Source organism: Miscanthus floridulus, chromosome 19 (genome assembly GCF_019320115.1).
Source record: "Miscanthus floridulus cultivar M001 chromosome 19, ASM1932011v1, whole genome shotgun sequence".
NCBI lineage: Eukaryota > Viridiplantae > Streptophyta > Magnoliopsida > Poales > Poaceae > Miscanthus > Miscanthus floridulus.
The window spans coordinates 106,197,869-106,266,942 of record NC_089598.1 but is presented as its reverse complement, the minus strand read 5'-3'; the positions used below and the strand labels follow the sequence as shown (position 1 = coordinate 106,266,942).

At 48.6% G+C, this 69,074-nt stretch overlaps 6 protein-coding genes, 1 long non-coding RNA gene and 2 pseudogenes across 17 annotated transcripts; 6 read left to right on the top strand and 3 right to left on the bottom strand.

Annotated features, from left to right (window-relative positions):
- Positions 1-13,318: 13,318 nt before the first annotated feature.
- LOC136529772 (leucine-rich repeat receptor-like kinase protein THICK TASSEL DWARF1) lies at positions 13,319-17,695 on the top strand. The gene is made up of 2 exons (XM_066522842.1): positions 13,319-16,106; positions 17,013-17,695. Exons 1-2 carry the CDS (start codon positions 13,355-13,357, stop codon positions 17,366-17,368), a joined length of 3,108 nt encoding a protein of 1,035 aa, XP_066378939.1. The 5' UTR covers positions 13,319-13,354; the 3' UTR covers positions 17,369-17,695.
- A 2,362-nt stretch (positions 17,696-20,057) lies between these two features.
- LOC136529773 (senescence/dehydration-associated protein At3g51250-like) lies at positions 20,058-23,512 on the top strand. Its single transcript, XM_066522843.1, has 4 exons — positions 20,058-21,020; positions 21,688-21,854; positions 22,908-22,992; positions 23,122-23,512. Exons 1-4 carry the CDS (start codon positions 20,212-20,214, stop codon positions 23,312-23,314), a joined length of 1,254 nt encoding a protein of 417 aa, XP_066378940.1. The 5' UTR covers positions 20,058-20,211; the 3' UTR covers positions 23,315-23,512.
- A 1,933-nt stretch (positions 23,513-25,445) lies between these two features.
- LOC136528246 (basic leucine zipper 23-like) lies at positions 25,446-30,006 on the top strand. 3 transcript variants are annotated; one of them, XM_066521180.1, is made up of 3 exons: positions 25,446-25,602; positions 25,761-26,648; positions 29,460-30,006. In XM_066521180.1, exon 2 carries the CDS (start codon positions 25,819-25,821, stop codon positions 26,644-26,646), a length of 828 nt encoding a protein of 275 aa, XP_066377277.1. In that variant the 5' UTR covers positions 25,446-25,602; positions 25,761-25,818; the 3' UTR covers positions 26,647-26,648; positions 29,460-30,006. The 3 variants fall into 3 exon arrangements, with proteins under 3 accessions (XP_066377277.1, XP_066377275.1, XP_066377276.1); XM_066521178.1 differs by having other exon boundaries at positions 29,425-30,006; XM_066521179.1 differs by having other exon boundaries at positions 25,470-25,598; positions 29,425-30,006.
- Positions 30,007-30,374: 368 nt separating this feature from the next.
- LOC136529721 (uncharacterized) lies at positions 30,375-32,215 on the top strand. Of its 2 annotated transcripts, none has more exons than XM_066522793.1 (2): positions 30,375-30,814; positions 30,996-32,215. In XM_066522793.1, the coding sequence occupies exon 2, from the start codon at positions 31,508-31,510 to the stop codon at positions 32,045-32,047; it is 540 nt and encodes a 179-aa protein (XP_066378890.1). In that variant the 5' UTR covers positions 30,375-30,814; positions 30,996-31,507; the 3' UTR covers positions 32,048-32,215. The 2 variants fall into 2 exon arrangements, with proteins under 2 accessions (XP_066378890.1, XP_066378891.1); XM_066522794.1 differs by having other exon boundaries at positions 30,556-30,599.
- A 6,519-nt stretch (positions 32,216-38,734) lies between these two features.
- LOC136526559 (uncharacterized) lies at positions 38,735-39,260 on the bottom strand. Its single transcript, XM_066519185.1, has 2 exons — positions 39,060-39,260; positions 38,735-38,992 (listed from the first exon to the last, which is right to left on the bottom strand). Exons 1-2 carry the CDS (start codon positions 39,258-39,260, stop codon positions 38,735-38,737), a joined length of 459 nt encoding a protein of 152 aa, XP_066375282.1.
- A 3,327-nt stretch (positions 39,261-42,587) lies between these two features.
- On the top strand, positions 42,588-48,067 carry LOC136527512 (endoplasmin homolog). Its single transcript, XM_066520268.1, has 15 exons — positions 42,588-42,714; positions 43,557-43,677; positions 43,766-43,919; positions 44,000-44,080; positions 44,179-44,290; positions 44,424-44,550; positions 44,637-44,775; positions 45,488-45,605; positions 45,688-45,872; positions 45,986-46,201; positions 46,293-46,458; positions 46,534-46,672; positions 46,761-46,911; positions 47,069-47,473; positions 47,601-48,067. The coding sequence occupies exons 1-15, from the start codon at positions 42,648-42,650 to the stop codon at positions 47,841-47,843; spliced, it is 2,424 nt and encodes an 807-aa protein (XP_066376365.1). The 5' UTR covers positions 42,588-42,647; the 3' UTR covers positions 47,844-48,067.
- Positions 48,068-49,544: 1,477 nt separating this feature from the next.
- On the bottom strand, positions 49,545-51,820 carry LOC136526558 (thaumatin-like protein 1; annotated as a pseudogene).
- Positions 51,821-53,426: 1,606 nt separating this feature from the next.
- LOC136526557 (uncharacterized) lies at positions 53,427-56,101 on the bottom strand (annotated as a pseudogene).
- Positions 56,102-56,361: 260 nt separating this feature from the next.
- Positions 56,362-60,214, top strand: LOC136528264 (uncharacterized). 8 transcript variants are annotated; one of them, XR_010777032.1, is made up of 5 exons: positions 56,362-56,801; positions 56,931-57,253; positions 57,878-57,933; positions 59,002-59,107; positions 59,235-60,214. It is a non-coding gene; the product is annotated as an uncharacterized lncRNA (long non-coding RNA). The 8 variants fall into 8 exon arrangements; XR_010777030.1 differs by having other exon boundaries at positions 57,878-59,107; XR_010777028.1 differs by having other exon boundaries at positions 56,931-57,933.
- The last annotated feature ends 8,860 nt before the right edge of the window (positions 60,215-69,074 follow it).

The window sequence follows — 69,074 nt, the reverse complement described above, 5'->3', positions numbered from 1 at the left end:
GGTACCCCTTTTATGGTACCCGACACCAACCAAACTGTGCAATTAATTTATTTTTTTCGTCTATATTTAATACTCCATGCATGTGCCGTAAGATTCGATGTGATAGTTTGGGGTGAAAATTTTTGAAAACTAAACCAGGCCTCAGCACTCAGCAGCAGGATCCTATCGTTGAACGCTGATGCACCGGTAGGACACTAGCGCTGCCCTCCACTGGTAGTGTACTCCAGGTGTTTATATCAACTACAGGCAAAAATAGAAAGCAATGGACATGAGATTTGAGTGTGAAATCGAACGTGAAGAAAAGTTCCCTATGTTTTTTTTGGCTTTACACAATTCCTGAGAACCAAAGGAAGTTACGGAAACTCAATGCATAGGAGGGGGAGTCTTGTATTTGTACGTGCTCCTATGTTGTGACTGTGAGGTGTGGGGTGGATCGTAGATGCATCAGCACAAGTGCAGTGCAGCACCACCGCAAGAGACGAGACGTTGCTTTGACTCGTACCGGAGTACGTACAGTACCGTGGCGTGGCAGTGGTAGTGTAGTGCTACCCTACTCCAGTCCAGTACGAACGGATCAACGGAGCAGTAACCGCAACAGTACATGCATGCATGCAGATCTGCATGCCTGTGCGTGGTCACGTTTGAGCTGTGCTGAGGCCTGCCTGCCTGAGAGTCGCTGAGAGAAGCCGAGCAGGGTACTCACGCAGAGGGAGCAGCAGGGACCAGTCACAAGGCACGGGCCACCTTTTTTTTTCTTCTGCTCATCACACGCGACACAAGAGAAAGGAAGCCATGGAGTAGCGACAACAGAAAGACCCGTGGAAATTTCCTCTTCTCATAAGACTTTCTGAAAAAAAAAGAACGGAAATTTGCTGCCAATTCTGGAAATTTACATCCTCCTTTCGCACAGCCCACACATGGTAGCCTCAATCTGTTCCTGTTCCTGCATCTAGTTTTAGGACCATCTTCGAGTGCAGCAGGAGTTTTTATAAGAAATCAGATCATTTTCACGGACAAGACATAGAAGAAGAGGGATTTCCTAAAATTCAAGTGCGTGAATTTTAGTTTTTTTTTTCAGGCAAAGATTATTGCATAAATTTTATACTAACATTGCAACTTTGATTTGTTGTAAATTTTGTCGACACAATTTGTAATTTTCGGTTCCGAGAATAAAAACTCCGTTAGACAAAACCACAAACCTGACAAAATCTGTTTTTTTTCACAAAAAAAATAACAAAATCTAATTTATGTTGGCACAGAGACAATTAGCAATTTACAATTGTTTCTATTGTCAGACAAGAAAAAAAATTGATATGTTATAACATAAAGACAAATAATAAATCATAAAAATAATAAATTACTTGTACCAGTTGGTCTTACAATAATATTATTTAAAATCATCTTAAATTTCAGTCATCCGAAGTATAGGAAAATTCACGTTCTAGATTGGTCGTTGCATCATTGAGCAAAGTCACCTCCAAAATTGGCGCCAATGGCTGTGCCTTTGCTGGAGGGTCAATGGTGGTGCATGTGCATGGAACAACGGAAGCTACTAGCCCACTAGTGACTAGTCCGGCTAGTCGCCCGCGTCTCTGGCCCTGGAACCGCTACAAACCTACTGTACAGGTCTGCAAACAAGCAAAGAGCAAATTGATGGCGCCCGCCATGTCCCCTCCCACCCGGTCCCGTCCCGTCGCGTCCCACACCTCCCCAAGAGTGGCTACGCCGTCTCCCTCCGTCCCTGCCTCCTCTGCCGCGCCTACGACATCGCACGCCGTCAGCCTGCCGTGCACCGAGCCATCCACTGATCCACCACCTCTCCTCCCGGCTCCCGCCCTGCCTGCCTTTGACGATCTGCCTATCAGCTCGCCCGCCCCGTCCCCGCCGCCGCGGATTCCATTCCATATGCTCATTCCCTCCACCACCACCACCACCGTCCCCTTGTTAAGTCACTTTAGATCATCTAGATGTGGATCCAGTGGGTTATTTCTTTAGCAGTTGAATCAAATAGACCTGGAGCTTCCTTCGGGAGTAGGAGACAAAGAGAGAGAGGGAGATGTAGGAGCTAGGGTTAGGCACTGACCATCCATTGAGTAGGGGATCCGGCCATCAGGTTCATCGGTGAAGTTCTGCGCTAGGCAGCGACGGTCGGAGAAGAGAGAGCGACGCAGTGAAGACCGTGGTGGCGCAGTGCAGTGGCGGCGGCGGTGCTTCCCGTCACTGGCTGCGCCCCTCTGTTAGATCGGAGTAGGGTTTCTAGGTGGGGCGTACGGCTCAGGCGAACCTCTTACTGAGAGCCGCCGACCCCACCTCTATTTAATGCGCAGTGTGACAGGGGCCCGCCAGCCATAGATGGACTGGGCGCCCCCGATCAGGGCGCGAGGTCAAGGCCCAAGTGGCCGTTGGGCCACTGTGGTTGGGAGATCAAACCAACATTCTCCCCCTTGATCTCATCTCATATTTTAACTTTAAACTTTGACTTTAATCCTTTTCACTTTTATTTGTTCCATCACAGATTAGTGCATAGAGCATGCTTCATCGTCACGGTCAATCGCCGATAGACTTAACAGCTACGATACACATCTCTGTTTTAAAACAGATTCTTTAACTTTGGGCCCTTTATTGTCCGGAAATCATAGGCTATACCATAAACCCATGTCGACTGTGTGTTCTCCAAACACACTGGGTGGTAAGCCTTTTGTACGCGGATCCGCAAGCACTTGCTTGTTACTTATATGTTCAATACTTTTAGTATGATTCCGGACTTTCTCCTTCACAACGTACAACTTTAATGTCAATGTGTTTGGCAGCACACTTGACCCATTGTTATAGGAGCGAACTACTTAAATGGTTATTGCTGTTGTATACCATTATTAATTCCGGGTGTAAGTTCTTTTAACCACTTCGCCTGTCCTTAAGCCTCATAACAAGCTATACCATGTGTATGCATCTTTGATGACACCACAACTGTTTCTTTGGAGCTTTTCCACAATAAAACTCCAACTGCGAGTGTTAGCTACTATGTGGGTTTCACTAAACATCTCACCAAAATTTAACATTTGTACCCACAACTATTTGAGAGTACTTATTCTTTCTTACTCACCATGAGGCCTATAAATCTTTGTACAATTGCAAAACATTCTCAACTCCATTCCAGTGATCTATATCTGGACTGGACTTCTGCCAAAAATATCCCGGATACATAAACTATGTAAGGGTAAGTTCTTGCTTATAAGCATTCAATAAGCTTCCAACAGCTGAAGCATATAGGACGTCCATTTGATCGATCTCACATTTATTCTTGGAACACTGAAAGTTCCGAAAACTATTACCCTTGACTATAGGAACAGGCGCAGGTTTATTCACATATATACTTTATTTCTTTAGAATCTTCTCTAAGTATACACTTGAGATAGTTCTAATACCCCTTTTCCTTTTATCTTGGTAAGTTCCAATTTCTGTAACGAATGATGCTTTACCAAGATCATTCTCATTGAAACTTGAGGACAAGAACTGCTTCTTCTCCAACAGTAGATTAACACCACTACTAGTGAGTAAGGTGCTACCCACATGCAGGATTAGGAAAATAAATTTCCCTTGTTTAAACTTTGCATAAATACAATTGTCCTCTACATTCTCTTTAAAACCCAAACTTTCTTATTGTACTGTCAAAACTTCAAGAACCACTGTCTTGAAGCTTGCTTTAATCCATAAATGGATTTCTTTAGGCAACATCCCTTTACGTTCTTTTCCTTCCACGACAAAACCTTTTGAGTTATGCCATGTAAACATTTCCATACAAATCCTCGTTGAGGAATGTGTCTTTACATCCTTCTGATGTAACTATAAATCGTAATGTGCCACTAATACCATTATGATTCTAAAAGAATCCTTGCATGCTCATTATAATCTATTCCTGCTCTTTATGTAAATCATTTCACCACAAGTGGCGCTTTATAGCTTTCCATATTCCCTTTGGATATCTTTCTATATACCCTTTGGAGTCACCTTTGTCTTGTAGACCCATTATAGCCTACTGTTTTGGCTCCATTAGGATTTTCTTCTAAGTTCCAAACATCATTGGTATTTATCGATTTCATTTCATCTTCCTTTGCTACTTGCCATTTAGACGAGTGAACGCCTATCATGGCTTCTTTAAATGAGGTGGAATCACTCTCTATTTGAATTTCTTTCTTAACTTTTACTTCTTAGTCACCATAAATATCTGATTTTCTTATTCTTTGAGACCTTCTAGGGCCTCGTGGCACTTCTTTCATATGAGGCTATTGTTACTCTTCATTGCCAAAAGGCAATTGTTCTATAGCCTCCTGTATCATAAGATCCTTGTTTACTTATTCATCCTCTTTAAGAGCTAACATCTGGTGTTGTTTATGTCATACAACATCAGCATGTATAAAGCAATTTGTTGCTCTAAAAACATTGTAGTGGATATGTAATCCCACTTCTATTCAAGCCTTAGGTATCTACATACCATGCTCCCCCAGATTACTCCATCTTCTGTAAAGATGGTGTATCTTCAAATTTCTTATTTTGGGTTTAATCTGCTAAAAACTCATATGGCGTCATCTAGTATAAATACTAGCTGACTATGCTATCTTCCCATCGGAACTATAAAAAGTCTAGGAATTTAGCTATTTCTTTACTTTAGGGGTATCGCTATTATGACCGTCTTACTCCCTTAACGATCACATTCATCTTTTATAGATCACTTTTACCTTCAATGCATAGTATGCATTGCATTATCTGAAGTATGGGAAGTATCTTTCTTAATCTTACATTTCTCCCCCTCGAAATGTGGTATGCACTTTTCTACCACAATTTTGAAACATTCAGAACTCTTGTGAATGAGGAAACTTTGATTACTTACTTCATCCACATGATTACATCATGCAAACAAAATTCGTATGGGAGTACATTTTCCTCATTACACTTCAAAACTCAACATAGTCTATTATTATCAATACTTCTGCAAGTCACACTTGCATATCTTTCTTATCTCTTGGTTCACATGCAACTTTCTTTTGTTCTCAAACTCATTGAGTACTTATGACCATGACACAATCAGAGTGTACGGTAAATACTAGAATAGCATAAGAGCTATCCCAAACTTCTCTCCATGTGCGGGATATTTCTTTAGAGCATATGAATCATCACATCCTCCTCCCGTCATGCAGGATAAGTACTATGCCAAACTCTCCCGCCTTGCAGGATTGGTTAACATATGTACTATGCCAACTTTACCCTGTCATGCGGGTATTTTCTCAAACTTTTCCCGCCATGCGGGTACTATCACAAACTTTTTCCCGCCATGCGAGATAGTTCTCTTGAACAGACATAATTGCCAGGATTGGCTCGTGTTCAATCATCAAATTCAGAAATAAATCCGAATATTCTTTAACACACATGTGTAATCCAATGTTAGTCAAATTAAACATGTATATGGCTTTTACAACTCTCATAAGTGAAACTGAAAATAAATTCTTCTTCACAGAGAGTACATAAAAGACATTTCTCAATGAAGACTCTCATTAATCTATCTCTTTTCTTGAATCAATATCCTAGAATTCTTTTCTTTTGAAGCCATTCTTTAAAGAGAACACAGTCCCTTAAACAATGGTATTCTTTCATACATAACTTGCTCTTAGGTATTTCATCATCTGAGTCACAAGTATCCAGCTCATTTCTCTTACTGCCTTCAAGAATGAAAGCATGGAGGTCTTTTGTCTGAAAAATATTCAACAATAATGCTCATTAAACTTTGAAAACTTTATGTTCTATTCTATATCACCGTTGGACAGAAATAGAATAAAACATCATTCTTCTACATTAATTCCACATCACCGTTGGGCAGAAATAGAATAAAACATAGAACTGCTCCTCAAAATTAAATTCTCCCGTTGGTTCGAATTTAATTAGAAGACAATCAACTTCATTGTAGCGGAAACATAAAATTACATTTCTCTAGTTTAAGAGCATTCCTTGATCTTTATCTTTTCTCTGAAAAATTGGTCACTTTGATGCAAAATTCATCAGAGATTTAAACTTTAAACATAAAACTCATAGAATTATAATATTGTTATCATCAACGTTGGTCAGAAAATAACAATACCATAATTTAACTTTCAACTTAAACTCATAAATAAACTTATAATATTGTTATCATCAACGTTGATCAGAAAATAACAATATTATAATTTATCTTAACTATCAACCGTCTATTCCTCCAATTAAAAATTAGAACCAGCTGGAAAAATTTTAATTGGAGGATAAACTTTTCATCATTTACTGAATAACTATAACTGCTCTTCAAATTAGAAGACAATAAACCTTTAACTTTGCAGCGGAAAATTGACAAAATTTCTTTTCTACTTTTCAGAAGCATTTTACTGTACTTTTCTACTCTCTGAAAATTCTAACACGTTGGTGCAATAATCATCAGAGATTTTAAATCATTCTTTGAATGAAATCATCAAAATTTGCTTCTGAAAAATAATAAAACATTTTTTTAATCATCACTGTGCATTCTGGCCCGGTCCAGCACTGTATAGCCCGGAGCCCAGCAGCAGCAGTGCACGCGGCCTAGCTGCTCACGCGCTCGGCCCATATGCAACAGCAGCGCACGGCCCACCACAACGCGCGCGCCTTCCTCCCCGCGCCTAGGCCGCAACCTGGGCCTGGGCTAGGAAAGCTCAATCCCGCCTGGGCCGCTGAGTGGCCCGGTCATTCCACGCCGTCGGATCAAATCCAACGGCCGTTTGGTCGTATCGCCTGATCAAAACCGCGCCGCGGCCGGCCTCCCTCTGAACCCTAGGCTCATTTCTTTCTCCCCGTCTCTCTCACGCGTCTCTCTCTCAGCAGCGCGCCGCACACGAGTGACAGCAAGCCGCGCCGGAGGAGAAAATGAAGACGGCGCCACCGCGGGCCCTCTTGCCGGCGAGCGCGCTCCCCATCGGGAGAGCGCGCCGCCGTCAAGCGGCTCCGTGTCGGCGCCCTATACCCATACCTGCGCGGATGCACCTCAGCGACGAACACCGGCGCGGTCCGGTCTTTCCCGCACGACGGCGGAGATGGCAGCGGTGAGGTAAGCCACCGGCCTTGCTTTTCTTTTTCTCTGTTTTGACCGATTTGGGGATGGGGATTGGATCTAGGGTTAGGGATTCACTTTGTTCTTCTTCTTCCCCGAGTCTGTAGTGGGTTAGGGTTCGGATCTCGTCGTTTTCTTGAATCCGAGCCCTCTGTTTCTATCACCCATTTAGGGTTAGGGTTAGTGAAAACACCCTAGTCTGTATGTTCAGATCCAAAAAGATCTAATCCATCTCTTCCCGCGCGTCAGCAAACCAGCGGTGGGTGCTCCATCCCGCGTGAGGCGGTAGTGACGGCGGCGGGGAAGCCCTAGTAAGACTTCCCCCGGACCGTCGTCCATGTCTTTTCCCTTCTGTTAGGGTTAGGGTTATGGGTACCCCTCCCCTTTCTGGGTTTCTAGCCCCTGACAAGATCCACATACTAGAACCGGCTCTGGTACCATTGTTAAGTCTCTTTAGATCATCTAGATGTGGATCCAGTAGGTTATTTCTTTAGCAGTTGAATCAAATAGACCTGGAGCTTCCTTCGGGAGTAGGAGACAAAGAGAGAGAGGGGGAGATGTAGGAGCTAGGGTTAGGCACTGACCATCCATTGAGTAGGGGATCCGGCCATCAGGTTCATCGGTGAAGTTCTGCGCTAGGCAGCGACGGTCGAAGAAGAGAGAGCGACGCAGTGAAGACCGTGGTGGCGCAGTGCAGTGGCGGCGGCGGTGCTTCCCGTCACTGGCTGCGCCCCTCTGTTAGATCGGAGTAGGGTTTCTAGGTAGGGCGTACGGCTCAGGCGAACCTCTTACTGAGAGCCGCCGACCCCACCGCTATTTAATGCGCAGTGTGATAGGGGCCCGCCAGCCATAGATGAACTGGGCGCCCCCGATCAGGGCGCGAGGTCAAGGCCCAAGTAGCCGTTGGGCCACTGTGGTTGGGAGATCAAACCAACACCCCTCCCTCCGCTCCCTTTTATTCCATGATCCACCACCACCACGTCCGCCTCGCCACCACTGCGCGCCCGTCCACAGCCACCACAACCACAATGCCTCCTCCCATCCTCCTCTGCCTCCTCCTGCTCCTCACCGTCGCCCCCGCCTCCCCCACGCCGGAGCAAGACGCGTACGCGCTGTCCAGGCTGAAGGCGTCCCTCGTCCCGTCCACCGCCAACTGTTCAGTGTATTGATTCTATTTCACTAATTGCAATCAGTAATATATTGAATGGAAAATTGGTAAGACAACTGAACAAATTTTAACTTATATATTGAATTTCACAGTTCAGTAGCCCCTCGGTCTGTCGGTCAGTGGCCCTGCAGGCTGCAGTGGCAGCTCGCGCGACGGGCCACGGCGGGTGCGGCCACCGCCCGCGCCCCGCAGCCCTGTGCTCGCGGTCGCCTCGCGCCAACGGCCGACGCGCTGCCCGCCGACTGCTAGGGTTTGTGGGAAAACGAGAGGGAGAACAGAGGAGCGCTGCGGGCAGTGTCGGATGCTCGGGTGTGAATCGTGCGGCTGTTCCTGATGGCTGGTGGAAGTTAAGCTGGGCCAAGCCTTGTTGGGCCGTCCGTTAGAGAGGTAAATGAGTAGGCTGAAGACAGGAAGTATTTATTTTGGGCTTCCACGTAGAGCTTCATGGCAATTACCGACCGGAAGAAAACAGAGGTCACGGTACATGTCATTTTACTTGCGTAATTTTCTGGCGACTTGAATAGATCTGCTATATGGTTACTGGTTAATTGCCATGTGTTTTGCTCATGGTCATGTTAGTTTGATGATGCCAAGTGAACCTCTCTAGCCTCTCTGCGCTAGACGCAGCAGGGCAAGGAGTGGATAAGCATAAGCATGGAATGGAATGGTGGTGTTGTGGGCAGGACGACAGGACTAGAAAAAAATCCACCAAGCAGGTCCTCCGCTCCGCCTGCTTTGGAACATGTTCGCGGCACTGCGCAGACGCACTCCACGGTGAATTCGTTTCAGGTCCTGAGTAGTGCAACGTATCATCAGCACAAGTGCAGATGCAGAGGCCTAACAAAGCGAAAGTGTTTGCCAGCAGAGCAGCAAGCGGGACCATGAGTTTGGGATGAATGGGTTTTACTCTCCCCATCTAAAAAATAGCATTTTGATGAGTCAAACAATTATAGATTTCACTAAATCTATTTATATATAAAAAAAGTCAGTAACATTTACGATACCAAACGAGTATAATCGGGTTAATCCAGGAATAATTTTGATAGAACATTATTTAGATTCATAAAATATTAATATTTCTCTCTAAACTTTGTCAGAATTTGGAAAGTTTGACTCAACATAAAAATATAATTACATCTTTCCTTTTGGGAAGGAGATAGTAGTACCTTCGGTCGGCCAATCTCCCCTCCCCCCGTGCTGCAGCACTGCAATTCTGCAACTTTGCAAATTCGCAATGGACGGACGACGCTTTTCTTCCATTTCTTAATAACAACACCCAAGCTCCAAAGCTAGTACATTTGTCACTCGTGCTATTCGATTCTTCTTTCCTCCCACCAGAACGCCCATTGTTTAGTGCTTGACTTGTGCCAAAGGCCAGAGCAAAGAGACTTGAGAGCAACAAAAGGTGCCCAGGCTTTGCTGCAGCAAAGAGACAAACAAAGCAGCTGCCATGCATCCATGCACTACTACTCATAGCTAGCGGCACATGAATGGCGATGAGCAGCAGCTAGCCTTTCTGTCCATCGCCCGCGGATCATCATGCTGAAAGAGGATCATTATTTGTTAGTAGTATATATTAATTAAAGGGGAACTGTAATGGAGAGCAGGAGGAAGTGGGAGACGAATGTTCTTTCAGGTTAATATTCCTCTTAATGCGGTATCTAGATTCTATCTAGGGCAGTAGTAGTAGTATATATATATATATATATATTTCATCCATCCCAAAATTATAAAACGTTTCTTTTTCTTTTTTTTTTACTCCAAGTTTGACCAAGTATGTGTACGTAGCAGCTGATGTTGGTCTTGGACCTCCAGTACCCAGCGGTTATTCTTGCACACTTTGTTTTATATTTATTACTGACAGCACCGGCAGGTCGGTCAACCTGTCGTGGATGAAGGAAGAGGCGAGCGAGCCTGCCCCGGCGGCCGACGGCCCGGCTTGGTGCTTTGCTTTGGCATTACGCGACGACCTAGCAGTTCAGCCGTTCAGGGGGTGGGGCCGTGGGGGCTGGGCTAGCGCGCAACTCTGGCCATGGCGCTAGCCACTGGTACGTCTGTGGCAGGAGGCAGGAGACCCACTCCCTGTCCCTGCACCCTGCCGTAGTAGCCGGCCGTAGCACACATGCATGCTGCGTGCATGCAGGTGGCGGACTGGCGGTGGCCGCCTGCCCGGAGCCGTGCACTGTGCGGCTGCGCCGGGGCAGTTCCTGCTGCTGCAGCAGCGCTGCTGGTAGGAGTGGATGGATCGGAGAAGACGACGACCTTTCACCGCTCTCCTCTGATCCGGGGCAGAGGCAGGGCACAGCTACCAAGGCAGATCTGCTGGAAGCAATGGAGAGTGGAGCCAGGAAGGAGAAAGAAAAAAGTCTACAGGAGCTACAGCAGGCAGCAGGCAGCGCCATCCCCTGCTTCGTCAATCTGTGCAGACGCCCATGTGACTGGCCCTCGCTTCCTTGGTGCTCTGCTCTGCCTCGCCAGAAACCAGAATGGCAGCAACTGATCGAGAGCATCCTTGGTTGATCCTGCTACGTCTTCCCTTCCCTTGTTCTTGCTCAGCAGCAGCTTCAGAGATACTACAGAAATACAGCAATTTAGAGTGGAATAGAAATGCATATAAAGGAATGAAAAATACAGCAATTTACGGAGGTACAGGGAAATTAGAAAGCAAAGGACATGAGGCTTGAGTGGATTGTTTTTTCCCCCCACAATCCAAGAGGCCTGAATGTGAACGTTGAAATCCAAAGCCAAGTCTGTGACTGTGAGGTGTGGCCTAGATGCATCAGCACAAGTGCAGCACCAAGCAAGAGACGAGACGTTACTTTGACTCATGCACATTACCGTGGCAGACTGGCAGTGGAAGTGTAGTGCGAACGGATCAAGGGAGCAGTACATCTACATGCGTGGTCACGTTTGAGCTGAGGCATGCACCCTTGCCTGCTACGTCCGCCCTTCCCATATTCTTGTCCAGCAGCATGATCCTACCATCGCTGAACGCACGCTGCAGCACCGGTGGCACGCTACACTAGCGCTGTCCTCGTGTTTGAGCTCCAGTATAAAATCTAAGGCGCTTTGGACCGTAGGATTTTAGAAATACATGCAAGATATATTGATATTACGAATAGAATAGGAATGCATATGTACAAAATGGAGGAATGAAAAATACAGAAATCTTTCCCGAGAACCAAAGGAAGTTACAGAAACTCAAACTTGAAGAAAGGGGTTTTTAGTTTTATATAGACAAAAATAGAGGCACCGCCTCCCTCCCGAGGCGGCTCGGGGGTGACTCATCGCCGCCCTAGCCCCCACGCACCCTCTTCCGGCTGCCGTCGCCGCCCTCCGGCTTGTGGCTGCGGCGGCCAGCGGCAGCTCCGAAAAAAGGGCGTTGTTCGCAGCCCCCCTCCCCCCCCCCCTCTACCCTCCTCAACTCCGGCGAGCTAGGGCGCCCGGCTGGCCGGATCCAGGGTCCCAGGTGCCGGATATCCTGGCTGCCATGGGTGGCTGGGCGGATCCTGGCCAGCCATGTCTGGATCTCGCTCCCCTCGGGTGTTGGTGTTGCCGTAGTCGTCTATTTCTTCGCAGCGGCTACCCGGTCGCTGGCGGATACTGTCGTTTTCTACTTCACAGCGGCTACCTGGTCGCTGGTGGATACTGTCATTTTCTACTTTCGCAGCAGCTATCTGGTCGCTGGCGAATTCGGTCTTCTTCTTCTTCGCAACGGCTACCTGGTCGCTTGCGGATCTACCGGTGGATGCTTTGCCACTACGACTTCAACCCCCCCCCCCCCCCCCCCCCCCCCCCGGTTGGCGACCATTGTGCCGGATGTCTTTCTCTTTTGCAGGTATAGTCGGTTAGTGTTTTGGAGGTGGAGGTTCCCCCACCCCTGTGTATTCTTGCAGTTTGTTTGTTTTTGGGATTCCACCGGTAATCTTACGATTACTTGTGAGTCATTTGTATCCGTGTTCTGGCCTTTTTATTTTTTTGCTTTTCCTCTTAATGAAAAATGGGTGCAAGACCCTATCGTGAAAAAAAAAACTTGAAGAAAAATTCCCTATGTTTGTATGCTGTTTTCCTACGATCCAAAGGGCCTGAATGAACGTTGAAATCAAATCTGTGGCTGTGAGGTGGGCTAGATGGATCGTGGATGCATCAGCACATGTGCCGCACCACAGCAAGAGTAGTGTACTAGTGATACTCCAGTACGAACGGAGGAACATGTGCATGCAGATATGCAGCCAGTACCTGTGCGTGGTCACGTTTGAGAGAGGCCGAGCAGGGTAGAGGACTGTCAGGAAGTGGGACCAGCAGGGACCAGTCACGAGGCACGAGCCATTTTTTTTCTCTCATCTGGCCATCACACGGGACACAGGAGAAAGAAAGCCATGCAGAGAGAGAGAGAGCGATGCAGTAGCGACAACACAAAGGCCATTGGAAATTTCCTTACGATGATCTTCAGATCATGATCCTTTCTGGAAAAAAAAGAACGCAAAGTTGCTGCCAATTCTCAGCATGTTCGCTTGCTCGTATACGATCGTGGATTATAATATAGAACAATATTTTTCTCTCACATCAAACCAGCCAGCAATAAATAATCCATGATCATTTACAACGAAACGAACAGGCTGTCTGGGAATTCATTCACATCCTCCTTTTGCACAACCACACATGGCGTCCTCAACCTGTTCATGCATCTAGCTTTAAGCCAGTTTTAGGACGATCTTGGGATGTAATTACTGTAGGAGTTTAATCAGATCATTTTCCACGTTCTAGCCTGTTCGGTTGGCTGGTTCGTATCGTTGCTGGTTCGTGAAGAAGTACTGCTGGCTGGTTTGTGTGAGAGAAAAATATTGTTCCGACTAGAAATTTATGATCGTTTACGACAAGCCACAGCCAAACAACAGTCTAGAATGGTTGTAATCTTTGGGCAAAGTCACCTCCAACGGCTGTGCCTGTGCTGCCCTGCGCGGCCAAGGGTTATGGTGCATGGGATGGAAAGTCTGCAAGCAAGCAGAGAGCAAATTGATGGCGCCTGTCATGTCCCCTCCGACCCCGTCCCGTCCCCGCCGCCGCGGATTCCATTCCATATGCTCATTCCCTCCACCACCACCACCACAGTCCCCTCCCTCCGCTCCTTTTATTCCATGATCCACGTCCGCCTCGCCACCACTGCGCGCCCGTCCACAGCCACCACAACCACAATGCCTCCTCCCATCCTCCTCTGCATCCTCCTGCTCCTCACCGCTGCCCCCGCCTCCCCCACGCCGGAGCGAGACGCGTACGCGCTGTCCAGGCTGAAGGCGTCCCTCGTCCCGTCCACCGCCAACTCCACCTCCGCCGCCGCCGCGCTGTCCGACTGGGACCCGACCGCGACCCCGCCGGCGCACTGCGCCTTCACGGGCGTGACCTGCGACGCCGCCACGTCGCGCGTCGTCGCGATCAACCTCACGGCCGTGCCGCTCCACGGCGGCGCGCTCCCGCCCGAGGTCGCGCTGCTCGACGCGCTCGCCAGCCTCACCGTCGCCGCCTGCTCGGTCCACGGCCGCGTTCCCCCCTCACTCGCGTCTATGCCCGCGCTCCGCCACCTCAACCTCTCCAACAACAACCTCAGCGGGCCCTTCCCGTCTCCGCCCTCCGCCTCTACCTCCATACCGTACTTCCCGGCGCTCGAGCTCGTCGACGTCTACAACAACAACCTGTCGGGCCCGCTCCCGCCGCTGGGCGCGCCGCACGCGCGCACCCTCCGCTACCTCCACCTCGGCGGGAACTACTTCAACGGCTCCATCCCGGACTCGTTCAGCGACCTCGCCGCGCTCGAGTACCTGGGGCTCAACGGCAACGCGCTGTCGGGCCGTGTCCCGCCGTCGCTCTCCCGCCTCACCCGCCTGCGTGAGATGTACCTCGGCTACTACAACCAGTACAGCGGCGGGGTGCCGCCCGAGTTCGGTGTGCTCCAGTCGCTCGTCCGCCTCGACATGAGCAGCTGCGCGCTCACGGGGTCCATCCCGCCGGAGCTCGCGCGGCTGTCCCGCCTCGACACGCTCTTCCTCGCCATGAACCAGCTCACGGGAGTGATACCGCCGGAGCTCGGCGCGCTCACCAGCCTCCAGTCGCTCGACCTCTCCATCAACGACCTGAGCGGCGAGATACCCGCCACCTTCGCCGGCCTCACCAATCTCACGCTGCTCAACCTCTTCCGGAACCACCTCCGCGGCGAGATACCGGAGTTCGTCGGCGAGTTCCCGTTCCTCGAGGTGCTGCAGGTGTGGGACAACAACCTCACCGGCAGCCTCCCGCCCGCGCTCGGCAGGAACGGCCGTCTGAAGACGCTGGACGCCACCGGGAACCACCTCACCGGTACCATACCGCCGGACCTCTGCGCCGGACGGAACCTGCAGCTGCTCGTGCTCATGGACAACGCCTTCTTCGGCAGCATTCCGGACTCGCTCGGCGACTGCAAGACGCTCACGCGCGTCCGCCTCGGCAAGAACTCGCTGACCGGCCCTGTCCCGGCCGGGCTCTTCGACCTTCCCCAGGCGAACATGCTGGAGCTCACCGACAACCTGCTCACCGGCGAGCTCCCGGACCTGATCGCCGGCGACAAGATCGGCATGCTCATGCTGGGGAACAATGGGATCGGCGGCCGCATCCCCGCCGCCATCGGCAACCTCCCCGCGCTGCAGACGCTGTCCCTGGAGTCGAACAACTTCTCTGGCCCCCTGCCGCCGGAGATCGGCAGGCTCAGGAACCTCACCAGGCTCAACGCCAGCGGCAACGCGCTCACGGGCGGCATCCCGAGGGAGCTCATGGGCTGCGGCTCCCTCGGCGCCATCGACCTCAGCCGGAACGGCCTCACCGGCGAGATACCGGACACCGTGACGTCGCTCAAGATCCTGTGCACGCTCAACGTGTCTCGGAACAGGCTGTCGGGCGAGCTGCCGCCGGCGATGTCCAACATGACGAGCCTCACGACGCTGGACGTGTCCTACAACCAGCTGTGGGGCCCCGTGCCGATGCAGGGCCAGTTCCTGGTGTTCAACGAGAGCTCGTTCGTCGGCAACCCGGGGCTGTGCGGCGCGCCCTTCGCCGACGGCGCGTGCCCTCCTTCCTCCGGCGGCGCGCGTTCGCCGTTCTCGCTGCGTCCGTGGGACTCGAAGAAGCTGCTGGTATGGCTGTTCGTCCTCCTCACCCTCCTGGTCCTGGCCATCCTGGGCGCGCGCATGGCGCGCGAGGCGTGGCGTGAGGCGGCGCGGCGGCGGTCGGGAGCCTGGAAGATGACGGCGTTCCAGAAGCTTGACTTCTCGGCGGACGACGTGGTGGAGTGCCTGAAAGAGGACAACATCATCGGCAAGGGCGGCGCGGGGATCGTATACCACGGCGTGACCCGCGGCGGCGCCGAGCTGGCGATAAAGCGGCTCGTGGGGAGAGGGTGCGGCGACCACGACCGCGGGTTCACGGCGGAGGTCACCACGCTGGGCCGCATCCGACACCGCAACATCGTGCGCCTGCTCGGGTTCGTCTCCAACCGGGAGACCAACCTGCTGCTGTATGAGTACATGCCCAACGGCTCCCTCGGCGAGATGCTGCACGGCGGCAAGGGCCGGCACCTCGGGTGGGAGTCCAGGGCGCGCGTCGCAGTCGAGGCGGCGCGCGGCCTCTGCTACCTGCACCACGACTGCGCGCCCAGGATCATCCACCGCGACGTCAAGTCCAACAATATCCTGCTCGATTCCACCTTCGAGGCGCACGTCGCTGACTTCGGCCTCGCCAAGTTCCTCGGCGGCGCCACGTCCGAGTGCATGTCCGCCATCGCCGGCTCCTACGGCTACATCGCCCCAGGTAACAAAACTCACTGCAAACCACGCGTCCAAACTCACTGTTGCTCTCTCCTGCTTGGAATGTAGCATGGATTTGGCATGTCCTAGAAGCAGATCTGTGGAGGTCAATGGGGGACAAAAAGCCTGCCTTGGGATCACACAGGATTTGGGCTTTCGGGTTTAGTGCTCGTGCTGTTGGTTTGTTTGTGTATGCATGTGGGCCCTTTCATGCAGCTAGCTTGATCCGACAGGATGTCCATGGCTCCTTGCCTGGAGCAGATCTGCCCACATATTTTGACTTGTCAGGTCCCTCATAAACTTGTCGGCTTCACTCTTCAGTGCTCTGTCCGTCTAATGCAAAGAGTCTTACTAATTATGAAATGTATTTTTTGCAATTTATCTGCCCACATGTACATTGATAATATGGCCTTGTTTAGATGCCATCCAAATTCCAAGTTTTTTCACTCTCTCTCCATCACATCAATTTTTAGCCGCTTGTATGGAGTATTAAATGTAGATAAAAAAAATAACTAATTACACAGTTTAGTTGGAAATCACGAGATGAATCTTTTGAGCCTAGTTGGTCCACGATTGGACAATATTTGCTAAATAAGACAAAAATAGTACTATTCATCGGGTTCAATTTTTTTTCCGATCTAAACGAGGCCTATTTTGTATAAACTTGGTTAAGCTTAAATAAGTTTAATCTAATTCAAATCTAAAACTACTGCTTTTTTGGGGCTGGGGTAAGTAGTAGTGTATATACTGATGTAGGAGTACATGTGCATGGATGTGGCAAGGGCTTCTGATCTTAGGCACAATAAACTCTGATCATCATCTATTCAAATTCCGCACACTACTCACAAGAAAACTGCAATTACTTCAAACTGATGTGCTACAAGCCGTGTGATCCGTCTGTCGCATGCAGAGTACGCGTACACCCTGCGCGTGGACGAGAAGAGCGACGTGTACAGCTTCGGCGTGGTGCTGCTGGAGCTCATCACGGGTCGCCGCCCCGTCGGCAGCTTCGGCGACGGCGTGGACATCGTGCACTGGGTGCGCAAGGTGACTGCGGAGCTCCCGGACGCCACGGCGGCGGAGCCCGTCCTGGCGGTGGCGGACCGGCGCCTGGCGCCGGAGCCCGTGCCGCTGCTGGCGGACCTCTACAAGGTGGCCATGGCGTGCGTGGAGGAGGCCAGCACGGCCCGGCCCACCATGCGCGAGGTCGTCCACATGCTCTCCACGTCCGCCGCGGCCCAGCCCGACGTCCTCCACGCCTTCTGAAAGCTCTCCGTCCCGGCTGCCGTGGCGCTGCGACGATTATTAACGGTGTAGGTGTATGTATGATGATCCGGGGTTAACGCCTGCAGTTTATTAGCTGCTCATTTTGGTTTTCTTTTTACTGGTGCCATTTGGCGTCGTTATCGTGTGTGAATTGTGATGGATGGATGGATGTATACTACGACTAATAACCAGCACAGTGGCTACTCGTGATCCTGGAAGGTGAAAGTAGCGTGTTCTTATTGCGATGCGATTGGGCCATTGCGTAGCTGAATGAATGTGTGCATTTTAGTAGTAAAGTTGAAGCTGAATGAAATGTCTCCATGATCTTACATACACATGCTCTGCTTTGCAATTCCTTGTCATCTTCACCTTCTTAGCCATGGAATGGAACCCGTAAAGGCGTAGGAATGGAGATTTCATTTAGGCTTCGTTCGGTTACTGCCTTACTGGATATTCAATCCCTGACGAAAGGTTTCTTCGTAAATTTATATAGCGCCGGAACCGTTCAGGCACGGAACGGTCCGTTCCGAACCAACCGAATGGAGCCTTGCCCTTTCGGCTTGCTGAATCTTGGCTGAAAATACTGTTCTGGCTGAAATGTTGTTTGAGAAAAACACTGTTCTGGCTGAAAAAAGAAGCCGAATAAGTCGGATATTGGGTAAGAATTTACCATATCCGTCGCGTCAGTGGATGATTGCAGGCCGTCCCTGCGGAATCGAATCCTGGCGAGCAAAGAACGGGACCTCTCTCGACTTTCTCCCTCCTTTATTCTCCGCTGGATTATCTGATCTGACTCAGACTTGTAAATATATATCTCCTCTCCTGGTGCGTTGTTGCTCATTACCCATGCAACGCACAAACTGAGACGGCATATATACCCTGGCGTTGCTGCTGCTTTTGGTTATTCGGGATGGCTTCTTGTGAAAGATATATCTTCTTCTTCTTTCTGTTTTTGAACGACAGGTGTCTGCTTCTGGTATAGGCTTTTTTTGAGGGAAAGGTGGCGAAAGTTGAAAACGGCAGATGCAATAGGAAAGAAAAGGTTAGAATCAAAATGTTGTCGTGGGACACGGAATGGGTTGGGCTGGGCATGCCGTGGATTACCGACGAATTGTGTAATTTATTTTTTATTACTATTAAAACACCCTATGTGATACTCGTATTCTGCGGTTCAATTGGAGGACGAGATCTCCACGTGGGGGCGGTCGTGAGTGCCCGTGCCTATAGATGGCCAACGGCCCGCCCTGGCCCGGCATGGCATGGGCTCGTGCCAGCACGTCCGATAGCTAACGGGCCGCCACGACACGCCGTGTCTCCCGGGCCGTGCCTCACAGGGCCACGGACCTAGCTTTCGGCTCAGACACGGTCCCATGGGCCGATTTTCGTGCCGGGCCAGCCCGCGAAGCACGACCAGAATCACGGGTCGTGCCAGCCCACGGTTAATGAATTAAAAAAAATCCCAAAGCCAAAGCCCACCGGCGAGCTCGACTGCTCCGCGCGGCTCCACCGCCGCCGCTGCATCACCGCGCGGCTCCACCGCCGCCGCTGCATCACCGCGCGGATCGGGCGCCCCCGTACCATGCCGCCGCCGGATCTGACCAGGGGAGGAGGCCCCGTCCCCGCGTCGCGCTCCTGGACCGGATCCATCGCCGAGGAGCGAGGCCGTGGCGCGCCACTGGAGAGGCCCCTCCAGCCCCCGCCGGATCCACATGAAGACGCCGCCGCTCGGGGTCGCGCAACCACTCGCGAAGCCGCCGCCACGCGCGGAGAAGACCGGATCCGGGAGGAGGGGGCTGGATCTGGGAGAGGGTGGGGGAGGGCGCGACCGTTGCTCCCGATTGCTCCCGCAACAGATGCCACCGCTTGGGCTCGCCGGATATGAGGGAGAGGGCGCCACCGTCGCTGGCTCGCCGGATTTGAGGAAGAGGGTGCCGCCGTCACTAGCTGCTCGTCGGATCTGAGGGAGAGGGGGAGGAAGAGTGTTGGGGAGGGCGGCGCCGCCGCCACCACTGTGTGGAGAGATGGAGGAGGGAGTGGGAGAGGGATATCGCGAGGAGGGAGGAGGGGCGCGGTGCGTGGCCGAGGCGTCGAGCGGAGCGGAGAAGGGCGAGGCGCGGCGACTGGGCGAACCGCTTCCGCTTATATATGCGGGAGCGCGGCGCGGGGGGGGGGGGGGGGGGGGGGGGGAGGGAGGGGGGCGGACAGGCCGAGCCGCTAGCGGGCCGGCTGCTCTGTAGCAGGCCGTGTTGTGCCGACCCACGTGCCTAGGGTAAGGCCCAGACACGACCTACTCCTCCGGGCCAAGCCAGCCCGGACCCATTAGCCTCCGTGCCAGACTGTGCTTTGGCCGAGCCAAAAAAAAAACGGGCTTTAGGTCGGGCCGACGGACTCAGGCTGCATGGCCAACTATCAGCCTGTTCGGCAGGCCGTAAACGATCGTGGATTATTTACTACTGGCTGGTTTAGTGTGAGAGAAAAATACTATTCTGGCTAGAAATTTACGATCGTTTACGACCATACGAACAGGCTGAGAGTTACCCGACATCACGCACCCACAGGTGGGACCTCAGCCAGGTCGATAACCCACAGACGGCCCCACAGGTCATGGACAGCGGAGCGCCCGCCAGTCTCCACCCAATAAAGCGAGCTAACCATCCCCAACCGCGAAACCGGGCCCCACCGTCCTCAAGCGCGTGGACCCCACTCGCCCCCGTCGCCACGTACGCGGCCGGGGCGCCCTATACAAGCGCCACGTCGCCGGCCGGCACGCCGTCGCCGCGTTCCCCACGGCTCTTCCTTCCTCCTCCGGCGAGCTATAAATCCCTCCCGCCGACGCCATCCCCATGGCATCCCGCTCCCGAGGTTCCCCTTCCTCCTCCTCCTCCCCGTCGTCGAAGGCTAACCCTTGGCCCGCCCCCTCCGCCCCGCCGCTGTACCCGACGCTCTCCATGGCCGACCTCGCGCCCGTCGAGATAGGGCCCGCCGCCTCGTCGCCGACGGCGTCGGGCTCGCCCTCGCAGCACGACAACGCGCCGCCGCCGTCGGAGGACGTCCTACTCCGTGTCCCCGGCGCGCAGCTCCACCTCATCGACCGCAGCCGCAGCCACCCGCTGGCCGCTGGCGACCTCTCCCTCCTCCGCATCCGCTCCGGCGACACCTCCCTTGCCGCCATCGCGCTGCTCGACCCGGTCCAGTGGCCGCTCGCGCGCGATGTGGCCGCCGTCAAGCTCGACCCCTGCCACTACGCCTTCTCCCTCACCGTGCCGGCCTCCGCCGACGACCCCAGCCCCGAACCGCTCCACTACGGGCTCACGCTCGCCCACCCCGACGCGCGACTCGACGGCGTCCTCGCCACCTACACCAGCTTCTCCGTCCACTCCGTGGTCGGCACCAAGGAGCTGGAGGGCAGGGTGCGCGACGAGGTCGAGGCCGCCGCGTACTGGACGGCCGTCGCGCCCAATGTGGAGGCGTACGGCGGCGCGGTGGCGAGGACCATCGCCACGGGCGCCGAGCACCTGGCCAAGGGGATACTGTGGTGCGGGGAGGTCACGGTGGAGAGGCTACGTTGGGGGAATGAGGTCCTCAAGAAGAGGATGCAGCCCGGCGACGCCAACGCCGAGGTCAGCCCTGAGATGCTCAGGCGAATCAAAAGGTATTGGCTGTCTCTGTTTTTTCTTTTATATAACAGTATAAATTAATGTCCTTCTGTCCTAAGTATTATGAAATTAAGGATGCAATCTAGCAATGTTTGCTTTGTACAGCATTTGGGTATGGTGTGTTCTTTCTAGTTGTGCGGCGCCTTGATTCCTTGTTTTTGTCATCTAGAAGAGGCTCCCGATTCCTCATATTTCTGTAGTGACGCCCAATGAAATTGACAGAGGAACTTTGGGATGGATTTCAGAAATGGGCTAAACTGGATTAAACCTATGCCCATTAATATATGCTGATGTCATAATGATACTGTTCATTGAAGTGTTGTTTTCTGAACTTGTGGTTGCTTAGCTGAGTAGTATATGTTGGTGTTAAGACATTGTTCAGATGCCTTATATCTATGCTATCATGATATGTGTAGATCTAGTAGAGCCTTTGAACTTTAAACCTTTTTTGTGATCATATCTGTTGCCAATACCATCTCATTCTGTATCTGTATATATTGTCTTTTACGATCTGTTCAATAGTATACAGTGTTTTTTATTATTTAAACAATTTTGGACATAGATAATTTTGGCATATTCTGTGGGAGTTACCTTTCTGAGATATATGGTTTCAGACAAATATTCGAGTTGCTTAAGAACATTGATGCTTACAATTGCTGGCAGGGCTAAGAGGGTGAGCCAAATATCTGAGAAAGTGGCAACTGGAATTTTGTCTGGAGTTGTGAAGGTTACTGGTTATTTCACAAGCTCTCTGGCGAACTCAAAAGCTGGCAAGAAGTTCTTCAACCTGTTACCTGGAGAGATTGTCCTTGCTTCACTTGATGGATTTGGTACGTGTTGTTATTAACATCTTTATGGTATAAGATCGTGTGCTTGTGTGTCATTATTGATTTTATCTAGTGGCATGTTATATATTAACTCAAATGTGTCCTCCACCTTGCATAAGTCAACAAATATTTGTTGTTTGGGTCTATGCACTGCCTACTATGCCTACATCGCATTTGTCTCATGTGCACCGAGATCCTTGTTTTCCACTGATCTCTGTTGATGTCTGTGTATGTTCTACTAGTTTCTGTGTAGATAGAGATGCCCTGGGTGCCCTTTAATAGTGTCCTCAATAGGTCTGAATGTTTATGCATTACCTACTATGCCTAGATTGCATTTGTCTCATATGTGGACCGAGATCCTTGTTTTCCACTGATCTCTGTTGATGTCTGTATGATCTACTAGTTTCTGTGTAAATAGAGATGCCTTGGGTGCCCTTTATAGTGTCCTCAATAGGTCTGAATGTTTTTAGTGAAGATAACTGTTGTAGTTTGACTTCTGAGGGAACTTAATTTCAGTACTCAGGTGCAGGTTGTAGTTCTTGTTTTCGTTATTTTTCACCATCTCTTTCCCACATGACACAGATTAGCCATATGCTTTAATGCTGCAAAGTAATGGTGAACCATTGCTGCTCTACCGAGTGCTGATTCATTTTAGCGATACTGATTAGCCTCTATAATATTGTGGGTAATGAAGAGTTGGTGTCACAGGTGATGATCTATAGTCAAGTCGTTAAAGATTTCTAAACATTAGTAAACTTTCACCTCATGCTCTGGAGATGGGACTCGGCCACTTTTCACCCTGAACGTTTTGTATTCTGCTTGCCACCATTGTTTCTGATAGGGTGGTCGATACCTTCAAATTCAGGAAGATTGTTGGCTCCACCTGATCTTTGTGTCCCATGGACAAATGTCTGCTATATATGTAGCCCTTATTTGATATGCTTTATTGTTAGGATTTTTCATTGGTGTTGTCATTGTTGTTATCCATTTACCAACTAAACTGTGGGCCAAGCTTTTTCAACATTTGCTGACATATCTTCTGTTGTCGGTAAACAGGAAAGATTTGCGACGCCGTGGAGGTGGCTGGAAAGAATGTTTTGTCCACATCATCAACTGTGACGACTGGGCTAGTATCTCACAAGTATGTGACGTTCTCAATTCTCCAAAAAAAGATCCCATATCCTGCATCACACTTCTCACCGAGTGTTAGCTCGTCTTTGATGAACCCGAGTAGACTAACATCCCTTGCACTGAATTTGTTCTCTTGCAGGTACGGAGACAAAGCTGCAGCGGCAACAAACGAAGGGCTGGACGCCGCCGGCCACGCCATCGGGACGGCGTGGGCCGTGTTCAAGATCCGGCAGGCCTTGAACCCCAAGAGCGTCCTGAAACCCACGACGCTGGCCACGTCCACCATCAAGGCTAATGTTGCTGAACTTCGCGCAAAGCACGGCAGCAAGTAGTTCACTACTTCACTCCTGCCGCCGTTCGTAACTGCAGTGATCCCGATAACGAAGGATGTAAATTTGTGTGCTGAAAGCCTGAAACTGAAAGCTTACACTGCTCTAGTGACCGCGTCCTTCTCATGCCGATGTTAAAGCTTTATTGCTGCTGTCTTGCCGTCGGCCGTCGCTCGAGCTTTATTGTTTTTCGCTGCCTTACTTCTTATGGCTCCTAATTGACGGCTAAAACCTACTTTTAGTCCTTGAACTATCCCGAGTGGCTGATTTTGGCCTCTGAACTTGAACACACTGGTCAACTTTGGTCCTTCCAACTACTCCAACCGAGGTATTTTTTTTGGCCATATCATTCAACTGTTTTGAAGCCGTTCACCACGTCAACATAGGTCTAAATACAATGTGGAGGGTTTTTTCACAATTAAGGTTCTCTTTGGATCGAATTTTTTTTTAAAAAGGAAAACTCGACCCGCAGAGGTGAGACTGGACGACCATAGACCTGTGTTTTGGCGTGGGACATGCGAGGGCATTTTTTTTACAATGCGCTGCGCATACGGAGGTTGGGAGTCGAACCCTCAACCTGGAGCTTCCCACCACTAGGTAGCTACCAGCCGAGCTTTGCGATCGAAGAAATTCATATAATTTGCATAGGAATTTACATAAATCAATTCATGTTACTTGAAAAAAGACAGAAACAGAAAAAAGGAAAATCTCATATTTCAAAGAGGAATTCTTTCATAATCCGATCGATTTTCAACAAAAGATGCATAATGAGTGTTATGAAGAGAAACAACATGCTGACAGCAAAACGATGTTAGAGGTATGTGAAATCGAGTTTGGAAGCAACTACAAACGAAAGGGGGCACAATTGGGCTATATTCGCAATCGTAGGAAAAACTGCCCAAGCCAGTCTTGCCTGTTTGAGAGCAAATTTGTCCAAATTCGATCCAAACTCCTCTAAAGTAGTGAGAAACATGTGGAAAATGTTTTAGGAAGATTTTCTGCTAAGATAAGACCATATCCTTTACTTAAAATGTAGCTTCTATATTTCTTTAAGGATGGTAGGTTATATCCTTTATTTAGAGGAATGATGCTTCTTTTAGAAAATCTCTTAAAAATTTAGATATAGATGGTGAGACAGGAGATCTGCAACAACGTCTTCATATCCTAAGATGCTACTTTTAAGTATAGAATATTGGATAGGATATCTAATGAAAATGCTCTAAAGGACGGTTCATTGTTTAGATATCAACTCGCAAGTGGTATGTCAAGTTTTGTATCCATAAATTACTTGCACCGAAGACTTGTTCTTTCTATCTACTCTAGCTTTACAATAACTCAATAAGAAAACATTTACTCTAGCTTTACAATAACTCAATAAGAAAACATTCTAAAAATCGTATGAAACACCACTTACATTCCTAAGGTCCAGTGCTGCTTACTGTGTTTGTTCGATGAGAGCTCAAGGGTAATTACGACTTTTCTATGCGTATACTCTCTTCGTCCTAAAGTAAATACACGTCTCGCCGTCGAGGAGTCACTTTTTAAAAGTTTGACTAAAAATATAGAAAATAATATCAATGTTTGTATCTTTAATAAGTTTATTATGAAAGTATACTCCATGCTCAATCTAATGATATACTTATTATATATACATCACAATATTAATATATATATTTTTTATAAATTTGATCAATCTCTAAAAAATTTAACTCATCAGAAAAACGAGACGTGCATTTATCGGAGGGTGGAAATACTCCCTCCGTCCATAAAAGAATGCAATTCTCGCTTTTTGAGAAGTCAAACAGTTTGAACTTTGACTAAATTTATATAAAAAAGTGCAAACATTTATGATACAAAGTAAGTACCATTAAATTAGTTAGAGAATATATTTTTATAATAAAATTTATTTAGAGACATAAATACTAATAATATTTGCTATTAACTTGATTAAACTTGAATTGTATTCTTATGACCGCGCGTAGACGGTGAGAGTGAAACAGCAACCACCAGCCCAACCGCGTCTGCTGCCCGTCCACTCCACCACCACCCATTCGGTTGGGCTCCATGTCCATGGGTATGGTGATGGGCCCGCAGGCCCCCCAGCGCTGGTGGGTGGTAGGCTCGGCTCGGCATTCCCCTCCGTCGCCCTACGCGCCCAACACGTCCCCGTCCAGATTCATCCACTCCTCTTCCCCTTCGTCTCCGTCCGCTCCGCCCCTTTTCCCCTTCTCGTCGTCGCAATCGCCGCCCATCCGGGGCTTGGATTGGCCTTCCCCCGCTGCTGCTGGTAGGTAAGGAACCCCTTCCGCTCTTCGCTCCGACGTATTTGCTCGTTCCGTTTGTCTCTGGTAGAATCTGTTCGCCTGCCGCTGCCTCGAATCCGTTTGTCTCCGGAGCAGCCACGGAGCACTAATACTTACAATTTTCCGATGGTTTGTCATGTTCCCAGGTGGATGTGCCCTTGACTGCCCAGCGCCCGCCCGCCCGCACGCCTTCCCGCAGCAGCAATGGACGACGGGGACCTGGATTTCTCCAACCCGGACACGTACCTGTGCCCGGCGCTCGGCACCGACCCGCCCAGCAGCTGCTCCATGGACAGCTACTTCGACGAGATCCTCAAGGACACGGAGCACCACGCCTGCACGCACACCCACACCTGCAACCCGCCCGTGCACGACCTCTCGCACACCCACACCTGCGTCCACGTCCACACCAAGGTCGTCGCCGCCTCGCCCGGCGACGGCGCGGAGACCGCCGAGTCGCCGTCTGAGAACAATACCACCACCGGCAACAGCAACGCCGCCTCCAAGAAGCGCCCCTCGGGGAACCGCGCCGCCGTCAGGAAGTACCGGGAGAAGAAGAAGGCCCACACTGCGTCGCTCGAGGAGGAGCTGGTCCACCTCCGGGCGCTGAACCAGCAGCTCATGAAGAAGCTCCAGAGCCACGCCGCGCTCGAGGCCGAGGTGGCCAGGCTTCGCTGCCTGCTCGTCGACATCAGGGGTAGGATCGAGGGGGAGATTGGCGCGTTTCCCTATCAGAGGCCGGCGGCGGCGGTCAAGAACATCGATCTCGTGTCTAGTGTTGACCAGGGAAGCTTCCTCGGTGGTGCTGCGGCCCAGGTTACCAACGCCTGCGATTTCAGATGCAATGATCAGATGTATTGCAACCCTGGGATGCAGGGCGCTATCAGTGGTCAGGTGTTGGGACAAGGCGCCTGTGATGTCGCGAGTATCCAATGCATTGGAAGCAACAAGTCTGGATCCACTAAGCTACCTGTCTGTGGGGGAATGGATACAGTATCTGCTGTCTGCTTGCCAAATGTTGAAAAGAAGTGATGGTATGTAACTTGCCTTTCCATGTTATACTTTTAAAAACTCCTGTCTATCTGCTGGATAGATTAATTTCAATTATCATTTTGTTAGCAATCCGTAAATGCATCTAAACTCATGATTTTTTTCCACGACGGTCGAAGCCGAATTTCATTACGGCATTACACATGTAACTCGTGATTGTATTGCTTAGTAGCCTTTTGTTATCTATAGTCTTAGCTGAAAAAGAGTATAACTCGACTCTTGCCACCGAGCCATTGTTTTGTGGTTTCATTGATTTGCTGAAGTCTGGCTGAATGCAATTTTGAGTGAATTGACATCTTATTGTGAATGAAGATAAGATCTTCTTTTGTTCCATCTTGTCAATCCAGAGCTAGAGTTGTAATGGTCTATATTTCAGCTGGATGTCTTGTACCCCTTTAAAGGCATTGCTAGTCTTGTTGAGACACCAGAAACTAAGATACTCCATATGGATCAACAGGCTTGTAGTGGTCTATTTCTCAGCTGGATGTCTTTAAGGTGTCAGAAAATTCTTTTAACCTTCATAAGTCCCTTTACCTTTATGTTGTCCTTTGCACTCAGTTCAGTAATTGTCTCAAAGTGCCAGAACTGGCCAAATAATTCAACCAAGTACCAAGAACAAATGGAAATATTATATTTTCGTGCTGTCTTTTTTTTCCTTGCTCATGTTGAGGGTGGGCGGGGTGGTTGGGTTCAAAGTGGGTATTGTGACATTGTTCTCTGGCTTCTTTTGGTTATAAGAAATAGCGGATTGCCTCTGTCAAAATGGCGATAGGCAGTACGATACTTTCTATGGTTTTGCATGGATTATCTATCATAAATAGGGTATTAGAACCATCACATGTTTTTCTTTTATGTTAGTTTTCAATAGTTTGTTGTGGTGAATTGAGAGATAATAAAAAACATTGAACAATCAAGGGATTCCATCAATATCTGACTATCTGTACTTGCTGGGGCTTATAGATTTAGCATTGGTGGGTTGCTCATTTCGTCATATTTCATCTTGCTAGATATGCTTCCTGCTAAAATTCTAATAGCCTTTTCCTAGGCATCCCAGCTGCTACCTGCGAGCCATGATATGCTTGAATCATGTTGCCAGCAAAGGAAATCAGGACACTACATTTTGCACGCTAAAAGAAATAGCTGGGGCCTCTATGCAGGGATCCTGATTCAAGGTCTCATGATACCGCATAGCAGTTATGCATGCATTAACACCTCCAATTTTTTTTCTAATCATGACTAAAGATGAGATTCCTGGCAATTCCAATTTTGTCAAATCCATAGCTAAAGTTTTATTTTCAACTGGATGCTTTCTACCTTTTCAGACCTCCTAAGTCATCTGTGGCTGGTTGAAAAAATAATATTACCCATTTTATCATTATCTTTTTTACACATTTCATTAGTTTCAAGCACCAAAACTATTTAAAACATGGAAACGACTTAACCTGGGTTTCAGCCTGTCAGTATTCAAGGCTCAAGCCATGGTACATCTGTTTTAACCTAACAGAGTAGCTCTTGTTTTCGACGTAACCCCATATGTAGCCGCTGCCTGTAGCTGAGCAAAAGCAGGAGGGAACATTTTGTCATTTTTCGTACCTGCTGCCAACGCCTGCAGTGCGCCACGCCCACACCACCGCTGCCACCTCCCTCCACGATATGTTCCATGCTTTGAAAGATATTATATGGCTTAAGTTTATGGGTTAGATTTACAGTCAGGGAGAGCCAACGGACTTGTCTTAGTCGTGATATAGTGGGTACTCAGGTGACTACATTCGACTTTACGACTTAAAAACTGCTTAGTTCTATAGGAGTGTGATACTTTTTAAGATTGTGCTTGGCCAACTTATCAAACACTGGGCTTCTGAATATAGGTTTCCATATTTTTGTTCTCGGTGCTACTTTTGATTATTTCATGTTTGGTCAGTTGAGCAATCCTTAAGTACACTGGAATTTTTCCTTGACAATCCAGCTTTGACCCGTCACCGAGCCATTTTATTGGTGAATTATGTTACCATAAAATAGTAAATTAGGACACTACATTGTGCATGTTTCAAGAAAAAAAGAGAGAATGTTGTGCACTTGAGAAAATAATAATTAGGACATTATGCCATGGTACCATATAGCAGTACTATAGACATCAATAACCTTCAAATTTTGATACTTCTGAAGAGTATTTTGTTTCACAGTGATTTCGTATTAGCATAAGTAGCTATTGGAGATTGTAATACTTGGGTTGGTGGCTGGCCTTTTTTGGGAAAAAAAATGTGATATCTCCCTGTAAACTGTGTGTTCTCAGTTTTGAAGGCAGTTCTTTAGGTTGTACCATTTGTGTATCTTGCTGTGCACCAGTTTTCCTGCTTTATTTTGTTTATTAAGCTGTTTTTGTTATGAATTTTAATACATTCTTTTTTGTGGTATGTCCATTTGATTTTTCAATTACTGGACTGTAGTAAAATTGTTGGTAGAATTTGTTACTGAATGTAGCTATTGCTCATATCTTACAATGGAACTTATTCAAGAAAAAAAAACAGAAGATGATGTCTTATTCTTCAAATAGTTCTATCTGGATAGGTTCATATATTTACCTTAGCACTCGATAGTCAATAGCCCCCCCTCTCCCCCCTTTTTTTTTTTTTGCATAATTTACAGCAAATAAACCTGATAAAAATGGTGGCATTTTATTATTTGACACCTTTCCCGCTGCTAGGAACTTTTCATGTTCTAAACTCACAAGTAACACCTGTTCTATTATTCCTTTTTCAGGACTCCTGACAGTGTTTATGGTCTCTCCTTTTCAGAGACTGCTGGGGCTTCCCGTTCTGCCTCAAAGGAACGCTGTATAAACTGCTAGCTCTTCTATGTAGGACCGCACTGGTTCAAACTGCTATGTGTGTGAGTTTGTCGCCCATGATGCTTCTATGGTGCCTGAGGTGATTCAAGTTTGTTAGCTCTAGAGCCGACAGGACATCCTCGTTTATTTTCCTTAGTTCCCAGATGCTCTCTGATCAAGTGCAGAGCTGGACCGGGTCTGAAGGAGTCGAACATGAACTGGTTAAAATTTGGCATATGTGGTTTAAGACAGCTCAGATTTTTGTAGAGATCTCAAGTTTAATGTGAACCCTGTTGCCTATGTAGATGCATCGTTCGCGAAATCCCTTGTGTGGGTGCCATGTCTCTCTGCTGCTATGTGTGTGATCCGAGGGAACCTGGATTTGTTTATTGTTTGAATGTTTTACAATTTCATTCGCAAGTAAATAATTTGTTGCATTGATTGGAATTTGCATGGGAAGTTTAATAACTCTAGCTCTGACAATTCTGATGTATCAGCAATTCTATCTCTTACCCTGTGATGCTGTTACGGACAAGTCACTACAGTTATGGGGCAATGGTGCAGGGCGTTAACTCTTTTGTTTGGGGGTGTCTGAAAACTTCTGCTCCGATTCTGAATGTTCATATTTGATATTTTTGGGTTGAATGGTTTCAGCCAAAGCACGATAATGTGTACACACCCAGCATGTTCAACGAGGACATGTTTTTTTGCTGACATGTGAGAGTTTAGATAGAGATAAGTGAGAGTGTTGTACAGATAGCAAGTAGCAAGCACATCCATGAATCAGAGGGATGTGGCAGCACCAGATCATCAAGAGTACTCATTGCTGATCGCTATATGATGCAGACAAAAAAGAAAAAAAGAATAAGAAAGAAAGAACAAAGGAAGTAGCCTGCGTTAGGGGGCGGGTGTCCATTAGGACACGGAGCAGCCGCCGCCGATATAATCACCTCCGTGAAGTCAGAGCTCTAGAAGCACCTGCTGCAGCGCGACAACTCTCTCCATAGGAAAGAGTCCATCTTCAGCGTCAGGTATAACAGATGTGGTAATGCGTCCGGTCCGGTAACAGCGGCAGTTGCTTCCTCCAATATCCTCCAGAGATCTTCAGGTAATGAATGATTGGTATTAACCTGTGCATATTCGTTGAGCTGTATAAACATCTGCTGCAACGCGACAACTCTCTGTATAAGCAAGAGTCTATCTTGAGCATCAGGTAGCACGGATGGAGTAATGTGATCGGTAATAGCAGCAGCTTCTTTCTTCAACCTGTCCACCATCATCAAGAGAGATTTTGTGTCTTTATATGTGACAGCATCGGTGCTGGTGAGTGAGGCCGGCAGCTGAGGCTCCACTTGTATTGCGGGTGTACCGAAGGAAGGAGAGTTATAAGCTCTTGATCTTTTATTTTTTCCAGCTGCTAAAATGGACGTATTTGAACCAGTTGACTCTTCTCAGACTCACTTGATCTTGATTTCCTCCTGAATTTATCCTTGACCTTTTCCAGAGTTGGCACGCCCCTTGTCTCATCTATAGCCCCCTGAGGCGATCTAACAGGGGCTGGGGATCCGCCTCCGCCGCGCTCGGCGAGGCAACCGGCGAGGGCTCGAACGACATGGGGGCGGATCTCCACGCGTTCGCCGCGACGTGGAAGGGAGGGAAGTCGCCGGAACCCTAACCCTAGGTCGTCGACGCCGTGGGAGGTGGCGCGCGCGTGCGGTGTCGCCTAGTGGATTGGAGAAGGCGAGGACGACCGACGTTGCAAGACTCATCGAGGACGTATATATAAATATATATATAAGTCACGTAGAAAAGCTTAACACGGCCCTTCCAAGAATTACCCGGCCCATTCGAGAATCGATTCCGATCCGATTACCGTTCCGATTCGATACCTCCATGGTGGGCATCCGGACAATATATACGCACGGCGGCACGGGTTCTTCTCCTTCTTCTGGAAACTGACGTACACGGGCTCTCTCTCTGGAAACCGACAGCCGCCGCGTCCTCAGGAGCGCTGCGATGCTGAAGACGAAGGATGGTGGCGACTCCATCGGTGGTGGGTACTGGATGCTGAAGAGGAAGAAGGAGGCGAGCGCGTCGGAGGGGGCTGAGATCCCCAAGGGAACAGGGAAGACGGAGGCGACCTTGTCAGAGGCGAGTGAGATCCTCAAGCTGAAGAAGGAGGCGTTTGGGGCGACACGCCTGTGGAGGGAGATGGGTATCCCGGGGGCGCTGGAGCGCTGGGTGAAGGCCAGGGAGGAGGAGGAGGCCAAGCAGGCGGAGGAGGCGCGGCAGCCGAAGAAGAGGAAGATGGTGGTCAAGACCAAGTTGCCCAAGACGGTCATCGATGTCATGAAGCTACAGCCCTGCCACTGCATCGATGACATGTCCGACGAGGAGCTGGCCAACCAGACCGACTCCTTCCGCGAGCTGTACGCGTTGGTGAAGTTCGTTGACGACAAGATGAATGCCTATGAGCAGGCTCTCATCAACCAATATGACAGCAAGGGCTATGCAAAGGACGATACCGAGGTCGCTGATGACAGACAGGCGGATTAGGTAGCAGGAGGCCAGGAGTTAAGGAAATTTGATTCCACCTTGCTAGTGAGGTTCCATCACCATAGTGAGCTGGTAACTCGGGCTGTTTCTTTGTGATTTATCTATGAATCCCATTACATTCAAGAAGTCGAAAGTTTACTGAAACTGAAAGTGGTGATATTGACATTAAAAAAAAAGTGTTAATTTTGGCCTCTAATGTTACTCTAGAGACGTGGACTACGCCCGTACACAAACTGAAACCATACACTAATGCTGTGTTAATTTGCTTATTTAGTTCCCAATCAGCTAACTAAGTTAGCAGTGGTAATATTGACCTCTTCAATTTGGTACATATGCTTTCCGCTGCAATACTAATACCCTTTTAATAGGCATCCCGGTGCTACCTGGGAGCCATTTTACGTGTGAATTTAGGTCCTCTTTGGCACAGCTCCTGGGGCACTGTAATACCCTTTTAATAGGCATCCCGGGTGCTGTAGCGACACTGTAGTAGGAACCGTTTCGAAAATCGATGCAGAAAATGAACTGGGAAGAGCCGGAGCCGGTGAAGCCACGATTTGGAGCTCCTCCGGCTCCGTGCTACGGTGTGGAGCCGGAGCCAGCGAGAGCCGTGCCAAAGGGCCCTTTAATGTCGTCAGCACATAGGAAACTATACGACACTATCCCTCCTCTCTCTCTCACCTGACGCGGCTCCATTCCACCAAGGTTGCTCCTTGTCGGTGGCTGGTTGATGTCCACGAGGAGTCCGACGACGAACGTCCTGGATGCCGCTCGTCGCCCGACGAAGCAGGTAGCTCTGTCCCCGCCATGCGCCCAGGCTCGTCCAGTCCTAGATCATGTCCGTGGCGGAGCGGACGTTGTACGACAAGGATCTGGGCAAAGACGGAGGAGATGCAGCCGGCCGCGCCCCCTCAGCTTGTGCACGGCCTGCCTGCTGGCCAATGGATCACTACAGGAATCCTTAAATTTGCCGAGTGTTTTTATGTTTGTCAAGTGTATTCCCTCGGACACTCGACGAACAAGTTCTTTGTCTAGTGCTACGATAAAAACACTCGGCAAAAACAAAACACTCGGCAAATAAGGGGTTTACCGAGTGTAAAAAAAAACTCTCGGCAAAAAAAAACACTCGGTAAAGAAATAAAATATTTTTTCTGAAGAAGAAGGAGAAGAAAAAAAATGAATTTTCTTTTGCCGAGTGCTCAGATCTAGAGCACTCGACAAAGTAATAAAATATTTTTTCTGAAAAAGAATGAGAAGAAAAAAAATAAAAAAAACTTTGCCGAGTGCCCGATCTAGGACACTCGGCAAACAAAAAATATATTCAACACCCAACGCCGCACTCTCCTTCCTCCACACGCACCTGGCCCCCAGCGCCCCCTCCCTTTTCTTCCCCAGCACCCGGCCCCCCTCCCCTCCTCTTCCTCTCTTCCCAGCGCCGGCGCCCCTCCCCCTCCTCTCCCTCTCTTCCCCGGCGACAGATCCGGCACGGCCGCCCCCTCCTCTCCCTCTCTTTCCACCGCCGGCGCCCCTCCCCTGCCGCCCCCTCCTCTCCCTCTCTTCCCCGGCGGCGGATCCAGCACGGCTGCCCCCCTCCTCTCCCTCTCTTCCCCGGCGGCGGATCCAGCGCGACCGCCCCCTCCTCTTTCTTCCCCGGCGACGCATCCGGCGCGGCCGCCTCCTCCTCTCCCTCTCTTCCCACCGCGGGTGCCCCTTCCCCTCCTCTCCCTCCTCTCTCTTCCCCGATGGCGGATCCGGCGCGGCCACCCCCTCCTCTCTCTTCCCCGGTGGCGGATCCGATGCGGCCGCCCCCTCCTCTCCCTCTCTTCCTCGGCGGCAGATACGGCGCGGCCGCCCCCTCCTCTCCCTCTCTTCCTCGGATCCGGTGGCCGCGCCCTCCTCTCTCTCTCTCTTCCTCGGCGTGGCGGGTGGTGGCGTGGTGGTGGTGGCTCGTGGCGGCGGCCGTGAAGTCGAGGAGCGGAGGCGAGACGCAGGGGAAGGGCGCTGCCAAGGAGACCAACGACGACCGGCGGAGATCGGCCAGTGGTGGCTTTTTTCAAAAAAAATGTTTGTGATGGCTTTTTTCGAAAAAAAAATATTTACCATAGTGTATTTTGGGCACTCGGCAAAGTCTTTGCCGAGTGTCTGACAAAAAACACTCAGTAAATTAGCGTTTGTCGATAACCAGTTTACCGAGTGTCCGTTTGCCGAGTGTTTTTGTGGCTTCGCCGAGTGCTCCTGGCACTCGGCAAAGCTCCTGAATTCGGTAGTGGATGGTCATGTCCCTGTCTACCAACGCCTCGGCCGCTGCGGACGAGTCTCCGTCGCCAATGCCGATGGGTAGCGGGCGATCCTACCCCGGCAGGAGACGCGATGTGCGGCCACACCGATGGATACTCGCCCCCACGGGCTCAGAGGATCCCCGCGAAGCTTCGAGATAGGTGTTTCAACTATCTATCCTACTCACACCGAGTAGCTACTTGTCGGCTGTGGCAGAACCGTCCAAAATAGCATACTTTTGAGGCGCTCGTCTTCCACCCGATATTAAGCACTCCGAAGGCAAGCTACATCGGGCGGATTCCGTCGAGCACACCCCAAGGAAGAACTCGAATAATCCACGTTTTTCCTCTAGGATCTAGTAATGAGAATGAGTTTATAATATTAATCCATTTCATACAACCAGAGTTCTTAGAAATACTTTTTTACAAAACCAGAGTTCAGAGTGCGGAATTAGAACAACGGAATACAATAACATCTAGCGGTAGAATATAAGGATCCATCTATGCCCACCAGAAGAATCCTCCACACAACAGCAAATCTTCAAACTACACCTGCAATAGGGGTAAATAAACCCTGAGTACACAATATACTCGCAAGACTTACCCGACTAGTGGGAATAATTTCTCGAGTCCAAATGGGTATGATAAGCTTTTTGGTTTGCTGGGTTTTCTTTTGCGGAAAGCAATACTAGTAGTGAATCCTTATGTATGTTTATTATTAGTAGTCTTGATTAATTCAGTAGCTAACCATTCTATGTAAGCACATATTCTATTTTCAAGCAAGAGTTGAGCAAACGGATCTATTTCACCATCTTTTATCTTCCAGTTCTTACTACGGTGCTAGACTATAGACAAGCCGTACCGGATTGCCCGGCGATTCATGAATCAATATGCCCAGCTAGGTACCCCGAAAACACACGCCCCACTTGCACCCCAGGCACAAACAGGACCAACCCACCACTCTCCTGTCAAGGGGTCCAGGTTCCCATCCAAACTTGGACTTCAAGCCCCCACACATGAGTCCCGGACTCAGTGTGGTGCTTAGACCTTCATCATCCCCGCCTTCAATCAGTCGGTCTAGAAAGAGCCGAAACCCATGACAAGAGAGCAACAAGCCTTCCCTACTCTCATAAGCAAGTATATGCTCGGGATAATAAGTTTGTGACTTGCCTAGAACCCAATGCAATGGCCGGTCCTTAACCGACACAGACAGAGAAAATAGTATAACCAAGCTATGCCCTGTTGGCCGCGGGACATAACCTCTTACACCCACCAATACCCATACCATATCCCTATCCGGTCTCCATTTTTCCTTTCACCATTTTATCATAAGAGTGGTAATAATAATCACCTATTATGAATAACAACAGGTTACTCACGCTACCAAAAATCCTAAGCATAGCAGCTACTCACACATGTACTAGTAGGACTCATAGGACAAATATATTTATGCAGGTGGTTTTCATAAAATTCCTGTAACGTAAGTGCATATCATAAATATATAAATTCAGTGCTTATTCAAAATAGGGGTTATGCACCGGGGCTTGCCTTGGGTAGGCGGGGTGTCAGCAAAGTTAGTCGCTGGTGGCTCCGGGGCTCCCTCCTGTACGAGAATCTCCTACTCGTACTATTAAGAGGGGTGAAACTCGTATCGAAATACGGTTATCAAAGTGCCACTAGATGCTCTAACTCATTGCATATGCATTTAGGATCTAGTGGAGTGCTAACACCCTTAAAAACATTTATGAAAATATGCTAACACACGTGCACAAGGTGATATTCTTGGTGGTTGGCACATTTGAGTAAGGGTGGAGAAGTTGGTGAAATAAAGGAGGAGATAGTGATTGAGAAACAGTGACCGGACGCTGGTCATGTGGTGACCAAACTCAGGAGAGTAGTGTCCGGTCAGTAGTGGATCAGTAGCGTGGTCTTGGTTTTATTGATTGGACTCTGCCTTAGGCAGTGACCGAACTCTGACCCCGCGTCCGGTTAGTAGGTGCACAGTGAAGGCCGCCCTCGGTCCCTTGACCGAACACTGAAGAGAAAGAGGGACCAGGCGCATAGTGGGTGCATCCGATCACCTAGTGACGTACGCTAACGCAAACAACAGAGACAGACTGTGTTGACCGGACGCTGACCTGAGTCCGGTCATGGGCCATCGGACGCGTCTGGCCGTGAAAAACTGACTCTAGAACCTCTCTGGAAATGACCGGACTCTGGCTGGTCTATGTCCGGTCGTGCTGGAGCGAACATGTCCGGTCGCAACACAGGGGCTCAGGGCCCAACTCAGGCGGTGACGCGTCTGATCTTGGCGCAGAGGTGCGTCCGGTCATAACTTAGGTGCACTGATGACCGTTGAGATCAGGCGATCAGCATTTGAAGCAGGGTACACGTGGTGAAAATCTAAGGACCGAAAGCTGGGGTCCTATGTCCGGTCAATCCGACCGGTGCGGCCGACCGCCCTGATTTTTTAGTGAACAGAGAGCCAACGGCTCTATTTGTGGGGGCTCTCTATTTAAGCTCCATTGCTAGCTCTAGCTCAGTAGCTTGGCTATTTTGCATTGACATAGCAATCTTGTGAGCTTAGTCAAAGCCCTCCCACTCATCTCCATCATTGATTCATCATCTTTGTGAGATTGAAAGAGAATCCAAGTGCATTGCTTGAGTGATTGCATCTAGAGGCACTTGGTGTTTGTGTTTCGCTGTGGAATTTGCTTGTTACTCTTAGTGGTTGCCGCCACTTAGATAGCTTGGAGCAGCGAGGATCGTCGAGAAGAGATTGGTGATTGTCTCTGGCTCCGATCGTGGTGATTGTGAGGGGCTCTTGACCTTTTCCTGACGGAGAGCCAAAAAAATACTCTAGTAAATTACTCGTGGCTTGTGTGATCCTTATCTTGTATTGGTTGTGAGGCACCCTATTAAGGGTTTGGCGTGTGATGCCAATTAGCGCGTGAACCTCTAAGTGAGTGTATCGCCACAACGAGGACTAGCTTGTCGGCAAGCAAGTGAATCTCGGTAAAAAATCATTATGTCATCATTTGATTCTGAGGTGATTGGTCTTCATTGGCATTCATTCTTGTGATTGATTAGTTCATTCCTCGACTCAGCGGTATAACCTTCTTGCTCCCTCACTTTATATTACCATAAACTAGTTGTCAAGCTCTTTAGTGTAGGTAGTCGTGAGAGCTTGTTAGTTTAGTTAGTGTGGTTCTTTAGTTAGTCTTTGAGAGCATACTAACTTAGTGAAGTGACATAGCCATTGTGTGGATAGACACTATAGAAACTAAAATTGTGGTAAGTGGCTTGTAATTTTAGTAGGCTAGCGCAACACTTGCTTCGCCTCATAATTGTCTAACTGGTTTGTTAAGTGTTGTTGTAGAATTTTTAATAGGCTATTCACCCCCCTCTAGCCATTAGGAACTTTCACCCTTGAGCGTGCCTCGCTCGACCCCGAGGGCGCGGGTTTCTCCTAGCTCGACCCCGAGAGCACGGGCTTCGCCTCACCCGACCCCGAGGGCGCGGACTTTGCCTCACTCGACCCCGAGGGCGCGGGTTTCTCCTAGCTCGACCCTGAGAGCACGGGCTTCGCCTCACCCGACCCCGAGGGCACGGGCTCTGCCGCACCCGACGGAGGTCCGTACCGCAACCAACCACTACAGATCTAAAAGTATGAGTCCACGGTCAAACTTCTGACGTCAGAAGGGGAGCAGGCGTGTCTTGACGTGACATGCGACCACGACGGGCCACGTCTGAGGACGCACGTCGTCAACAGTATCGGGCATGCCGACGCTGTGCTACCTACTTTCCGTACGACCACTAGGAGAGGCGTCAGCTAGCCATATCGTCCACTGGGACGGAATGGAGCGCCACGACCAGCTGACGACGCCCCCGTACGGCGCCAGTGACGAATAAGGCCACGACGTGGAGCCATCCCCGTCGTCATCTACAGGGCCGACGGGACCCGCATAAAGGAGATGAAAGACGTCGCAATCCCGAAAGCCTTCCTCTCCTCATCTCTCTCTCTCTCTAATGTGACCTGCATCTTTCCCTTCATCTATAAAAGGGGAAGCAAGACGCCCCATGAAAGAGGAGAAGAAAAAAAAGGGACGGATAGAGAGAGAGCTAAACCAGACTCATTCTTTTCACTAGATACTTGGGACTTTCTCTCTCGTCTGTCTGTAACCCCTACTACAAACCAAGTGTCGGTAACACGAGCATCAGCAGACTGGACGTAGGGACGTTCCGTCCGAAACAGTATAAATCATTGTGTTCTCTAAACACACCATACGAGTCAGACACGTAAACTAGAAATTTACTAGTCGATGATTCGAAACACTGACAAGGACAACTACTAGTCTAGAATCTAGAAGAGGCCAGAAAGATACAAGTAGTATAGCATCAACCAAACAATTTCCTAAGCATCAAGGTGCAGAGTTGACCCCATAATGACATTGTACTCAGCAAGTGTCTTCCCATCGTCAACAAGCTCATTGCCGTCAAAGGTGAGACTCTGGTGGTCGCCGACCATCATTTCCTTGATGTCGTCGCCATTGGTGTTCGACGGGTCGACCCCTAGAGTGATCGTCTGGCCAGCGAACATCTTCACGAGAACTTGTAGGGTGGATTCGTTCCGGACACCGTAATCGGCGAGCGTCTGCCCGTCCACGAGCTGCTGTCCGTGAAAGAGGAGCCTGTTGGTCCTGAACCTTCTCCTTCACATCGCCAATCTTGTCAGTAACCTGCACCTTGAACCTGATGATGGACTCGATGCCGCTAGCGCTGCTAGCGAGTGTCTTCACAGCAATCCGCATGCTGCTGCTGTCAAAGATGATCCTCTGCTGGTCCCGTATCTTCGCCTCGACTTCGCCGACTTTGTCCGAGGGCTCGACCTCAAGGGCTATGGTTTTGCCATTGCTTCGCATCTTCATGAAAATCTGCATTATGCTGAAGTCGATGTACAGGGTAGACTCCTTTGGGATCTCATGATAGTAGTATCCAAACGTACGGTCGTCGTTAAGCTTCTTGTTGCCGTCCGCCAAGAAGAGGTTCTGGTGCGTGCCGGCCAATCTTTTTCCTGACGTCGCAGATGGTGTCTGATGGATCCACTTGGAGCGCGATGGTCTTGCTCATCAGTGTCCGTGTCTATACGTAGATATATCTAGGGGGTGTGCACGTAGAACAGCGACGACCACGCCAGTGAAGATCCAAGGTGCAAAGACTCCACGAGGTTGTACTCGGAGAGTTTGTGCCCATCCTCAAGCATCATCCAGCGACTGGCAGAGAAGAAATAAAGGCGCTGCACCTCAAAAGGAAAGCCCACCGACTCCTCAACCTTGGCCTTGAGGCTGTCAACCGTCAACCGTGTCAGAAGAGGGCTCAACTTCGATGGTGACTGTTTTGCCAGTCATGGTCCGTCTCACGAAGAACTGCATCGTCTAAACACACCATGCACACAATAATGATTTTAGTATATCAGATGGCATCGGCGTGAGCTTGGGGCATACGGGGGCTCAAAGGATCAGAGTGCAGAATGCGGAGACCGGGTTAAACACTTAAAAAGGATCACCTCGTCGTCGTCTTGTCGTCGTCGTCGGCGGCGGCGCTACCACGACAACGTCGTGTCCTGGGAGCTAGGTCGTCGCGAACAGATTGCAATAGCAAAGCACAGAGAAAGCTTTCATAATATATAACCAATATACGACTCGGCCCAACTCAAAGTGAATGTATTGCTCAAGGCCCACGCCACTGGCGCTGCGCTTTCATGGGCCGAACTGATCGCACTTGGGTAGCTAAGCAGGCCCCGCTATGCCTGACCTGATCCAGGTGAGGGGTGAGCCGCCGCTGCTTTTGATCCGTTTCGGCTTGTTTTCGTTTTCGTTTTTCTCTTTTTTTTTTCAAATTCTTATCGGCAGCCATCATCATGATACTTTTATGATTTTATATATCCACATGTTGACTCTCACGAAAATTCTCTTTTGTTCTTTTATAAGTTCATGTATTTCCATTATTTTTTTCTTCCTAAATTAAAGACTACATGTTTAGGGTCCACCAAACTAAGATCTATAGATATTTATAATTATTGTAAAAAGATTTATTTTTTCATAGCACGTCTCGTAAGGATTAGCAGCATGCGGTAGCCCATTGCGGTACCTTCTTTAACTCTGGAATAAGTGCCCTTGTCTCCGTCACTATCGCCGCCGCTGGTTCCACCCAATTTTGCATCTCCCAGCGCCCTGCCTCACCACTGCCTCAACCGAAATACTCCTTATAGACCCCTTTTACAACTAGGCCCCATTTGAATCGTTAGAATTGAATTTATTTTAATAATTATAATTTAGACATATATTAACTAAGCTAATATGGTTGTACATGAATTATATTTGTATATTATTGTTAGATATATGAGACAGATACTTATGTGTTACATTTCTACCGTAGGGGAGTGAGTTGAAGAGCGTGTTATAACTTATAAGTTGCAAAGTAGAAACATAGAACTGTGATCTATAGAATTAATTTCTATCTCTCACCCTATGAATTTGAGATAGGTTTATATGCGAACTTAAAAAAGTGGTGAAATGTCAAATTCCAAGCCAAATAGCTTAATTTATTAAATAGATTTTAATTTCTCCAAATAAAAGGATCCAAACAGCCTCTTATAGAGAACATAATTACCCACAGACCCCCACTTCAAAACCTAGCCACTAACCTTTTGCTCGGGGTTGTTAGACTTCATTAGAGGAGTAGAGGTTATTGGATTTGCATGAAGTCACTGGAGAAGATTTTTGGCGGTCATGGATTATTTTGGGGAGAGGGGTGGTTTAACTCATTGACGGATAGGAGGGAGGCCGCATGCATTAGAAGATGAACTTGACCATGATTACTAACAAGGCAAGTCTACTTATGTGTGGTTCGCGCAACGAACACATGGTTATTTGGTTTTCAAGAAGCCTTGGTGTAAAACTATTTGGCTTCTCGAAAGGTGATAAATATAATAATTTTTAAAGGAGAAACTGATCTAAAATTCTACAATTTAACTTGTTATTAAAGTTATGGCTGCCCGTATCTTCTCATAATTAAATCCCATGAAGCGTTGGTGCCGTATTTTTTTCAGATTAAATCCCATGAGGTTTGAAGAAACAAATAGTTAGTAGTAACATGTACAACGTGTGATTTGTACTTGAACAAAACAAAGCCTTCATTGGGTTTTAGGCGTCGTTCGGCCGGTATTCACGTTTACGGTTGGTTTACACTGTTCATTGTGTTATATAAACTAGCCAGAATTGTGTTATATAAACTAGCCGGAATTCACTGTTTACGGTTGGTTTATATTGTTCACGCTCTCATAAATTCCTTCAGATTTATCCAGATCAGGGTTTTCAATTTCGGTATTGCAAAAATTTCGTCCACCACCGAAACTACCGAATTTCACGAAATTCGGCCGAAATTTCGGCGAATTTTTTTTTTAGAGACTAGCACATGAAGTATGCTTTTTCTAAAAAAACATTTAAATCTAAATAAATATTAGTACGATTTATGACTACACATTTATTGAATAAAAAATATGCAATATAAACAATAAAAAATTGAGTCTAAAGTTATATAACACATGTATTAGTGTATTACAAAATTTCGGATTTTTCTTTCGGCCACCACCGAAATTACCGAATTTCGCGAAATTTCACCGAAATTTTGAACCCTGATCCAGATTCCTCCCAGCGAACAGGGCCTTAGGTACAAGACACATATTTGCATCCCAGTGAGCTTTGGCCTTCAGAAGACTGACGAAATGCCTGGTGGCACAATCAGCATTAAGGTCCAGCACCATTAGCGTTTCAAGCACGGCCATCGATCGGTCGTTCGTCAACGCCCGTTGACTGACTTGTGGGCCACCCCACCACAACTCCCCTTTCCTGAACAAGATTATCCGGTAAGCACGCGCTTCGAACTTTCTAGCAGCACATCGACGTGGGTGACCCGGCCTTTGTCCAATCACATCGCTCCACGTGTCCCCCATTCAGGGCGCACACGAGATCCCAGCCCTTGGAGCACGCAGATCTCCCCATCGGACGGCAGAGGCCCTCCCCCCGCTCCCGCACCACGTCAAGTCCGCTGGCGTCGCCCAGTGAAAAACCGCCACGTGGAATAGATCCAATCGGTACCGTCCGCTCGTCCACGTGGCCGGATCGCACCCGCGTGGACCGGGCGCACGGGTCTCCTGGCCCCGGCCCGTTTTAAAGGGCCTTTCGTCTCCGGCGCAGAGCGCGACGAACTCATCACTGGTGTCTGGTGGTGCTCCGTCGAGTGAAGCGAAGCGAGGCGAGACGACGATGCGCAAGTGGGCGCTCTCCTCCGCGCTGCTCCTCCTCTTCCTCCTCACCACCCTCCCCGACCCAGGCATGTCCCCGCGAGCTGGAGATCTCCAGTTTTTTTTTTCCCGTTGTTTTTGTGGTTTGTCGATCCCGCGGATGACGTGGCGATTGGTGGCAGATTCCGTCTCGCCCGATCACTACTTAGCTCTGACCGTCAGCTCATGTTAGTTTTGCGCAGTGTTTCCTGTCCCGTTTGTCTGCATATGAGCACCCCCTGTGATGGATCGTGCGGTAAATTTCCGGCCGGAAGGAGTCGGTCGTAGCTGCTGCTAGATTCGTTGAAGCAGAGGATGGTGGCACTAGATGCGATCTCCGCTAGAAATTTCTATTCCAATTTGTTGTCAGATCTCGCGTTTATAATTGCCGCTAGATGGGGAAGTGAGCTCCTGCTCTCTTCGATCCAATGTAATGGCAGGGTTTGTTTCGAGTTCGAGATTGGCAGATTGCTGACTAGGTCTCAGATCCGTCAGGGTGCTCTTTACATTTTCTTTCTCTGGTGATGAACATGTGGTTTGTTCCGTTTGGGAGTTTAATGGGGTTTAGACCTGTAACTTCATCCATTTTTAGCTGTTACCTACCTGGATCTTATCTGCGGGGTAAATGTACTGCTCATTTGACTGATTAAGTGCTCTAGTATATCATACTATTCTTAGTAAATTTGAGGACTCTGCACATGTCCCTACTATCATACTACTCTTGGTGAATTAAAAGGACCTTGCATAATGTCAAAAAAAGAAAAAGGACCTTGTCGTCTAGAGGCAGCTCTGGTTTCCATTTACTGTGCTGTACATGCATGCCAAAAGCTAAGAAGCTACAAGTGAATGCTTGTGGAATTTCATTCTTGTTCTGATCCTGCCTATACTGCAGCTAAGAAGCTACAAGTGAATGCTGAGGAGAGCAGCGATGACTTAGCTAACCCACCGAAGGTAGAGGAGAAGCTTGGTGCTGTCCCTCATGGCCTGTCCACCGACTCTGACGTTGCCCAGAGGTGCGCACGGCCTTCTGATCAGTGCTGATTATTACCGCTTTGTCATGTAGCGATACTTTTATGAACAATATGGTTTTGTTGTGTGCAGGGAAGCCGAGTCTATCTCTAGGAAGACTCTCAGGAGCTCAGCCGAGAAGTTTGAGTTCCAAGCTGAGGTGTCCAGACTCATGGACATCATCATTAACTCACTCTACAGCAACAAGGATATCTACCTGAGGGAGCTCATCTCCAATGCCTCTGATGTATGTATTGCATCTGATCCCTGTGTTTACTCTGCATTGTGGATGCTTGAAACTAACACTGGTGTTCTGCATGTCTGTAGGCGTTGGATAAGATTAGGTTCCTTTCCCTTACTGATAAGGAGGTTCTGGGTGAAGGTGACACTGCAAAGCTTGAGATTCAGGTATGTGAGATTTCAGTGTCGAGAGCCTTTTTTTTTTGTTTGGAATCATATCTTGCTTTAGAATTGGACCTTAAGGCATCTGGCCTATGCTAATGCAGATTAAGTTGGACAAAGAGAAGAAGATCCTCTCCATTCGGGATAGGGGTATTGGTATGACCAAGGAAGATCTTATTAAGAACCTCGGAACCATTGCTAAGTCTGGAACTTCAGGTACTGTTCTTTCATCTTTCCGCCTGATTACTGCAATCCAATATTTGTTAAATATATGTTTTCAAAAAAAATATTTGTTAAATATAATAGGATTATGCTCTCAAATAATTTGAATTATTTGCAACTTCTGCAGCTTTTATGGAAAAGATGCAGTCTGGAGGTGACCTCAATCTTATTGGACAGTTTGGTGTTGGTTTCTACTCTGTGTACTTGGTTGCTGACTATGTCGAAGTGGTCAGCAAGCACAATGATGATAAACAGTAAGATATTTCTGTCTGGTTTTTTATTCATGTCTTGATTTACCTATGTGGTTGCCTAATGTTATTATGGTGTTGTACTCTTTTAGATATGTGTGGGAATCAAAAGCTGATGGATCATTTGCTATCTCTGAGGATACATGGAATGAGCCCCTTGGCCGTGGAACTGAGATAAGATTACATCTGCGAGATGAGGCCAAGGAGTACTTGGAAGAGGATAAGCTAAAGGTATCAACACATTCATTTGTCTTTTATTTGGGTTAATTGGCTTCTGCCGCAAAATATACAATGGGTACTGATGTAGTTTTTAGCTTGTATCTGTATCTCAAGTTGAAGTCCAACAGTGTTATCTGAAATCAACATATTTTGTTAGACTTGGACATGACCCCAACAGTGCTAACTAGGAATTTGAATTAGATCTTTTCAGAAGTCGAGTGGTCAATATGTTTCGGTTTTACAGCAATGGCAGATTGCTTAGCAACTGTCTCTGCCAATAAAAAGGGCAGACCCAGTGCCGGAGGCTCCCACATGAGTGGGGTCTGGGGAAGGGAAAAAACCGAGGCAAGCCTTCCCCCCGCAAAATCTGCGGAGAGGCTGCTTCGAACCCGTGACCTGATGACTCAGTGAAACAGCTCTCACAACTGGCTCTGGCAATAATTTTCCATTTTCATTGAGTGCATTCATTAATAAAAAAAGGGCGTACCCAGTGCAGACAGCTCCCGCTCTGTACGGGGTCTGGCGAAGGGTGTCAGTGGCAAGCCTTACCCTCGCCTAACTGTGTGAGAGCAAGTGAAACATATAGGAGTACCTGTTTTTCATGTCCACTACTTGGGTTGGACACATTATAATGAAACACATCCCTTATAGACCTTATAAGACAAGTATATCTGTTTGTGCATCTGTGGTTACAAGTGTTTAATTTGAATTCTCTTTTATGCAGGATTTGGTGAAGAAGTACTCTGAGTTCATCAACTTCCCTATATATTTGTGGTCAACCAAGGAGGTTGATGTTGAAGTGCCAGCTGATGAGGGTGAGACAAGTGATGAAGAGGATTCAAGTAAGTCTTTCGTGAAGTTGTTTATTCTCCTGAGATGGTAGTTATGTGTGTTGGTGCTAACGCATCATGTGTTTCTTAACAGCCCCAGAAACTACAGAGGAAGAGACAGAAGAAGATGAAGAGAAAGAGAAAAAGCCCAAGACGAAGACAATAAAGGAGACTACTTCTGAATGGGAACTTCTGAATGATGTGAAGGCTGTATGGCTTCGCAGCCCAAAGGAGGTTACTGATGAAGAGTACTCAAAGTTTTACCACTCACTAGCGAAGGTAAATACTGTAGCGTTGACTTAGTAGTACTCAATGATTTTTTTTGCCAAAGAAAGCTTTGTTTGTGGGTCTTGTTGACAAAACATTTGTATAACTTAACAATTCTTTTTCAGGACTTTGGTGATGACAAGCCTATGGGTTGGAGCCACTTCACTGCTGAAGGAGATGTTGAGTTCAAAGCTTTGCTCTTCATTCCTCCGAAGGCTCCACATGATCTCTATGAGAGTTACTACAACAGTAACAAGTCAAACCTCAAGCTGTATGTTAGAAGAGTTTTCATCTCTGATGAATTCGATGACCTTCTTCCGAAGTATCTCAGCTTTTTGAGGGTACGGTATTACTATTTCAAGAACACACATATACTATTCAATTCAATTCATTGATATAGCAGACAAAATCTTACAGTAATTTTGTCTTTAGGGTATTGTTGACTCAGACACACTGCCCCTGAATGTGTCACGAGAAATGCTTCAACAACATAGCAGTCTCAAGACCATCAAGAAGAAGCTGATCCGCAAAGCTCTTGATATGATTAGGAAACTTGCTGAAGAAGACCCTGATGAGTACAGCAACAAGGATAAGACAGGTAATGGGGTTTTTCCACAATGAGTGCAAGTCATATACTTACCATTACAGTATTAAAAAAATCTTCTGTAATCAGATGAAGAGAAAAGTGAGGTGGAGGAGAAGAAGGGCCAGTACGCCAAGTTCTGGAATGAGTTTGGCAAATCAATCAAGCTGGGTATCATTGAAGACGCAACTAACAGGAACCGCCTTGCAAAGCTTCTTAGATTTGAGAGGTTTGTCCTTTCTTATTCTTTTCCAAACATTGTCTTGAATCGTATGTTTTGGGTAAAAGAAAACTGATCTTATATTTGCTTGCCTCAGTACCAAGTCGGATGGCAAACTTGCCTCCCTTGATGAGTACATTTCAAGGATGAAGCCAGGGCAGAAAGACATCTTCTACATCACGGGAAGCAGCAAAGAGCAGCTGGAGAAGTCTCCATTCCTTGAGAGGCTAACCAAGAAGAACTATGAGGTATGTTGCTGATCTTGATGTAAAATAGTTATCCATTCTGGAATCAAGGCTGGGGCACTGCGTCAAATGTTTTGTCCCTTTTAGTTTTGCTTTTTCATTGGGATTTGGGATCTGGATGCAGCTTGTGAACTAAAGCTGCACTTGTTTTGTTTTGCAGGTTATCTTCTTCACTGACCCTGTGGACGAGTACCTGATGCAATACCTGATGGACTACGAGGACAAGAAGTTCCAGAACGTGTCCAAGGAGGGCCTGAAGCTGGGCAAGGACTCGAAGCTCAAGGACCTCAAGGAGTCGTTCAAGGAGCTGACCGACTGGTGGAAGAAGGCCCTTGAGAGCGAGAACGTGGACTCGGTGAAGATCAGCAACCGGCTGCACAACACCCCCTGCATCGTCGTCACCTCCAAGTACGGGTGGAGCGCCAACATGGAGAAGATCATGCAGGCGCAGACTCTGTCGGACTCAAGCAAGCAGGCGTACATGCGCGGCAAGAGGGTGCTCGAGATCAACCCCAGGCACCCCATCATCAAGGAGCTCCGCGACAAGGTCGCCCAGGACAACGAGGTACCTTACCTTACCTGCACTTCCTCGTAAGAGCTTTACATACAAAACCATGGGATCATGGGAGGTTGAATTGAAGCTAATTGATCGATGTTAATTCGTTTGTCCGTTGGTGCAACTGAAACAACAGAGCGAGGAGCTGAAGCACACGGCGAGGCTGGTGTACCAGACGGCCCTGATGGAGAGCGGCTTCAACCTCCCTGACCCCAAGGAGTTCGCGTCCAGCATCTACAAGTCGGTGCAGAAGAGCCTGGACCTGAGCCCCGACGCCACCGTGGAGGAGGAAGACGAGGCCGAGGAACAGCCGGAGGTGGAAGAGAAGGAGTCGGCCAAGGAGGAATCGGAGCCGTCCTACGACAAGGACGAGCTGTAGGCGTGGTCTCGTCTTCCGGATTTGTTTGGAGTCTAGCTATAGCTCCCGCTTAGTAGGAAAATATGATATTGGGGAGCTCCACTCAATGCCTGGTGTTTAGGAATGTAATGGTTCTGAGGGACGCCCATTTTTCCCATGCAACGTGATACGGGATTTTTGTCTGTCTTTGGACCTATATATAAACTTTAGTTCAGCCTAATTAGTGGTTTGAGCTTGCCATCCCACGGAACTGGCTCCATCTGGTGGCGCACCAAATTTATTTATACTCCCTCCGTTCTTATTAAAGTTCTAACTTTTATTCTAAGCTAAACATTTCTCATATCTACAGAAAGATACTAAAAACATGAAGCCATATTAGTTAAATCGTCCTGACATACGATTCATCGTGAGAGGCACCAGTGCCCGGACGTCCGGTGCCCGCAGCGGCGAACCGAAACATGCCCAGCTCCTAGTCAAGCCTGCTCCCCGTCCACCTTTGCTCTGCCCCAAGCGCGCATTCTGACCCCCTCGTCTCTCTCTGCGTGGGCGGCACTCTCTCAAGAGCTAGGATGAGCAGCTGAGGATAAGCACGCACCCAGCGCGCCTCAACCGCAGCACTCTTGTTTGCCGGCCCCTAGTGCCCCCGTCCGTCAGCCGCGTTGCGTGCCCCATCCGTCGGCCCTCAACCGAATAATATAAAACACTTGCAACATGAATGTAACATAAGACTAAAAACAGATAAAACATTAAAAACATGCTTTTGCAACATATGTGTGAAACACATAAAACATCTAAAATAAAACACTTGTAACTTTTAACATGAAACACTTGTTGCAACATAAGACAAACAATTAAAATATTTAGAACATACTGTTGCAACATATGCAACATCCACATAAAAAATAATTGCAACATAGTCTGGAAAAATAAATAAAATATTTTGAACAAAAGCTTGAACATGCCTCTCATAACACTTGTAACATATGCAACATCCTCCGATCTACTTTTACAACATCAAGATAAAACAATTACAACATAGGCCTCGTTCGCTGGTCTGAAATTTAGCTAAAACTGGCTGGTTGTGTGAGAGAGAAACACTATTCAACTGGTCTCAAAATGGTATTGCTTCTACCGGTGGCGACCGCAAATGTAGAGAGGGCATTTTCTAGTATGGATTTTGTTAAAACCAAGCGGAGAAATAAGATGAGTGATAGTCTTTTGGATGACTGCCTTGTCACGTTCATTGAGAGAGACATTTTGGAAGATGTGAAGGAAAATGATGTAATCAACACTTTCATGGCTGTTAGAAAGCGTAGGCCCAAAAAATAGTGCTGTAATCTTATTTGTTATTGAAGCTTGTGTTGTTTATATTCCAAACTATTAGTACGTTGTTTTGGACTATTTGTACTGTAATTTAAGACTTATTATGCTATTTAGTAGTTGTGTACTGAATTGTTGGGCATTTTTTATGAAACTTTACCGAATTGCTAAATGGTTTTTACCGGTTTGCATATGAATTTTTTGGTTCGGCATATCCCATGTAAAAATCCTGGCTCCGCCGTTGATCTGAGGTGCCACGGCACATGCGCTCCCGCGGCCATGGCTGAGTCAGCGGTGTGCACAACGGCGATGGGAAACGGTCGGATGGACGGCAAGAGAGCGAGCGGCATAGGTGTCTGGGACAGGCGCGCGGTGCGGCCGGTGATGGGGCGCAGGGCAGTGTTACCTGGACGCACTGGGGCAGAAGACAACGTCGTAGCCGCTGCCGGCGGCCGCGGAAGCGCAGGTGAAGGTGGACGTGGCGTCGTGGTACGCGTAGCTGTAGGCGGAGGGGCACGCGGGTAGGCCGTGGGCTCGCACGTCCCGGGCGACCCGTACGCGCCGCTGCAGCAGTACTCGGCCGCCGCGAACGCCTCGTACGCGCTCCTGCACGCCACGGCCGGCGCAGCCCCCGAGCCGTTGCCCGCGACGCGGAGCTCCGCGGGGCACGCCGCGTTCAGGTCGGCGGCGCACCCCGTGGGCCGGCAGCTGTTGCTCCCGTTGGCGGCCGGCGACGCCCGCGGCGCGACGAGCATCGGCACGTTGAAGCCGTCCACGAGGCTGACGTCGTAGAAGTCGTCCCCGCCGGAGCCGCCGGCGAGCGTGAGCTCTGCCAGCGGCGCGGCGCCGCGGCCGGAGCACTCGACGGTGCCCGAGCCGCAGTCGGCGGTGGCGCACGCGAAGGCGGCCGTGGAGGTGGTGGTGGCGCAGAGCGTGCGCGCCCAGATGCGGACCGACCACGACACGGCCACGGTGACCGTGGCCGACTGCCCCGGGGCCAGCGCGAAGCCCGTTGTGGACGGCGGCGGCGCGCCGGCGTTTGAGAGGATGCCTGGCCACACCGTGTAGCCGCAGCTGTTGGTGATGGTGAACTTCGCGGCGTCTGCTCCTGGTAATCACAATGCTCTCACTGATCAGTAACACATTGCGACTTGTGAACTTGTCTGAACATCAAGCAACAGGAGCTCAGACGAACGAGCGTAAGAGCAATGGAAAAGTTTGATTGTTGACTCATGGAAGAAGGAAAAAAAACGAGTCCGTCTACTCAATGACCATGTGTTTTATGTAGTTTCAACACGTGAATTTTTTTACACCATAGAATTAAGATCCAACAACCTCCATCCCTCTTCTACATCCAACCTTCTTCTACCTCCAGATAATCACAAATCACAAGATCACAGATCCACATATCACAAGAAATAATTTTTTTCTATGTAAGGATAAGAGGACAAATCGGCCTGCCCAGCGTCATCACCACCTGCCTCGCGCTCGAGACCAGGAAGATGGCTGCCAAGAATGCGCTCGTCAGGAAGCTGCCTAGTGTCGAGACCCTCGGCTGCACCACCGTCATCTGCTCCGACAAGACTGGGACGCTCACCACGCGCATACCTGACACGACCACGGCTTGGCAGATCTGGCGGATGCAGACAAACTGAGGCAATGATCCGGTGGACTAAAAATCCATGTGTTTTTTTTGTGCTAAAACACATATGTGTTGTATAACATTTCTGGAAAAAAAAAAACTCCGTGTAAAGTAACACAAGAAACAATTCGAACTGAAACGGTTCTTTAATTAAAAAAACAAAAAAGAGAAGGGAACAGAAAGTGTAAGCTCTACTGCTACACAAATTTGTTTAAGCATGCTGGGTGGCTTGACTCTGAGAAATTTAGCGGTTACCTTGGAGGAGTACTGTGAAGCAGAAGCAGAGAAGAGGGAGAAGTGCTCGGAGGAGGAGGAGCAAGGGATGAAGAAGACAGGTGCAAAATTTTAGCTTGTTGAGTCATGACATGCATGGATGAACGAGGTAACTGAGATACTACTAACTGGAGCAGAGAATCCAACTTCCATCCAGCAGTATATTAGTATATTAAACAAATTCAAGGAAGGTTCATGCACGCTCCAATTTGGTGCATAAACAAATCCCAGTGTCAGTACAGTTCATGCCTTGCGTTGCAGGAACAGGAGAGACGATGCAGGAATAAGAATGGCCTCTGCGAAACTGGCAGGTAGGCCAGCGAATCATCGCCAGGTCCGCATGTAAAATGTAATGTAAACATGTGGACCTGCAGGCTGCAGATGGCAACGCCATGTGTATTCAGGTCAGGTAAGGTGAGCTGCTCTGCTTGCCGCGATACGAGCTGTTTGTCTGGTCGGAATTCACCTATTCTTCTTGCTCCCCGACGAGATAGACCATCCTCCATCCATGTGGTGTGATGCGATGTCCGTCCGTGACCAGCGGCGGCGCCGTATCATCAGGCGTCGTCATGTGCCCTTGCCGGCGGGCGGCGGCGGTGCGGTGCCTTGCCAAGTTGCCAACCACCAGGAACCAAACGTCTGCAAGGTCCCAAGAACGTGGGAGGGAACTCCCGGAGCATCCAAATTGTCTGTCTGTCTGTTGCGTTGCGGAGCCTGAGCTGAACGCCGTCCGTGGATGCCGATCGTTCAGCAGCTGAGCCATCAGACTGTGATGTTTTCAGCGAAGAAAACCTTTTGTTTTCTCATCTGAATCCGAGCAGTTTTCGTATCCAAATGCTGAACCTTCTGCAAGTGCAGTGCAGAAATCTTGGTTCTGCTCCAGTGCCTGGATGGTAGGATTGAAGGAGCTGCAGAAGGCAGCCAAGAGAGAAATGACATGGCTGCTAAACTGACAGAGCTGTTAGTTGGCTTGCCCTGTCTTTTATATTTTATTGTACGTATATACACCAAAAACCAGGAGGCTGGATCTGGATCCTTGTCATTGTCAGCACATTCATTCATGATTTGCCGTCTCTTGGATAATTTACCATCCAAGACCAAGGATATGATAAAGGGATGATAAATGTATTATATCTATATTCACATAGATACAATACAACTGCCCATATTTACAAGCCGATCAGGAAGTACACACAAGAGATGATGGAAATGCCTCTCTTCGTGCAATTATTAGACAAGACACGAAGAAAGAGAGGTGGCCTCTGATCCCTCGGCCGGCGGCCGGGGCCTTAGCATCCACGGCGGCGGCGGCGACGGCTCAGCGGGCTCTTCTCTCCTCAGTTGTGGCGCCAAAAGGGCGACGAAACCTTGGGCCACGATGAAACTTCCTTTTTTTAGGAAACTCATGGGCCTTGGATCGCTATTCCTCCTTTTTTCAGGTAGGCTCCGTTAATGTGGGCCGGTTGATATTGGGCCATCGGTCGCAACTTCCGTCTGGTCCGGCGACGCTCCAGCGGAGGGACCAGATCTAAAAAAAAAAAAACTCGGGTTCTGTTTCACTCCACCAAGTGAACTTTCCGCCACGAAGTTGAGTTGAACCTCCCTTAATTCCCAATTTGAAGGTGTTCAAACATATCGGTTTAGTATGTCCTTACTACTCTTATCCGATGGTCTGTATATGAGATTGAACATTTCCCAAAATGGTCCAACTAGGTAGAAAATTTGTTACCAACTTCATATTTTTCTGATTTCATTAACATAAATTACTTATGAATTTTATATAGCAAACCAGATTTTATTTTTTTACAAATACAAAACCATCTTTAAAACCAGTAAAAAGAATTAATTTGTCTGGCTCTGACACTTGGAGCGTGTCTTTTACATGTTTTTTTTTTCCACAAACATATCCTTGTGACACGTGTTTCATTGAGTAGAAGTAGAGTGCCAAGGTTACAACACTACTTGGTAATCCTTGGACTACTGAGGAAGGACGGAACCTAGATGAAAGAAAAACGAAAAATGATCAAGGTTGAAAAATAACGGCCTGTTGTGCAAGTTATTTATTTATGTTCTTGTTTTCGACGTTAAATGGTCAAAGAGACGGTAGTTCCGTATTATCATTACAAGTATGGGCAAATGATGAATGAATGTGCTGACGATGGCAGGGCAAGCCAACTCACAGCTGTGTCAGTTTACCAGCCATGCCCTTTATCTGTTGGCCGCATTCTGTAGCTTCAATCCTACACGGCTTGCATTTTTCAGACGGAAAAGACAACCTTTCTTCCTCGGAAACATTACAATGTCGGAATGCTGAACGATTGGCGTCGACGCGATGTTCATCTCAGGTTCAGCTCAGCTCAGCACTAGCACTAGCACAAGCAGTGTCTCTGTGGGATGACGAGGTGTCCAGTCATGTGCCAGCTCTGGCCACCGTCAGAAAGCATATAGGGGCACGCCGGCTTGTAGTTGTGAGCTCCAGAGTCTAGCGCCACCAGCATCTTCCACGGAGCTTTGGGGTCGTCAATGGCGAACTGGGTCCACACCGGCGTGGGGTACTCGTAGCGGCTGTGCGTAACGGCGTGAAACCTCTGGATGTCCTCGTTCTTGTGGATGTCGACGGGGTCGATGTCGAACGAGAAGATGTCGCCGTAGGGCGTGGAGATGGGCTCGACGGACACCGCGGCGAGGTCGGCGGTGACGACGATGCTCCTGCCGTCCAGGCTGAACATGGGGTGGTTGACGTGGCCGGGGCCGGCCACTACGGTGCCACCAGGCCCGCGGGGCACCGGTGGCAGCGCGCTCGTCATCACCCTGACGACGGCCGTGGGGCTCGCCGGGTTCACCAGGTACACGCCGAAGTAGCCGGGGTCGAGGAAGTTGTTGTCCGTCGTCGGTGCGCCGTCCGGCTTGTGGCGCGAGGACGAGAAGACGATCCAGTCGCCGCTGGGGGACCACTGGCAATGGGTGTCGGTCCAGTCGTCGTCGGTCAGCCGTGTCCCCCCGGCCGACTCCCCCACCATGGCGTCCTCCATGATGTACAGGTTCTTTTGCCTGAAACCTCCCGGCGGCGGCGGCGGCGGCGCGTCCTTGGTCGACCTGAACATGATCTTGGTCCCCGCCGGGTTGCTCCTCGGGAAGGCGTTGTTGAAGCCTCCCGCGGTGAGCTTCCGGTACTGCGGGTCGTCTCCCGACGCGTCGAAGATGGCGTGGATCTCCAGCCGGCTGTCGGCACTGAACGCCGGGCCGACGCAGACGTACAGCACGTCCTTGTCCGGGTCGTGGTTCCACGCGGTCGAGAAGACACTGTTCGGCCGTCTCCACTGCGAATTTTACCCATATGATCGAATGCATTGACGAACGAGAACGAAATTAAACAGATAGCTACTAGCTCAAATGAAATCAATTGAAAATCTCTGAACTCTGGTGAGAATATCCCCATTCCCATGGACTATACCTCCCAGACGACACGCAGCCCACGTCGTCCGTCGGCGACCCACACGCCCTTGAACTCGTTGTCAACGAAGGCGAGCTTGGAGCCGTCGGAGGAGACGGTGGGGAAGACGCCGGACACCCTGAACACATCCTTGTGCGCCAACTGCAGCTTGTCGAAGCTCCTCGCCACGTTGCTTTTCCCAGTCTGGCCGGCCGGGTGTAATAATGCAATGCAAACACTCCATAAGCAACAAGATCATGCAAATTAAACACGTTACTGATTACTGAATCCTGATGATGATCGTCGGTTACATGCTCCAGCAGCCTCTCGGTTGTGGCGCGGTGGTACCCGATGCAGGCGCCGCCATGGAGCACGAAGGGGTTGTAGTGGTCGGCCTTGGGCCACACGACCTGGGTGATCTTCACAGCCGGCTGGTCGCCGGGGGCGGCGAGGTCGAAGACCTCGATGTGGCGGAGCATGTCCGCGTCGCGCGCGCCGCCCATCTGGTTGGTTCTCTGGCGGATGGTGGCCACGGCCACCTTGGTCTCGCTGGTGGCCGCCGGAGTCATGGCGTAGATGTTCTCCGGCGTGACGCGCTCGGTGCGCCCGGCGGCGATGTCGTAGCGGTACACGCCCCAGTGCGGCGTGAGCCTGTCGCTATTCTTGGGGTCGTCTCTCTTGTCCACCGCTCTGTGGAACAAGATGACGTTGTCGCTGCCCCAAGACGGCCAGCCGGAGTCCTGGATGCACCTTGCACGGTCGTCCAGCGGCTTGCCGCCCTGCGCGTTCCGGTCCACGTTCATCAGAATAATGTCGGTCTTGAGGTGCTCGATCTCGCCGCTCCATCCGTTGTCACTGAAGTTGGCCACGGCCACCCTCTTCCCCGACGGCGACAAGGCGGGGCTCGATCAGATCGTACTCCCCCTCTGGAGTGAGCGTCTCCGTCTCGCCGGTCCTGAGGTTGGTCCGGTACACCACCGTCTAAGGGGTGCGCCGCTTCTCCACCGGCTTCCTGGTGGAGACGTAGATGATGCAAGGGTCGGCGGCGGCGTCGGGAGCCAAGCCGCTGTCCTCCATGCGCACCCCGCCGAAGGCGTCGGCGCCGTAGATGTCGGCCAGGCTCAGCACCTTCACCGCTACCTTGCCGTCGAAGCGCAGAGCCACGTGCAGCGTCTCCAGGCCCTCCTCCCTCTCCGACACGAACACGAGGCCGGTGGCGCGGCCCGTGTCCACGTCGTCGGCGGTGGCGCCGCACTCGGCCGCGAGCTCGGGTTTCTTGGCGATGAGCGCCTTCAGAGCCGCCACCGGGATGGGCCGGCCGTTGTGGTTGTAGGAGACGCCGTCGGAGAGGTGCACCTCGTCACTGCCACCACCGGTAGGCGGGATCGGGCACGAGGAGATGTCCCACTGACATGGCGGCCTGTACGAGGCGAAGGCAGCGATGCTGCCGCGGCTCATTCCGGCGGCCGGTCGACAACTCGACACTCGACACAAGCAGGGATTGTTCTATCTCTAGATGGAAAGTACTGTATGCTTCTAAGTTCTATAACTGGACGGTTTCAAGTGTGTGCTGCTGTGCCGGCGTGCTGTACTACCAGTGCTAGCTTCCATGAAACTATGGAAGAGCAACACTTCAATAACAGTTTTTTTTTAAATAATATTTTTTCAACGAATAATTGCAAAGATAGCATTTGAGAATTGTAAATATAGTATTCGGCTCGTGGTAATCGACAGTCCAGTAGCCGACTATCGGCAGTCCAGTAGCCGGCTGGGCCCCCAGCCGGACTAAACATGACTGGCCAGTGTAACCTTATCAGGCCTTGCCCTGTCGGCCTCTGGATAGCCGATATGTTCTATCGGTCAACCGTGACCCGACAGGTCGCACGCCTCTCTTCTACCCTCGATCGCCGCTCCTTCTCTCTCTCCTAGCTGCGCTGTCGCCCGCCGCCGCGCGGCCGGGCCGCCCTCGCCGGCGACCGTAGGATCCAGCGGTGGGCTTGACGCAGGCACCGGCCTCGCCGCATCCGGTCGACTTTCGCCTTAAGTGCCTCCACCTCCTTGCACGCGGATGCCGTGTCCGGCCCTGGTGGCATCGATCGCTTCGTCGACTCTTCTTCTCCTCGGCGACGGCGCGCAGATGCGACGGCTAGCCTTGCCAGCGGCTGCACGCGGAACAAGGACGGAGGCGGCGGCGGCGCTTGAGGCGCCGCTAGGCCTGGGGCGGAAGCGCCGGCACGTAACGCGCTCCACCGATGGTCGTACTTGCGCACTCCGCCCGCCCTTTTCGGTCCATGCGCCACTTTCATTGGTGGTAAGTTTTGATTTCTTCGTCCTCTTTCTTCTCTCTGCGTCGCCTTCAGTTGTCATCTTCCTGTGGGCTAGGTTGCTGCTCACACCGGTGTTCTTTTCACGCATACTCTACCCGTTCATGTCGATTTAGATGGAGATAGAGCCAGCCACCACTGTCAGTCTCCAATGAATCGACGAGCTCAAACCCCGTATATGTTGCCGTCCTCTACGGTCGGATTCTTTCTTCACATCCAACCACACCAGTCGCGTCCCCGATGGACGGGTGGCCGGTGCCGCGCGATCTCCTGCACCGCCAAGCGACGGCAACAAACTCCCGTGGTGCCCTCCTACCCGCCAAGCAACAGCAACAAAACTCCGGTGCCCTCCTACCGCCCACCCTCTTGGCCACCACGGTGTCTGTGAGTGCCATCTCTGCCTACAAGTGCGGCTCTAATCTGATCCCTCCTCCGAAAGGTAAGCTCAGAAACGTATGGAGTTCCTTCTGATTATTTCAATTGATTGCCTAAGACTGGACTTGGCTGGGAGATCGAACCTGAATGTATCACTCCTCAGTTAAGTACACAATTCTTTTTTCCATCACTGCTTATATATATTCATGGCTCAGCTTCTGTGTCCTAAAACATGGACGATGTGCAGCTAACCAAATTTTATGGTACCTAATCTCATGAATTTTAGGGACACTGATTATTAGTTTTGCCTACACGTCAATTCACAAGCTCTGCCATTTCATCAACCATAGATACCTCATGTTCAGAAAAACATTTTTTGTTATTTGTGATCAAAATGTGCTTGGGGAGAGATCAAAAGAGGTCAATTTCAATTTTAGAGTTTGCTACGGTAAGGCAATAGTTTGAACATTATTATTAATTTCATGATGGGATGTTTTAGTTATTTACGAACCCTCTAATTAGCCTCCTGGTCTCCTAATCAACACTTCAGCGGCTATACATTTGTATTTTCCTTTTCTTAATACAAAAATTGTAAGATTACGTATGTAACACGGAGGTGCTAATAAAATGGTAATGTGTTATGTGCCTATGAGGTCAACAATGATACATCTGCCAATTGTATTTATAGATCTTAGAAGTGATGGTGTGCTGCTGCTTCTACGAGGAGGTTCAACTCACTCAATGGTAATTTACAGCTATACCCACCCCAACTTTTGAAATATCCTTCCATATGTAAATTATGCACTTTTGTACTCACTAATTTATATGTTTCCTTTCTTTATGTTGTTTGTCCCTCATAGCCATAGCTGTAAAAAAAGAAATGTATTCATGCTCTGTATTAGTCTACACAAAGGAGCATGCTACAAAAAAATAAATCAATAAATAAAGGAAGAAACGAAGACAACTTGATAGTTTGTAACACCTAAAGTAACTAATTTGTTAGCAGATATAGCATAATATGACTAATAAGATTTGATAGTTTATTGTTAGGCAAAAAATACAGATTGCTGATAATATATATATATATATATATATATATATATATATATATATATATATATATATATATATATATATGGTATCTTGGCCTTCCATCTCTATGCCACTCTTCAAACTGGTTTGATATTATGTCCCTCCTCTCCTCACCTAGCATGGCTTATGTAATTTATTTGACGAGCTGCAGTTCTGAAGCATGTTATTTCCTCACAGCTTGTGTATTTATGCTGCTTCTTACATGAATACATTTTCTGAGAGCACATAGAGTGCAGTGGATAAAACAAGTTTATGATCTCTCTGATCATGATTTCATTTGATAATTTGCTTAATAGTATCACTTCATATCTGACAAACCTGCATGTATGTGATGCTCTGTTTATGCCTCATCTTGCCACACTACCATTCCTATGTGAAAACATATATTGGAACGATCTCTCATGTATATGCAAAGATGAATAATAAGAACAGAGAAGTGAAGACAACGGAGTGATCATGGGTTTCCAATGTTATTGGGTTATTATGACAACTTTTATTGCATCCTAGGTTAACACAAAATATATCGAAGCATCTTTCTTGTGTGTGTTTAGTTCATAGCTTAATAATAAGAGCATAGGACTAAATAGTGATTGGCTTAATGTTAAGAGCAGAGGACTAAAGATAGTAGACTGATGAGTTTTGATATGTTATCTGAATATTATGGCAGCATTTGCTATGCGCTGGGTGAATTTTATGATTACATAATCCATGGTTCTGCAGATTTTATACAGATAAGTTAACTCAAGAGTCTAATTTTGGTCTCCATGCTGCTTCAAATAGTCTTCCTATTTTACAGTCTCAGTTTTCCAAGATGTCCATACTGCAGGTGCTACATCCCCATATTCAAATTTCCCTTTTTGCATACAATAATGTCCGGCTTATATACATATGCAGGTTATATATATCTGTATGGTACTTCCTATCAATAATACACAGTTTTTATTATGCTATAGTTCATACCTTTATAAGTGGCGATGGAGCCATCATCTAAGGAGCTGAGGCACTTCCTATTCTGCCGACCCAGTGATATTGCAATGCTTCTGTGTCCCCCTACTCCCTGCCCATCCAAGTATGTGATGTGCCTATGCTTAGTTCCTATCTTTTTAATAATATGACAATGGTCTTCCTTGCAGCCTCTTTTGCGATAGGGCACTCATATGAGCTTGCATATTGCACTCTCTGGTCAAGCGATAAGGTTAGTTTACTAATGTAAAGGTTTTTTTAGAACACGCTTAGCGTGTATTTCATTAAGAGAAGTGGGGGTTACAAACGACACACACCGACCGACCAGAGCTCGCCGCCGAGAGGTCAGCCAAGACTCTTACGGTGAACCTGAAAAGAAAAAAGAGGACCCAGGCGCTTAGGTTTTGATAACTTATTCTTTGCTGCTCACATTTTCATTTTCGCAAGTAATATATGTGCACAGTTGCCATAAACTTGCATAAGTGATTGGCTGTGGTCCTCCTGTGCTTTTCCATTTTCGCAAGTAATATATGTGTACAATTGCCATAAACTTGCAGAAATGATTTGCACGCGGTCCTCCTGTGCTTAATATCTAAATATTTCACCTTCACATTTATTCCCATTACAGATGGAGATTTCCTTGAACCACCAATTGGGTAAGCAACCTACACCTGTCGACAAACTGCAAGGCTGCCATTCTCATGCATGGTCAAACCATACCAATGCTTCTGGATTAGCTAATGTTTGCTCTGCTTACATTATTCAGGCCTGTCATATTAGTTGGCACTATGATTGGTGTAAATGTGTAGCCATAATGCCGCTATGCATATGTGTTGTTCAATTATGAAACCATGTGAACCTGCTTTGAGCCTTCGACAAGCAGCATCACATAATAAGTTTAAGGGCTTCTTATGGTTATCGTGTGAAATTGCTTTTGCCGCACATCTAATGTTCTGATTCAGCTGGATAGGTTTGCTTTCATGCCAATTATTGCCATCCCCTTAGTGGATGATCTTTATGTTTGACAATCACATGAATTGAGTGTGCTATATATGACGCTAGCATCTTATGGCCCCGTTCGCATGGTCTGAAACTTGGCTGAAACTGGCTGGAAAAATACTGTTCCGGCTGAATTGTTGTGAGAGAAAAACATTGTTCCGGCTGAAAAAGAAGCCGAACAAGCCGAATATGGAGTAAGCAAGAACAAGCCGATATGGGATAAGCCGAATAGTCCTCAACATTTTGTAGTTGCGTGTACAGAACTTATTTTCTGTTCTCAAATACACTAAGACGACGTTCTTCAACTACAAATGGTACATACCTATCTTTTTTCATGACATACAACAAACATTTCTGTCACACACACCACCAATTGAGTATGGCCTACGGGCACCGCGAAGCGCGCCTACCTCCCTAGTAATATATGTGCAGCCTTACTGGTGCTATCAACACTACTGAAAATAGAATCTTTGTTGAGTGCAAAATGCTTTGCCGAGTGTCAAAAATCGACGCTCGGCAAGAAATTGCACTCGATAAAGGATGACCCGCGTAACGGTGTTCGGGCGTCCTTTGCTTAGTGCCTGCTGTTAGGCACTTGACAAGTTTTTTTTTATTTTTTTTTGGAAAATACTTTGCCGAGTCCCCGACACTGTGCTCGGCAAGATTCAATTTTTTTTGAAATGTCTTTGCCGAGTGTCCACTAATTCGGCACTCGGCAAAGATAGAAATTAATTTTTTTAAAAAATACCTTTGCCGAATGCCTTATTCTTGGCACTCGGTAAAGACCCCCTTTGCCGATGCCATGCCCCGGCGTTCGGCAAAGTTTTTTTTTTGCCTCCAAATTTTTTGTGCATCCCTTTTTTAAGTACGATGCTTACAAACCAGGACATCTCTACATGTGTCCTGGTTATCGTATGTACAGATGTCATTGGTTTGTAAGCATCGCACATGACAACGTGCATGAAATCTTCTGGAATTTTTATCATAGCCTCCACATACATATCACGACATATCAATAAATTTCATGATTTTCGGACTTCGTTTGTTTTTTTATAGAATTTAAAAACACTTCGCACGCAAGTTCGCGGTCATATTTCGTGATAAGATGTCCGAAATTTCAGGTCCGTTCCTAGATACGGCCTCACACTACACTCAGTAACATGACTATATTTTTTGAATCATTAATTCCATTATTCGTACCACGTGCAGTTTCAAATTTATATTTTTTTGAAAAAATTCAAGTAAACAAAATAAAGTAACTAAATATACCAAAAAGCCACAAAAAATCTCCAAATTATAACGAGGAGTTCCTGGTACTTAAAAAGGGCTGCACAAAAAATCTGGAGGCCAAAAACAAAAAACTTTGCCGATCGTCGGGCAGGCACTCGGCAAAGGGGTCTTTTGCCGAGTGCCAAGAATAAGACACTCGGCAAAGATATTTTTTTAATTCTTATCTTTGCCGAGTGCCGAATCAGTGAGCACTCGGCAAAGACATTTCAAAAAAATTTGAATCTTGCCGAGCGCCGTGTCAGGGACACTCAACAAAGTATTTCAAAAAAAACTTTGCCGAGTGCCAGATCTGGGACACTCGCAAAGATTTTTTTTAAAAAAACCTTCTTTGCTGAGTGCCAGGCCAGGTGGCACTCGGCGAAGAGAGGCGTTAAAAAATTAAAAACCTTTGCCGAGTGCCGATCGGAGGCACTCGACAAAGAGGCGGTTAAAAAATTAAAAACGCCTTTGCCTAGGGCCAGATCGGGGGCACTCGCAAAGAGGGGATATAACCCTGCCGGTTGGGCCGGCCCACACCCATGCACGGACGCATGCGCCCCTGCCCGCGTCGCCGCCGCCTCCGCCCGCGCGTCCACGCGACTCCCTGCGTCCTTCGCCCGCACCTCGCGAGGCCGCACCTCTCCTCTCTCACCGCCCTCTCTTCGCTCTTTCCCCTCCCGCTTCCTCCCTCGGTCTCCCTCGCCCTCCTTGCACTCCCCCTCATTCTGCTCTCTGCTCCTCCCCCCCCCCCCCTCCACCCTCCCTCCCCTCCCCCGAGGCGTCCCCCGCTATCTTTTTTCCTAGCGTTCCCAACTCTCTCCCACGCGTTCGGGTGGAGGAGGGGGGGGAGGAGGAGAGGAGGAGAAGAGAGGAGGAGGAGGAGGAGATGGCCCTACCCCCGTCCGCGCCCCGTGGACCGCCCGCCCCGACGCCGCCCCCCCTACCCACCCCGGCACCCGTCAGGTATGCCCTCTCTCTTGTTGTCGTGGTAGTGATAGTTGTAGTAGTAGTGCTAGTGGTAGTAGTAGTATTAGAATTAGTGGTAAGTGGTGGTAGTAGTAGTAGTAGTGGTAGTAGTAGTAGTAGAACTAGTGGTAGTAGTAGTATTAGAAGTAGTGGTAGTAGTAGTAGTAGAACTAGTGGTAGTAGTAGTAGCAATAGTGGAAGTAGTAGTAGAAGTAGTGGTACTACTTGGATATATTCTTCTGCCATGGATTGATATCCAAACTACATGGCTTCTCTTGAGACATATGTGCTTGTCGGCCATCATGTCATTGTTTTTATAGGTTTTGGAAACCTCATCGTGCAAGGGAGGTTTTGCCCGATTTTTTTAAAATGACAGTATTTTATTCCATTTTTGTAGAGAAGAGCCCGTTGGAGCCGAGTCGGAGTTCCCGTCGCCGTGCCGGTCTGCCAGCACCGCGTCGTCTCGCCACTGCACCGACCCGCCACGGCCCCGCTAGCCTGACTCTGCCGCCACCCCTAGGTATAACCCCTCTTTCTGTATCATGGTCGTAGAGTCGCGTAACCCAGTTAGGCGTCCTTCCGTTTGAAAGAGATACAGTTGGAGGTATGCAGATCTTTGCATATCTATGACCGTATCTGTTTCGGATTGTCCACGTTTATTGGACAGTCTGCGGATGCGTAGATGGGTTAGTTTCCATGGTCTGCTCGGATCCGAGACAGAGTTTCGGCATCACCTTCCTGTCGTTCTCCGGATACGCACTCTTCTTTGGCAGGACGTGTATCTGGAGAACAGCGGGGAGGTGTACCGAAATTCTGTCTCGGATAGGAGTAGAGTATGAAAACTAACCTCATCTACGCATCCGCGGGTGGATTAGGACCTATCCTCACCTATTAGATAGTAGGAACACCATGTAGATGTAATTGATGGTTACATTACTCGCTGATACATATGTTAGAGGATCGATGACCGTCAGTGGATGTACATGGGCTGGAGAAGTCAGAGTGATTACACCACGGAATGGATGAACAAGACCGATGCTTTCTCAGGTGATTGAACAAGATGGCAGGCGACCGTTATAGGTCCGTGAACTTGATTTACCAAAGACCACGCCGGCTGCAGGAGGAGGCGGAGGGGGCGGCGGAGGGATCAGACAGGAGGAGGAGGAGGACCGCCCACCGTAGGAGGGGGCCATCTCCTCCCGCGCCGCGTGAGGAGGAGCTAGAGGAGGAGGTGGCGCCCGTGGATGAGTCGGACGAGGAGCTGGTTCGGCAGATGGACGAGGAGGAGGAGGAGGAGGAGGAGGAGGGGGGAGGCGGTAGGCACGAGTTCCGCTTCCTCCGACTCCTCTTCGAGTGTCTACTTGCGAGGTCCCGCGAGCCTCCCATAGGTTCCGCTTCCTCACCAATGCCCAGTGATTCACCCCAAAGGACAAAAGTAAGTAACTTTATATGTTATCACCACTACTTCATATGATATGATGAAAAAAAACTAATAATTTTCTTAATCACTTGTGCAGGAACTGGGTGGTTGTGCGGGTGGTAGCGCACGGCTAGTCAATGGCATCTTGGGTCTTCTGTGCAGACAACACTTCCCCGGCATTGTCACGTACACATCAAGACGGAGCCGGCCAACTTGTTTGACCACTACGTCGTCGCCCTCGATGCGGAGTACCCCAACAAGGCGGCGCGGGTGAAGGTAGAGTTTTGGGTAAGTCTCCCTCGCCACAAACATTGCTCAATACGTCGCATTCATTGGACTTTTCTTGAAATAATGAATGGATATATCGCTTTTGTATGCAGACTTATTACAGATGCTAGGAGGGATTTGAAGCCAGGTGAAGGGTCGAGATGGGGACTAGAGGGGGGGGGTGAATAGTCTTTTCTAAAACTTAATCGCGTCGGCTAACCGATACAAATGCGGAATTAAAACTATCGGTCTAGCCAAGACTATACCCCACATATATGTTCACTAGCACCTTGCAAAGATAACAATTATGCAACAAAGGTGCCGGGCTAGTTAGAGCTCTCCTAAACAATTCTAGAGAGCAAGGTTACACAAACCTATGCCACTAGTATTTTAAGCAACAAGAGAGCTCCTACACATGCTAGTAAGCAAAAGCATAAAGCTAACAAAGCTCACTAGCAATGCTCAATAACAAGGCAACTAATGCCTAATTAGAGAGCGCAAATACTTAGCTACACAAACTAAGCAATGTGACTAACAAGGTTACTAAAACCAAATTAGCCACGCAAGGGAGCTACTTCTATGCTACACAAGCAAGAAGGTAATTAGCAAGCTACACAAGCTATCTAATTACAAGAGCAACTACACAAGCTTAATATGTATAAAAGTAATTTCAAGCTTGTGTAATGGGGATGCAAACCAACAGGAAGAACAAGGTTGACACGATGATTTTTCTCCGAGGTTCACGTGTTTGCCAACACGCTAGTCCCCGTTGTGTCGACCGCTCACTTGGTGGTTCGGCGGCTAATTAGCATCACCCGCTAAGCCCGCACGTCGGGCGCCGCAAGAACCTACCCCTTTAGTGAGGGTAGCTCAATGACACGCTTTACTAGAGTTGCTCTTCGCGGCTCCCGCGGGGCGAGCACAATGCCCCTCACAAGCACTTCTCTGGAGCGCCGCACAAGCTTCTTGCGCGCTTTGACGGAGACCACCACCAAGCCGTCTAGGAGGTGGCAACCTCCAAGAGTAACAAGCACCACCGGCTTGCAACTCGATCGCCTAGTGCCACTTGATGCAATCTCATGATGCAATCGCACTAGAATCGCTCACTCACACAATCGAATAATCACTATCAAGTATGTGTGAGATGGAGGGCTCCCAAGCACTCTCAAGCATGGACACAAAGTCCCCCAAGGTGCTCCGCACCAGCCATGGCCGAAGGCCACTTCTATTTATAGCCCCAAGGGCTAAACTAGCCGTTACCCCTTCACTGGCAAAAATCGGGCCGACCGGACGCTCCGGTCGCCCGTAGACGACAACATGTCCCGATTCCAACGGTCACTTGTCCTGACCGGACGCAGCAGCTTCAATTGACCGGACGCAGAAACCTCAGCGTCCGGTCGTTTTCAGTAAGCTCCCCGAGGCGTATTTCTTCGACCGGACGTGTCCGGTCACATGTGATCGGACGCAGCCCAGTGTCCGATCATACGCCAGCTTCTGCGTCACCGTACGTCAGCCTGACCGGACGCACCCAGCCAGCGTCCGGTGCTTTCAGACCTAGCGTCCGGTCAGTTGACCGACGCCAGCGTCTTCGCGACCAACTCGTTTTCACTTCTAACTTCTTCACCCTTGCTCCAATATGCCAACCACAGGAACTTGCATTCGGCGCAATAGAAAATAGGCATTCCATTTTCTCGAAAGCGCCGAATCCCGCCAAGCTTTGCCGAGCGCCGACCAGGAGGCACTCGGCAAAGATTTTTAAAAATAAAATAAAAAATCTTTGCTGAGTGCCTACAGGGTTGGCACTCGGTAAAAACACCGTCAACAGGGTCGGCGCCGTGACGGTCACTTTTCTTTGCCGAGTGACCCCGGAGCTCTCGGCAAAGCCTTTGTCGAGTGTCCGATAAGACACTCGGCAAAGAGGGCTTTGTCGATCAATTTTTTGCCGTGTGTTCTTTGCCGAGTGCCGCACTAGGCAAAGGCTTTACCGAGTGCAATTTAGCCTTTGCCGAGTGCCTCAGGCACTCGGCAAAGAACCTAAATCCAGTAGTGCAAGTTGTGAACCTACAGATCCCGAGCTACCTGCTGCTTAGAGGTGCCAGTGCCACAGCAGGAAGCCAGGAAGTCGTCGACGCCCAACAAGATGTTCAACCACCTATTAGCAAGGTGATTCGAACAGTCCCCTGCTAAAAATTAGCAGCTATTAGCCATTAGCTAGCTACGTTTTAGTGCTAATGAATCTAAATAGACCCTAAATATGTCACTGCATCCAACAGTGGTGGAGAACTGGAGATGAAAGCACGTGTACAAATATCACTTCTTCTATATTTAGATGCTCGAGTTTTTATCATTGTTAAGGCAATAGCCAATTTTATCATTATTTGACTATAGAAAAAAATTATGAATTACCTCTTTTGAGTTGTCTTTGGTCCCATTTGGCACGGCTTCTCCACCGGTTTCTGAAGCCGTTTGGAGCCGTTTTGTGCCTAGCCCTTAAACCGTGCTCTCATAGAAGAAATACAGAGGGTAGAGTAAAAAATAGTGGCTTTACCCGGTGTCAGCACCAAAATGTGTCACTCGTGTCGGGCACATGAGCAAGCTAGAAGAGTCTGCTCGAACTAGTTATTGACTCTTGTCTAGTTCAAGTATGATTAAATCGATCCGGTCGACCTCCACTGCTCGAACTAGATTAAGATCAAGTTATTGGCTCTATCTAAGGGTGGTGTCCTTCGGGTAGATTCATTAAGTTACTGATCTTACTGATGTTTTCATTGATATTAGTTTACAACAACATCAATTCGCCCGGTCGAGATCAAATTAGATCGAGCTCATATCCTTTAGATCCGTCGTTCATTTTGTTACAACACGATACTTCTTACTCTGAGCGACGTATTATGCTTCATCAGCTATTTTGACTTCGATCTTGATCGTGCATAGTACGCGGTTAAGGCATGAATAATCCTAAAGAGGTTTGCTGGCTAGTTGAATCTGGTTTATAGTTCACTATTATGGCTGTAATGATCCGGTCGATCCCCACTAATGGCACTGTAGATTGGAGGATGCTAGTTAGTAGATTTATTCCTGGTTAGGTATAACCTTAGCTGTTTGTTATGCCTGCATCGGCTAAATAGCCGATCGCCTGTGCGATAACACCTACAGTGTGCGTTCATAATTCTGTTAATCGTGAATAGATCCGTGTGCTTTAAGGGTTTAATTCGTTGTTTTTTACGGCTGTATCGATTCGGTCGAACCCCACTATTAGAGACAGCAGGTTGAGTCTGAGGAGTCCATAGGTTTGTTCATGTGAAATAGTCTATTGTTCACACACCATAGTCCTTTTCACCTGAATCGGCTATTTTAGCCTATTCATCCGAGCCTTCACGTATAGCATGTCTTTCGGAAAGCCTGTCGAAGTACGGATGTTTTTGCGGATTTTTCAATTTTAGTTTGTTACTATCATCATAGCTGCCATCGATCCGGTTGAACCTCACTGTCGGTGGTAACATATTAGACTTAGAGCGTTGGTAGATCCATTTGTATTAGATAGTCAATTCGTTCGTGCGTTATATCTTTTCCTGATTAGATTCATTAGCTCAATGATTCATACTGATAATATCCACCTAGCTGATGATCTTATTTACATATACGTATTGTACCTGTCAACATAAATTTAATCGTTACCCATGAGCTTTATAGTCCATAGCAGCCGATTTCTGTGCGGATTGACTATTTAGTCGCTTTTCCCATATGGCTGCTCCCGAAGCGGCACACTTAGAACTGTCTGGGCATAGACCGGCATGTTCCACCACAATTGCGTGAAGCATCTGTTGAAGAGGCCCATCGAGTTCATTTCTTCTCCCTATCACTGTCAGGGTCAGCCTTCACTTGGTTTTCATCACTGCCAGTCAATTCCATTGCTAATTGGGCTGACCTAGAGAAGAAGTTTTATACATATTTTTATACTAGGATAGAAGAAAAGAAGATTACCGATTTGACAACTATAAGACAGAGAACTAATGAATCGGGTACTGAGTTTCTTCAGAGGTTCCGAGAGACTAGAAATCTATGCTTCTCACTGAACTTGACTGCTGATCAGCTAGCTGCTTTGGCTGTTCAGAGAATATTGCCAACATGGAGAGAGAAGCTATTGGGACAAGAGTTTGATAACTTGGGTCAATTGGCTCAACGAGTGGCAGCGCTCAATAGCTAGTTTCAGAATATGCGCAGAGATACCCGATTTCAGAAAAGTACCACAATGGCCGAAGCCTATAATCCATATTTAGTCGATGGCGGCTATGAAGACGATGAAGAAGAGGTTGCCGGGCTGAATAGAATTAGGGTAAGAAGACAGTAATGGTGTCAAATCCTTGGGGAAGAGGAATCAAAGAGAGCTATGACTTCGATGTCACAAAATCAGACAAGCTCTTCGATTTGTTGCTTGGGAAGGGATAGATCAAGTTGCCTGATAATCATGTTATGTTGCCCCCTGATCAGTTGAAGAATAAGAAATTCTATAAGTTTTATAACGCTACATCCCATTCTACTAATGACTGTAGAGTTTTTCGACAGCATATACAGAGGGCTATTCAGCAAGGAAGGCTTAAATTCGATATGGCTCGGAAGATGAAAGTTGACGATAATCCTTTCCTAGGAGATCAAAATATGGTCGACGCTAGGCTGCTCAAGGGGAAGACTAAGGTCCTAACATCAGATAGATCAAGAGAAACTGGGACGGTCAATGCCGAGATACAAATATCGACTAATGAATATAGAAAGATCAGAAGGCGTCGTGATGAGCAAAAGAGCTGATATGAGCAGGGAGAAACGTCAAAAGATGGGGCGACAAAGCTATGTGTTACATCTCAAATTTTGTTGAATAAATGACAGTGGCAGAAGGAAAAGGATTATCAAC

What these genes read in the sequence shown, in the direction of transcription:
- LOC136529772 (XM_066522842.1), top strand. Translation starts at nt 13,355, where the DNA reads ATGCTCATTCCCTCCACCACCACCACCACAGTCCCCTCCCTCCGCTCC. An exon ending in CTACGGCTACATCGCCCCAG is followed by an intron (nt 16,107 to 17,012) that starts GTAACAAAACTC and finishes TGTCGCATGCAG; the next exon opens with AGTACGCGTACACCCTGCGC.
- LOC136529773 (XM_066522843.1), top strand. Translation starts at nt 20,212, where the DNA reads ATGGCATCCCGCTCCCGAGGTTCCCCTTCCTCCTCCTCCTCCCCGTCG. An exon ending in TGCTTCACTTGATGGATTTG is followed by an intron (nt 21,855 to 22,907) that starts GTACGTGTTGTT and finishes GTCGGTAAACAG; the next exon opens with GAAAGATTTGCGACGCCGTG. An exon ending in ACTGGGCTAGTATCTCACAA is followed by an intron (nt 22,993 to 23,121) that starts GTATGTGACGTT and finishes GTTCTCTTGCAG; the next exon opens with GTACGGAGACAAAGCTGCAG.
- LOC136528246 (XM_066521180.1), top strand. Translation starts at nt 25,819, where the DNA reads ATGGACGACGGGGACCTGGATTTCTCCAACCCGGACACGTACCTGTGC.
- LOC136529721 (XM_066522793.1), top strand. Translation starts at nt 31,508, where the DNA reads ATGCTGAAGACGAAGGATGGTGGCGACTCCATCGGTGGTGGGTACTGG.
- LOC136526559 (XM_066519185.1), bottom strand. Translation starts at nt 39,260, where the DNA reads ATGCAGATTTTCATGAAGATGCGAAGCAATGGCAAAACCATAGCCCTT. An exon ending in TCATCAGGTTCAAGGTGCAG is followed by an intron (nt 38,993 to 39,059) that starts GTTACTGACAAG and finishes TTTCACGGACAG; the next exon opens with CAGCTCGTGGACGGGCAGAC.
- LOC136527512 (XM_066520268.1), top strand. Translation starts at nt 42,648, where the DNA reads ATGCGCAAGTGGGCGCTCTCCTCCGCGCTGCTCCTCCTCTTCCTCCTC. An exon ending in TTTACCACTCACTAGCGAAG is followed by an intron (nt 45,873 to 45,985) that starts GTAAATACTGTA and finishes ATTCTTTTTCAG; the next exon opens with GACTTTGGTGATGACAAGCC. An exon ending in AGTATCTCAGCTTTTTGAGG is followed by an intron (nt 46,202 to 46,292) that starts GTACGGTATTAC and finishes TTTTGTCTTTAG; the next exon opens with GGTATTGTTGACTCAGACAC.